The sequence below is a fragment of the Lolium rigidum genome, chromosome 6, assembly GCF_022539505.1.
Source record: "Lolium rigidum isolate FL_2022 chromosome 6, APGP_CSIRO_Lrig_0.1, whole genome shotgun sequence".
Classification (NCBI taxonomy): Eukaryota; Viridiplantae; Streptophyta; class Magnoliopsida; order Poales; family Poaceae; genus Lolium; species Lolium rigidum.
In genome coordinates, this window is record NC_061513.1 from 123,499,113 (window position 1) to 123,564,580 (window position 65,468).

General features: G+C 42.0%; 1 protein-coding gene across 1 annotated transcript; it reads right to left on the reverse strand.

Moving 5' to 3' along the window:
* Positions 1-22,942: 22,942 nt before the first annotated feature.
* LOC124663230 (subtilisin-like protease SBT5.3) lies at positions 22,943-31,125 on the reverse strand. The gene is made up of 11 exons (XM_047200955.1): positions 31,054-31,125; positions 30,884-30,951; positions 30,684-30,763; positions 30,387-30,548; positions 28,814-28,919; positions 28,201-28,726; positions 28,032-28,120; positions 27,678-27,923; positions 23,987-24,101; positions 23,664-23,877; positions 22,943-23,562 (listed from the first exon to the last, which is right to left on the reverse strand). Exons 1-11 carry the CDS (start codon positions 31,123-31,125, stop codon positions 22,943-22,945), a joined length of 2,298 nt encoding a protein of 765 aa, XP_047056911.1.
* Between the last annotated feature and the right edge of the window lie 34,343 nt (positions 31,126-65,468).

Below are 65,468 nucleotides of genomic sequence, written 5' to 3' on the forward strand. Positions count from 1 at the left end.
AAATTTCCTATACATGTTGTTTGATTCATAGGAACATAGCCTATAGGAAAAATTCCTATAGGAATCTTGTAGTGTAATTCCTATAGGAAAAAAGCATTAGCTCATACCTCATGGAAAAATTCCTTTGCTACAATCAAACAAACTTCATCTTCCTATAGGATTCAAGTAGACATGTCATTCCAATCCTATACCTTTCCTATTCCTATGTTTTTCCTATCCTTCAAATCAAAGGAGCCCTAGACTAGTCACAATGGGAAGTATCGTAGACTGATACTAGTCTATGATACAACACCTTCAATGCATAGTATCATGAATTAGTATCATGCAATGTTGCGAAAAACCAATTATTCATTTCTTTCCAAATAGACTAGCTTTGCGAGGATGACAAAACATTTCTTTATTGCCCTCTCGTATGAATCACCTCCATACATCACCTCTCATACCGATTGAAAGCCATGCCAAATCGTTGGTTCAAGACCATGAATACCAAGCCAATTTTGTTAGCTAGTTGGACCACCCTCGGATTGAGAACCAACGGTTGAAAGAAAGGTGGGCGCCAACTCATATTTTTTCTCGAGAGTCCGACACTTGATGTTGATTGCAAAGTTCACAAAGGCCAAAATTTTGACATCCTCTTTGTGCAAGTCTTGCCACCATCCAAACTCGGTTTTGAAGTACCAACCAAGAAAAAAAAGCTTGCACTTTGGAGGACCCCATGGACCATGAAAATTTTGAAAAACTTCCGAGTAAATCATGCATATTTCGATTTATATTTTGGTGAAGTTTCATTCGATTTGAATCATAGGTTTGTGAGCAAATATATATTTAGTTTAAACTAGTGCTCGAGTACGTAAGAATCTATTTAATCACAAGCTAGTCATCCGAATGGGATGAAATATTCATAGATTTTAAAACAAGGAATCTACATATTACTGGATTTTTTTTCAAAATTTTCTGAATAGTTTTTCTTTTTTAGCTTCGAAATAAGAGATAGTTTGGAACGTTGGATCTCAAATGGATGGTAGATGGTGGGACACAGTCACAATGTATCTTGGAAGCATCAAGTCACTGAAGCTCTGTCCGGTTTCCAAACCAAGCTAGGAAAGGCATTGAAAATGAAGTTCTGCTCTAAAACATTTCTCATTCCATTTTGGTGCTCGCGCGGTTGCATGCTGCCCACGTGTTAAGGTACGTGTCTCTGGCATGTAGAGAACTACGATTATTGGCGAAAAATATATCGAAATGGAAACTGTAAAAAAAAGCCCTCTCTGGTCAACCTGATGTGACGAGACATCACTGCACCAAACGTCGTCGCAAATTTATAGATGGGTGGCGTGCTAGTCTACCAACAGTCAAATCGGCGCCCAGTCGCAGCAGCAGCCTAGAGTACTACCTAGTTTTGCCCCTTGCATGTCTATCATCTTCTTCTTCACCCCGTTACAAAAAAAATAAAAAATCTTCTTCTTCACCCTCCCAGAATCACGCGCACGCGCAGGATCTCGATCCCCATCACGCCGCATCACTAGTACTACTCCGTATACCTTTCTCTCCTTACCCCGGCCGGCCGCGCGCCGCATCGTTCCTTCCATAGCGCTCGCCCTCTCCTCCGAAAACCCCAAGCGCAGTTGCATCCGCCATCCACCTAAATCCATCTTCACGTGATGGATTATTCTAGGCTTTGCCGGGGCGGCGGGGACGGCCACTTGGGGGCTCTCACCGGCGACAACATCGACCTCATCGCTGCGCATCTGGACGTTACCTACACCGTCCGACTTGCTGCATGTTCCAGGGAGCTCTACGACATGATCAGCAAGGATGAAGGTAAGATGCACCATTGGGATGAACCCTGCCTGCTGATGCCTCCGCCTGCTTATTGGTTCGGTGAACACTGGGACCTGGCGACAGCATCTCGTCTGCATGATACCGTGTACGACCTGGTGCCCCTCGACCATCCTCGCCGTTCTGTCGCCTTGCCGTTCATGCACGACAGAAAATGGCTTGGCGCGAACGGCGACTGGATCGCCGCCGCCGATCATCATGGGTACCAGTGGTGCCTCGTGAACGTCTACACCGAGCGACATATCTCCCTTCCATCCCTACCTGCTTCGAAGATTCATCATAGTATTGTTTCATATCGACCTGCATACTCTTTTAACTGGGGTCCAGCAATTTATTTGTTGAAGATTGTAATCTGCCAAGTGCCCACAAAAGGTGGGAGGTACGCAGATTACAAGCTCATCGCCTTGTTCGACAAAACGATTTTCTACCTTGAAGGGGGTGGCGGTCGGGAGAATGCTGGAGGCCCTTACACCTGCACTTGATTATCCAAATTACTGTGATGCCATTGAACTCCGTGGCCACGTTTTTGCGGTGGACGAAACTGACGGCTCCACGTACTTCTGGGACACCGCAAATGGTATTTTTTCAGTCCTTATGTTGCATTGCATGATACACTTAATGAAGTTATTCATGAACTACCTTGTTTATATTTTACCTTTCTTATATGACTTAATGATCACACCCCCTTTTGCTGAATATGAATGAACCGTTGCTTGCAATGAATTAGTAGTACTTATTAGTCACCAACAAACATAGTATGCTCAGTATGTGATTGCATTCCTGAATTAGTAACTCTACGCCACTCCAGAATATGGGTGTAATTAACCAGTATCTCAAAAGATAACGTGGCACTATGAAGGCACCCTTTTTGATAACCTTTTACACCCATTGTTTCATATATAACTAATTGATTTTGCCTCCAAAAGGAGGACGAGAGACCCCCGCCATCTGCATCAGAGAGATGCATAAGGACTTTCATAAGTATATGACTTAACGATCACATCCTTTATCTGAATATGAATGAACCGTTGCTTGCAATGAATTAGTACTAGTCAGTCATCAGCAAACATAGTATACTCCGTATGTGAATGCATTCCTGAATTAGTAACTCTATGCAACTGCGGAGAATATGGATGTAATTAACAAGTATCTCAAATGTTAACGTAGAAACAGAAAAATAGAAGAAAATCGTTTGTAATTACATGCGTAGCTTATATTTTCTAGAGATCGGGGAAAAAGCCTTGATTGGATGTACCTACATGCGAGATCAAACAGTTCTTTGTTTATATCGGTGAACAATCTGCGAGAATGGTATAATTAATTTTGTTTTTGATACATTTTTTCTCCCATTTTATTGAATAGATTTCAGTTTCCCACAATTATCTTTCATTAGTGATTGTGACGTCCCATCATTCAAAATAACTCAGGTTATCTTTTTCCTAATTCAATGATATTTAAGTTTGAGTAAGTTTACGATTAATATCTACAACCTCATATATATATATAAGATTTAGCACCTGCAGGCCTAACAAAGTTAGCTGCCTCTAGTCCCTGTATAATTCTTTCTTTTGCTTTCTCAGTTTTTCGTAGCCTTGCTACAACCCTGTATGCTCTAATATATAATGATGCACGACTAGGCATGTGTTCGAGAAAAGAAAATCTAAATATCTTTTGTAATATATGAACCTATATTGATGTTTTAGATGTTGGTAGTATAATTTTCGATAATCTTGAACAGACTTAAATCAGTTTAACTTAGCACAACCATATAGCGTACCTTTTTAGAACGCGAAAATGAGGTAAACAAATACCATGTGTACCCTTTACTATCAATAGTAGAGAAGAGATTATGAACCTTCAACTCTAAAATGCAAATTCTTCTACTGAATGGATAGCTGCATCTGATACCTATTTTGCAAATGTTACCAGACTTGGGGTTAGCTACAAAGAGCATTTCTTTCTTGTCAAGCTTCATGCACTACCAACACAACCAAAAGTCCGAACTGATCGCAAGGGCGGCAATCCACTTATACAATTCAACACCCCCCCTCACGTGTGATGGGAGACAAGTCAACATGTGGAAAGACTCAGAGGTATAGCTCAAGAGGCATATACGTGGACTCCGAGGGGGCAACAACAATTTTAGGATAAATTGCGAAAGCCAGGACTCGAACTCGAGACCATGGCTCTGACACCATGTCAAGCTTCATGGACTAGCCAACGCAACCAAAAGTCCGAACTGATGAAAGGTCTAGGCAATCCACTTATACAGTTAAACATTTCTTACCCTTCGGGTGGTCACAGGGAAGCTCTCTAATAGATCACTTAAGACAAAGGGAATTAACTACAGCACAAGACTTAAACTTAAGATGATATATATTTGTCAAAATTTGAATGTATCTATATGCTTTCACTGTCTAGATACATCTGAATTTGGACAAATCTCAGACACTTTCGGTGGGACAGAGGTAGTATATAACGTGTATACACTAACTAGTGTCTAGTTTTGGCGAAGTTTAGACTAGTTTCGTGGGATGGATGCGAGTATAACCGATATATTGGACACTCGATTTGAACACATGAATGACCAATGTCCTTAGCTTACATAGTCGTATTTATACCGTGAGCATGAACGATGAACAATGCTTGCTTGTTTGAATATGGTTGCCGGTAACACCCTATTCGTCTCCATTTCTAATATTGCGGAAAACCCGATGCTCCCGTTTGTAATCCCGCCACCGGTGGTGGATGATCAGCGATGACGCGTGGTTCCTCGCTCCATCCGCTGATGGCAAGCGATTGATGATCATCCTTACGAGTAAACAAGATTGGGATTGCCAATGCTGAAGTACCTCCCGACATTCCCTATGCCGCTAATGGGCTTCAGCCTACGGCGGTATCCTCCTCGTTGCCACCTACGTCTTTGAGCTGGATCCCTTATCTACTGCACGTGCAGGGGACTTTCTTTGGAGGCAGGTTAACAGCCTCAGCGACCACTCTCTGTTCCTCGGACTCAATTACCCAATCATTGCCAACCTGAAGAAGCGTGAATCCAAAGCTCCTGATGGCACATTGGTTCCATTCATGAGGAAAAACTGCGTCTACACAACATACCGGAATATTCGTTATAATCAATACCCTAAAATTTTGCGCTGCAACCTCCAGCCAGATGAAGGTGAGACTGTGGGAGTTATCAGCCTTCCCAAGGATGGTTGGGATAGTGTCCGACAAGCGGCTATGTGGTTTAAGCCTGCTTTAAACATTGCCCGTTCGGTGTTACCTTTAAAAAAACAGTGACACTTTTTTTATTATGATTGAAGTGTTGAGAAGTAGTACACTGTTTTTAGTATGTACTAGTTTGAATCAGTTTATTTGAACACTGCCCTGCTTTTGTATTTCGTGTTGCCTTCATATTATAACCCATGCATGGCTGTTTTAGGATTGACTTTATTTCAGCACTATAATTACAATGTGTGTACGTCCTTTATAATATAGCCACCTCTTGTTGATCATACTCATGAGAGGGAGAGGGGATATTCCGCAACTAGTTGCGCCGCACTTCATTTTTGTTGTGACACTTTCAAGTTTCCAAAAAATGCAAACTAAAATTCTAGACATACATTGTGTTGTGTCTTATGCATCTGTGAAGTTTCATCCAAAAATATGTCAAAATGTATGTCTAGAATTTTAGTTTGCATTTTTTGGAAACTTAGAAGTGTCACAACAAAAAATGGGGTGCGGGCGCAACTAGTTGCAAATGAGAGTTTCCCCATGAGAGGACCATTCCTATTTTTTTCGCCGCTAAAGGGTAAAGTACATCCACTGGCACGGGGGTGTGTTCGGTTCCACCCCATCCCCGGCGCAAGAAGCTACAAAACCCATCTAGGGTTCCGTCCTCCTCGCCGGCGATACTGCTGGTCCGCTCCACCTCCGGGGGCCTTGGGGCCTTGGAGGTGTGGTGGATCACGGTCCCTCGCCGGCGGGGAGTTTTCGTCCTCAATTTAGTTTGCTTTTCAGTCTCTTTTTTGGGATGGTGAGGTGGCGGCTACATCCTGAAGTCAGAATAAGGTCCTCCCCGCCCTATCCTCGCTCCGGTGGTGCATGTAGCGCTGACGGAGGGCGCGTGGAGTTGTGTGCCCGTCGGATCTCCTGGGATTCGGTCGGTTTTCGTGTTAGTTGGTGTGATTTCATGTCAGTCTCTTCCGATCTATGGTTGTCATCATTGGCGATGGTTACTGCTCTGGTGTGCTGGTCCTTTGGGACCTTAGCACGACGACTTCCCGTCTGTCTACTACAACAAGCTCTACTACGACAAGCTTTGCTTGACTCCGGTGATGGAGGGGCGAGGACAGCGGCGCGCCTTCGGCTCGTGCTAGTGTCTGTAGTCGTCGCTAGGTGGTCCGAGTACCAATTTGTAATTTCTTTTACTTTTTGGGCTATTTGTACTACTGTTGATGATTATTAATAGATCGGTGGATTTCTCGCAAAAAAAAAACCGAACATGCATCAACTACGAGCAAGGAAGTAGATGTGCGACCTAGGTGACTGTGCGGACCCCACATGTGAACCAAAGAAAAAAACATGTCAATACGGAACTGATGTACATACGACAACTCCTATATGATATGCGTATGTACGATTGAGCATCTGGAGGTGTGCTGCCACCTGCTTCCTCACACGAAGGGTTGGATCTTGTGTTTCGTACACGGATCGGAGTGAAATTGTCGTGTGCATAGCAAGGTTCATGTCAATAAGGCTGAGTTTGGCATCTAAGTCTAGGCAACAAATACTTTTGGGTTCCAACGGCCATCTACAAGGTATTTGCTATAGGCCTACTTGCTCCGTCTGTCGAAGCCCAATAACTACAAATGGGCCTTTCTGCTCATGCAATGTTGGCCCTTTTCTAAAGAACCACGGATCCTATGATTGGCAAAAAACAAAAACACGGAGATTCTACATAAAAGTTGTTTGTATTTATTTTGAATTATTGGGTTGCAATTTTTGAAACTGCTCATGGCCAATATGAAAATCCTTGATCGCTCCATACCCACATAGATCACGGTATTTTCAAAAATTCATAAAGTGGATTTGAAATTTAAAACATATCCTAATAATTCCATGATTTATTCTATTAACTTGCAAGATCTTGGAGCGAAAGAGCTTGTATTAGTCTGCGAAAATAATACTGATAAACCTGTCGTTAACAAGAAATGAAGGTTTATCGTTCAGAGAGGATGCCATGTGGGACCCATGAGACAGTAGCGTCCTCAACGTTTCAAAGAAAAAGGCAAGTAGCCCGAAAATAGGGGTAAAAAATAAATCCTACAAAGGAAACATTTATAGTTCATAGAGGCTGACATGTGGGACCGATCCGCGACTGCATCCTCATCATTTCGAAGTCGGCAGGGATCAGAAGAAAAAGGCAAATAGCCAGAAATTAGGGGTCAAAAATAAATCCAAAAAGGAAACTTTTATTCTTCATAGAGGATGACATGTGGGACCGACCTGCCAGCAGCGTCCTCATCGTTTCAAAGGCCGCAGGGGATCAAAAGAAAAAAAAGGCAAATAGCCAGAAATTAGGGGTAAAAAATAAATCCAACAAAGGAAAGGTTTGTTGTTCATAGAGGCTGACATGTGGGACCCATGAGCCGGCGGCGACCTCAATTTCAAAGGCGGCATATGATCGAAAAGAAAAAGGCAAGTTAGCAAAAATCAGGGGGTAAAAAAAATCTAAGAAAAGAAACTTTATTGTACATAGAGGATGACATGCGGGTCCCATGAGCCAGCACCTTACTCAACGTTTCAGAGGCGGCATGAGATCAAAAGAAAAAGGAAACTGACCAAATATCAGGAGCAAAAAATAATCCAAGAAAAGAAACTTTTATTGTACATAGAGGATGACATATGGGTCCCACTTATACAAGCTCTTTCGCTCCAAGATCTTGCAAGTTGATTGTACATAGAGGATGACATGCGGGGCCCTTGTGTCAGCAGCTTAATCAACGTTTCCAAGGCGGCAGGGGATCAAAAGAAAAAGGAAATAGCCAAAAATAAGAGGGTGAAAAAAAATCCAAGAAAAGAAACTTTTATAGTATAGAGGATGACATGTGGGTCCCATGAGCCAGCAGCTTCCTCAACGTTTCAGAGGCTGCATGAGATCGAAAGAAAAAGGCAAGTGACCAAAAATAAGAGGGTAAAAAAATCCAAGAAAAGAGACTTGATTGTACATAGAGGATGACATGCGGGTCCCATCAGTCAGCAGCTTACTCAACGTTTCCAAGGCGGCAGGGGATCAAAAGAAAATGGAAATAGCCAAAGATCAGAGGGTGAAAAAAATCCAAGAAAAGAAACTTTTGTAGTACATAGAGGATGACATGCGGGTCCCATGGGCCAGCGGGTTCCTCAACGTTTTCAAGGGCGGCATGAGATCGAAAGAAAAAGGCAAGTGACCAAAAATCGAGAGGGTGAAAAATAATCCAAGAAAAGAAACTTTTATTGTACATAGAGGATGACATGCTGTCCCAACGTTTCAAATGCGGCTTGAGATCAAAAGAAAAAGAAAGTAGCCGAGAAATTAGGGGGTAAAAAAAACTCCAAGAAAAGAAAATTGATTGTACATAGAGGATGACATGCGGGTCCCACGAGTTAGCAGCTTACTCAACGTTTCCAAGGCGGCAGGGGATCAAAAAAAAAAGGAAATAGCCAAAAATCAGAGAGTGAAAAAAAAACCCCTAGAAAATAAACTTTTGTAGTACATAGAGGATGACATGCGGGTCCCATGAGCCAGCAGGTTCCTCAACGTTTCAAACGTGGCATGAGATCGAAAGAAAAAGGCAAGTGACCAAATATCAGGAGCCAAAAATAATCCAAGAAAAGAAACTTGATTGTACATAGAGGATGACATGCGGGTCCCATTGTGCGGCAGTGGTCCCAACGTTTCAAATGCGGCTTGAGATCAAAAGAAAATGAAAGTAGCCAGAAATTAGGGGGTCAAAAAAAACTCCAAGAAAGGAAAGCTTTATCGTTCATACAGGCTGACATGTGGGACCTATGAGCCAGCGGCTTACTAAACGTTTCAAAGGCGGCGGGGGATCAAAAGAAAAAGGAAATAGCCAAAAATCGAGAGGGTGAAAAAAATCCAAGAAATCAAACTTTTATTGTACATAGAGGATGACATGCGGGTCCCATGAGTCGGCAGATTCCTCAACGTTTCAAACGTGGCATGAGATCGAAAGAAAAAGGCAAGTGACCAAATATCAGGAGCCAAAAATAATCCAAGAAAAGAAACTTTATTGTACATAGAGGATGACATGCGGGTCCCATTTTGCGGCAGCGGTCTCAACGTTTCCAATGCGGCACGGGACCAAAAGAAAAATGAAGTAGCCGGAAATCGGGGGTGAAAAAAATCCAAGAAAAGAAAGATTTCAATTGGGCTGCATACTGGACATACGGGCCTTCGAACTATCCTTCGGGCCTTTTGACTCGTACAATTTCAGCCCACTCCGAACATGAAAGTTCGGATTTTTCTCAAAAAAAAAACAGGAAAGTCCTATGCTTCGCCAAAACAAAAAACAAGGAGATTCAAGATATAAGTTGTAAAAATAAAGATTTAATTTATCCGTTTGCAATAGCTCAGAGCGAAATACACTTGTTTATTGTACGCAAAATAATCAAGATATCACATGTTTCTTGTACGGGGAGGCTGACATCAGGGACCCATGAGCCAGCGAGCGTCGTCAACGTTTCAAAGGCGGCGGGGGATCGAAAATAAAAATAAACCAAATATCGGTTGGTAAAAAAATCCAAGAAAAGAAAACATTTATCGTTACGAGAGGATGACATGCGGGACCGATGAGGCAGCAGCATCCTCAACGTTTCCAAGGCGGCAGGGGATCAAAAGAAAAAAAGGAAATATCCAGAAATTAATTAGGGGTTCAAAATAAATCCATCAAAGAAAGTTTTATTGTTCATAGAGGATGACATGTGGGACCGACCTGCATACATCGTCCTCATCGTTTCAAAGGGGGCAGGAGATCAAAAGAAAAAGGCAAATAGCCAGAAATTAGGGGTAAAAAATAACTCAAAGAAAGGAAACTTTTATTGTTCGTAGAGGATGACATGCGGGACCCATGAGCCAGCAGCTTACTTAACGTTTCAAAGGCGGCATGAGATCGAAAGAAAAAGGCAAGTGACAAAATATCGGGAGCCCAAGATAATCCAAGAAAAGAAACTTTATTTACATAGAGGATGACATGCGGGTCCCATTTTGCGGCGAGCGGTCCCAACGTTTCAAATGCGGCTTGAGATCAAAAGAAAAAGAAAGTAGCCGAGAAATTAGGGGGTCAAAAAAAATCCAAGAAAATAAAGTTGATGGACATAGAGGATGACATGCGGGTCCCATGAGCTAGCGGCTTACTCAACGGTTCCAAGGCGGCGGGGGATCAAAAGAAAAAGGAAATAGCCAAAAATCGAGAGGGTGAAAAAAAACAAAGAAAATGAACTTTTATAGTACATAGAGGATGACATGCGGGTCCCATGAGCCGGCGGGTTCCTCAACGTTTCAAACGTGGCATGAGATCGAAAGAAAAAGGCAAGTGACCAAATATCGGGAGCCAAAAATAATTCAAGAAAAGAAACTTGATTGTACATAGAGGATGACATGCGGGTCCCAATTAGCGACGGCGGTATCACCGTTTGAGAGGCTGCACGGGATCGAAAGAAAAAGGCAAGTGACCAAATATCGGGAGCCAAAAATAATCCAAGAAAAGAAATTTTATTGTACGTAGAGGATGACATGCGGGTCCCATTTTGCGGCGAGCGGTCTCAACGTTTCCAAGGCGGCACGAGAACCAAAAGAAAAATGAAGTAGCCGAGAAATCGGGGGTGAAAAAAATCCAAGAAGAAAGATTTCAATTGGGCTGCATCCGGACATACGGGCCTTCGAACTATCTCGCTTGGCCTTTTGACTCGTACAATTTCAGCCCACTCCAAAACAGGAAAGTTCGAATTTTCTAAAAAAACGAGGAAAGTCCTATGCTTCGCAAAGACAAAAAAACAAGGAGATTCAACATATAAGTTTGTTTATGTAAAAATAAAGATTTAATTATCCGTTTGAAATAGCTCAGAGCGCAATACATTGTTTATTGTATGCAAAATAATCAAGATATCATATGTTTCTTGTACGGGGAGGCTGACATCGGGGACCCATGAGCCAACAGCGTCGTCAACGTTTTAAAGGCGGCAGGGGATGGAAAGAAAAAATAAACCATAAATACGTTGGTAAAAAATCCAAGAAAAGAAACATTTTCGTTACGAGAGGATGACATGCGGGACCCATGAGGCGGCGGCATCCTCGGCGTTTATTGTTCATAGAGGTTGACATGTGGGACCCGTGAGCCGGCGGCGTCCTCAACGTTTTAAAGGCTGCACGTGATCGAAAGAAAAAATAAGCCAAAAATCGTTTGGTCAACAAAATCCAAGAAAATAAACATTTACCGTTACGAGAGGATGACATGCGGGACCCATGAGGCAGCGGCATCCTCAACGATTCCAAGGCGGCGGGGAAATATCCAGAAATTAATTAGGGGTTCAAAATAAATCCATCAAAGGAAACTTTTATTGTTCATAGAGGATGACATGTGGGACCGACACTGCCAACGACGTCCTCATCGTTTCGAGAGGGGCGAGGAGATCAAAAGAAAAAGGCAAATAGCCAGAAATTAGGGGTAAAAAATAACTCCAAGAAAGGAAACTTTTATTGTTCGTAGAGGATGACATGCGGGACCCATGAGCCGGCGGCTTACTCAACGTTTCAAAGGCGGCATGAGATCGAAAGAAAAAGGCAAGTGACAAAATATCGGGAGCCAAAGATAATCCAAGAAAAGAAACTTTATTGTACGTAGAGGATGACATGCGGGTCCCATTTAGCGACGGCGGTCTCAACGTTTCAAATGCGGCTTGAGATCAAAAGAAAAAGAAAGTTGATTGTACATAGAGGATGACATGCGGGTCCCATGAGTCGGCGGCTTACCCAACGTTTCCAAGGCGGCGGGGGATCAAAAGAAAAAGGAAATAGCCAAAAATCGGAGGGTGAAAAAAAATAAAGAAAATAAACTTTTATAGCACATAGAGGATGACATGCGGGTCCCATGAGCCGGCGGGTTCCTCAACGTTTCAAACGTGGCATGAGATCGAAAGAAAAAGGCAAGTGACCAAATATGAGGAGCCAAAAATAATTCAAGAAAAGAAAGTTTTATAGTACATAGAGGATGACATGCGGGTCCCATTTAGCGACGGCGGTATCACCGTTTGAGAGGCGGCGGGGATCAAAAGAAAAAAGAAATTGCCAAAAATCGAGAGGGTGAAAAAAAACCAAGAAAATGAACTTTTATAGTACATAGAGGATGACATGCGGGTCCCATGAGCCTACAGGTTCCTCAACGTTTCAAACGTGGCATGAGATCGAAAGAAAAAGGCAAGTGAAAAAATATCAGGAGCCAAAAATAATTCAAGAAAAGAAAGTTTTATAGTACATAGAGGATGACATGCGGGTCCCATTTAGCGGCAGCGGTATCACCGTTTGAGAGGCGGCGGGGGATCGAAAGAAAAAGGCAAGTGAAAAAATATGAGGAGCCAAAAATAATTCAAGAAAAGAAAGTTTTATAGTACATAGAGGATGACATGCGGGTCCCATTTAGCGGCAGCGGTATCACCGTTTGAGAGGCGGCGGGGGATCGAAAGAAAAAGGTAAGTGACCAAATATGAGGTGCCAAAAATAATTCAAGAAAAGAAAGTTTTATAGTACATAGAGGATGACATGCGGGTCCCGGTTAGCGACGGCGGTATCACCGTTTGAGAGGCGGCGGGGGATCGAAAGAAAAAGGCAAGTGACCAAATTTGAGGTGCCAAAAAAAACTCCAAGAAAAGAAAGTTGATTGCACATAGAGGATGACATGCGGGTCCCATTTAGCGGCAGCGGTCTCAACGTTTCCAAGGCGGCAAGGGATCAAAAGAAAAAGGAAGTAGCCAGAAATCGGGGGTCAAAAAAATCCAAGAATAGAAAGAATTTTGGTTCATAGAGGATGACATGCGGGACCCATGATCCTGCATCGTAAACGGCTCGATCGGAGAACGTTGAACGAGATGGCGCGATCTAGAAAAAAAACAATGCCAGAGAGGCTGCCATCCGGGCCCTACATCCCTCGGCGGTGCGGATTTGCGTTGACTCGGCCGGCGAACCCGAGATTTCGAGATGCACCACGTCCCGGGCCACCATACGCGACGTTTTGGCCGCTTTCGTCGGGCTAGGTGGCCTCAAAAACGAGAAAAAAAAAGTTTTGACATGCACCACGGAGGGACCAAAAATCGTCGGCCATGGTACACCAGCAACCACAGCGCGACTTCAACTTCGTCGGCCATGGCAACTTTTCTTGTAGTGTTGTTAATAGGTTAGTGCCGGAAAATGTATAAAAGTGCAACAAAGTGTAAGCAAATCATATATAAATTGGTATAAAACAAGCATGGAGCATCAAAAATTATAGATACGTTTGTAACGTATCAGTGGGGCGGGTTTGACGCCGCGTTCTGGGACGCGCGGGTAAAGCGGCGGCGGCGAAAAGGCCGGCGCGAGCTAGCCGCGACGACGGTGCCCGATTCAGAAGAGATCTTCCATCGAAACGGCCGGCAAATCGAGCGGCGCCGGAGGGGTGGGAGTGGAGGTGTGACGAGAACTAAAAGACGTGAACCAACGATTATGGAAATAGTCGCCGACAGGTGGGAGCCCGCCACGCTTTTCCTTGTGTCCGGCGTGCCCGGAGCGTCCCCTGTGTAACGGGGACGGTCTCAGAGCGCCGGACACCGTATTGGGCCGCGCCGAACAGAAGGAGGCTTTGGGGCGTGAAGCTGAGAACGAATTTTTGTCCAACACGCCCTAAATCCTTTTTGGGATGCTTTGGAGAGGCGGCTGAAGATGCTCTTGTGCTTAAAAAGTAAGTGAAAAGATAAGTCTACTATTTTTCTTCGATCCTGCCTCAGTTTGCTAAGTGTGTCTGATTCATGAAATGTATATTTGGCGCCTAGCTTAAAGGTCATGCATGCTATTGAGTTGTTGTTTGTCAAAGATCTCGAGTTGCCCGAGGAAAGAGTTGGTGCGATCCATTTTTTTTAGAGAAGATAGAAGGCAATTGTACGTCTATAAACTTCGCAAAGGTACGGACAAACTTGTGCACCTGAACTTCGTAACAACAACATAAGAGCATGTACAATGGGGTGATGTCAGCCTTCCCTTATACTTGCCACGTCAGATTTTTTTCTTAGTTGTCGGAGAGAGAATGAAGGAAGAGAAGGTTGTCTTCCCTTAGCTAAGAGATGATCTCTTATGAAATAAGAGAAGATTATTTTTCATATTGTATGACTTGTCTTCCCTTAGACACATAATTCCCTACTAAAAATAATTAATTACTCATTTATTGCAAGGGATGACAATAAAAGATAATGCATTGTACCCATTATATTTATCATTCTCTTTAGATGACATGGACTACTAAGAGAATGTGGGTCTTCCCTACCATTGTACATTTGTGTTTATAAGATTGATGTACATTTGTTTAAGATTGGGATGAATGTTTCATGCTCCTGCTTTTCCTTTTTTTGTCAATGGTGAAAATATTTCCATATCACTGTGGCTTGTAATAGTATATTATCCGGGTAAGAGAAGGTTGGAATATTCAGTACTTCAGTTCATTGATCAGGTATTAATTACTGGTTTCTTGGGAGCTCTATAATTTAATCATGTCAAAAGAGAATTTGTTGCTCTCCACTTTATCGATTCAGTTTACTTCTTTGCAGAATACTGTTGTATTAGGCTTTAGATATGTGTGCATATTCGGTGTTAGTTATATGATAAGGTTTTTTTTTTTTTATATTTTGCTTGATTGCTTCATCTTAGTTGTGCTCCTTTTTTGGTTCGCCAAGGTGCCATTTTAGTTGAGCCGTTAGCTATCCAGCTGTTGAGGTGCACAAATGATACGCTTGCTCATTTTCTGTGTTGATGTGATCTGCACGAAGCAACCAGCCATGCCAAACCCTTCCGTGCGGCAAAGTAGCAGAAATCATGCGTACACATTGTTCGACCAAATGGATAACGATTTTCCCATCACAAGTGATGATGTGAGGTCACTCTTCATTCTTCTCTTCTTCATGTTATGTACATTTCATTTGACCATTTAACTGCTCTATCGAAGTGTTGGAAAGCCCAGGATTTGATTTTTCTCACTTCATCCAGAATTATGTTGTGTCTCATTGCATATTTTTCCGTATTTTAGGACGTATCTTGCATTTCGTTGCGTGTGGTTACTTATGACTTAATGAAGCCAGTCACATGCTTTAGGTCTGAATACCTACAGGTTTACTGGACCCTGGCATTAGCTTACTTGTTCTCTTCTATCTGTATAGGTACAACAGGGTGGTATTACGGGAATGCTACATGTAGATCCTTTTTGCACCTTCAGGTATTAGGCTTTGAGTGTTGACATATATATGCTGTTTAAGGGAATGTTATACTGCAAAAAAAGTATTCATTGTTGGCATTGATAATAGTGGCACGGAACAGGTGGAATAAAGTTAATCGGGCATCAATTACAAAAACACGACTTCCAAATCGCCACGAGAGCTAATCAAGCACCAATAACAAGTTTAAAAACTTGACATCAGCGCTAATCACGCATCAATTACAATTCAGTAAAAACTTGCCTTCCAAACAAGAGAAAAATCCGGTGTGATGCTATGAACCCATCAATTCTCATAACAGCGGCAACTAATGATCTTATAGTTGTCTCTTTTGTTTGATTACTTCAAAAGAGATATAGCTTCGGTGCAAATCTTTGTATACTTTTTGTTGTCAAGAGCTCTCAAATTTTGGAGGGATATAGTCTATGCTGAACTAATGTTGCATGGAAGGAACGTTTGGGAATTAATGCAACACATTATTGAAGAAATATCAAGTATCGTTCCACAGATATTGGAGCCCTAGGATGACACGACATTAAGGACCCCTTTTTTTTTATATATAGTGGAGAGCTTCCCTGCAGCCAAGGGGGGCATTGCCCCCCACCACCGCCACCTCAAACACACTCAATAAAATTCCATAAATATATGTACAATATTTATGCTAAAAACTAAAAAATTCTCAAAGTTTTTGCACCTGAGGCCATAAACAATCTCTATCAAGCTATGGCACTTGGTCACACATAAAATACTTAAAATATATATAATTTGCATGAAAATATTACTATGATGCAATACAAAATTTAGTAATATGTACATTTGATAGACCCATGGTCTTTGAAATCTCGATGAAAATACATTTAAAACTACTTATTTTTACAGGTCGAGCAAGCTATATACCATTATACTTGTTTCTAACAATAGCTCCTTTATACATCTGTATATTTGGAGTAACTGATTCATATTTGAGTGCAAAAAGTTAGTAGAAGGGTAGACATATTTAGTGCTAAATTAATAAGAGAATGTAATATATTTGGCGTTGAACTGCAATTAGAGATTTTGGGATCAAATTTGCATTGATATGGAGTCTGTGTAATAATTTTACTGGGTATTTATTAAAACTAGGTGAATGCCTGTGCGTTGCCACGGCATCTCTAATTTATTTTCTCATCACATACATAAATATGATGCATTTGCGTTGCCACAACCAAGGGATGGGAGCATATGGGTCATGTTCTTGCTGTATAGATCCTCTGGGTAGTGTGGAATGAAATTATTGCAATGATCTTCTACGAGGTGCACACCTCAACATTCACCAAATTGCCTGGTCTATAGTCTTGCAAGTCACTATTTTCTGGCTCACTATTTCCTAACCACCGCCAACATTCCGGCATGTCAACCTTTTCTCTCTTGCTGCTTTTTAGCCACTGTCAAACATGTACCGGTCATTGCCGGAAGTTGCACATTGTCTTTGTTCATTCAAAAAATAATTATGGCATAAACATATGAGTTATTACTGGAAGATTGAACAACATATTAGCATTGGAATTATAATGCTTCTTATTGGACTCATCATTTCAAACATTGCGAAGACAAACATCAGGAGAACTCAAGATCGAGATAATAATCCACTAAAACTCAATGGTATAATTTTTTATAAGGATTCATATAGTAAAAGGTTCAGTGCCTTATAGATTTCTTACCGTGTAGGAAAATCGACCATGCATACTCGTTGCATAGATGTACAATTTTTCTGAATGATACAGAGAATAGATGTATAGACACATATTGCCATAAACACAGCAAACGTTACACCTCTGCCTTCTACTTCGTTGTCGGCTACCTCCCATGAGCACTACATCGTGTACCCTTCTATATGATACCTCTATTTCTCTAAACAACATAGCCAAAAGGAATATCCGGAGCGACTACTGGTTCTATGTGTATTTGTTTATTTTGATATAATAATAGTTATGACATAAGAAGATCGCTCGCATTTGTTTAATTTGACGGAATATATTTTTATATTCATAGATTGGTGCAGAGGCCAGTGCTACGTTCCTCTTTTCAATGAAAAATATTGTTGGAATATATAGAAGACTTATAATTTATGAGCCTACCCTTCCACACATTATGAGAAATAAAAATCCTCCAACATGTATTGAACCTTGTATGAAAATGCTTGGGGAGAAATTTATCAAGAACTCACTCGTATATCCAATTCTGGTATAGCCAGGGAAAGTGAAAGGCTCACAACCGACCTTTGCAACTGGACCACCTATTTCTTCCCTTAACTCTTTAACCGGTAACTATTGGCTCTTCTCCTCCATCTACATAACTCTTTGTTGCCAAACAAACCACATTAGACAATTTGAATTTATGTGCACACATTAAGAATGCTGCACTGATCAGTATAAGAAATAATTAGTGCAAGGCCAACCATACTCAAATGATATTCACGCCAATACAAAATCCCTACAGCAAAATTTCTACAAAATCTATGTTCTCATGACACTACAAGAACGATTTCTGCAGATTTAATCCATTTACACGAATGCAGCCGTTCTTACCTAGAAGATATTTATTTAGGTTTTTCTTTATAAGTAATGTCTCACAAAGCTTCTGGATAACCTCTAGTGATGTAGCCGAAGGAAGGAGAAACTGCAAACTTCCCAGACATTTCAAATGCCCTTCACCTGAAAAGTTAACTCAAATGATTACCACTGTAGAGAAAAACCAAATGATTTTATTAAGCTGCTATCTGTAGCTCCCAAGATGTTTTTCGAGTGGAAAAATATGAAATATCTTTTTCCAAATCAGCAAAGTGTGGTATGTGGTACCACCTCTTAGGTAAATTTTATAGGTGAAAGAGAACCTTAATGTTATCCGCAAAAAAAGAGAACCTTAATGAAATGGTTGTATAACCCTTACCAAATAATATGTGCGATGACCAAGATTAACTTGACAAAGTTGACAAGGATACAAATGGAATTACTGGTGGCTCAGTGCATCGCATCGCCACCCTTATGCACGAACCAACGGTCTCCTAGAACAGTATCATGATACACACCAAATTGAGGATCAACGTAAAATAATAAAATGTGTGATCATGGACCACTTGTAAATCAGCTATGGTAGAGGGTAAGATGTAAAGAAGACATCCCAGAAGTAAATGCATGGCCATGGACCGGATATTTATCGGATATTCAACGCCAAATAATTGCAGCCAAAACTGGCACTCTCCTCACATGAAGAATCAATATAAACTAAAAAAATTAAATTTAGTGCCAACATTGCTCCTGTAACGATGAACTAATGGAAAATGATGAAACGTATCTCTTACAGACATTTCATCAATCTGCTGGTCTGCAACTCTGCATCAACTAATAAAAGGAGCAAAAAAAAGAAACAGCTTTGCCTGCACCGAGAACGCCACCACCATCATGCCCGTTGTTCATCTCAACGCGCTGTTGCAACTGCTCTTTCTCGCCCACCAACAAAGGTGCCATAACCATCATCAGTAATCTACTCGTTGTCTTCAGCCTGTAGGATGCTGAACATGAGCGCGTGAGTGAGAATCGGAGAAATCAAACTGGTCTGAAAACAAGAAACAATAAGCGCCAAGAAAGGAACCGATAGAAAGAGACAAAATAATGAGATCGAAGACTTTAGTACTTGTCGATCGCAGTGCTCTTTGATCTGTCTGTGAACGAGGACCTAACATAGACGTCCATGGAGATCCACTCTCGACCACGCTAGCCAGCAGCAAGGACCTGCAGCGGCTACCGCTCCCGGCGGATGGCGACGTCGCTGCGTTTGAGGGCCCTACCACGTTCACCAACAGTCGCGGCAAAAGGCGCGCGCGGCAAAAAAAACCATCAGTTTGGCGCGCGCGGGCACCCGCGCGAACCTCCATCGGACGCGCGAAAAAGGAGCGCGCTCTAAATTTTTTACCGCGCCCGCGCTTTTGCGCTATCCCACGCGGGAAAACTTGCCACGTCGACTGTCGCGCGCTCTATAAACGCGACGCGCGCGCACGCCAACCGCCTGAACTTTCCGCGTGATGCTCCGCCTCTCTCTCTCTCTCTCTCCACCGCTCTGCCTCCCACGCCGCCGCTCCACCTCCGGCTCCGGCAAGATGCCTCCACGCCGCCGGTCCGCCTCCGGCAACCGCGGCGTTCGCGCGCGGCCAAGCGGCCGCTTCCACGCGGAGATCCGCTCCGGCGAGGAGCGCATCCGTCTCGGGACGTTCGACACCGCGCACGAGGCGGCGTGGGCCTACGACGCCGTCGCCTGGCGCCTCGGCCGCTCCCGCCGGCAGATGAACTTTCACGACGTCTGCACACGGGAGCAGGCGGAGCAGCTCGTGCCGCCATCGCCGGTCATTACGCGCGAGCAGCAGCGGTGCCAACGGGAGCTCGAGCAGCGCCTCCTCATCGCCGAGAGCGACGATCATCTCCGCCTCGAGTGGGTGCGCCAGTTTCCCGAAGACGTCGCCGCCACGGAGGCGTTCTATGCGCAGAAGGAGGCGGCGAAGAAAAATGGCGAGCCGCGAGAAGCGACGGGCAGAGTCCGCGGTGAGGAAGGCGGCGAGGGCCGAGAAAGCGGCGAGGAGGGAGGATGAGGAGAAAAACGGCGCAGGGCCATCCACCATCATCCTCTCCTCCTCCTTCGAGTGGACTTCGATGCTGGTGTCCGAGACTACTCCGAGCAGCCACTCGTCGGACTACGACTGGGATTCGGAGTAGGATTAGAGTAGTTTAAAATAAAATGTCGCGTCGTATCGTCGAACTTTTAATATACTTCATATTTTCAATTAAATTTTCGTATTTTGTTTGATTTTTTTGATTTACTTTGAAACGAAAACGGTCGAAGTAGCCGTTCGCGCCGCGCCGCGCGCTGCATAATGGCGCGCCCGGCGAAGGAGCACTTTTTCCGCCCGAGCACGCGTCGCAAAATGCCGCTTCTGGCGGGAGAACTTTCACCGCAGCGCGCACTATCTGTTTACAACGCGCTGCAACCTAGATATAGCGCGCCGATATATGCCGCGCCTGTTGGAGATGCTCTGAGGATCCACCCTTGGGTCGTATGATCCTGAAGATCGCCATCACGTTTGTTGGTCTATCTATTTTGTAGGGGAACAAAAACAATCAGAGCCCACCTGTCAGCGTGGAACATTGAAAGAGAATCACGAAATAATCGGTTGAAAATTCGGGTGTAGTGCGCTCTCCTACGAAATAATAGCGGAAATATTTGGCAAAGTTAATTTGCTTTGCTTATGATAGCCGGAATTTAAAAAAGAGGTTGATGCAAGGTGTGATTCCTTTCCTTAAGTGCTTCACGTGTGAAATGATTCACGGGCCTGATTCATGGGGCTGTTGCAGGAAAGATGGAAAGTTCTGATCTGTGATTGATTAATTAGCGATAACTCTACATGCGGAAGCGGAGCGTATCAATGATCCCGATCAAACTATTTAGTGGCGATTGGATGGACATGATGCTTCTAATGATGACCATCAAAGTGCGTTGAGTGTCAAACGACCAACTCACATTTAATAGTAAAGATCTGATGGTTCCTGATTTTTTTTGAAAAAACATTCATATTTTCAATTTCACCAAAAGTGTGCAAAGCATTTTCTCCAAACAAAGAATTTTGTGCGCAAATACGATTTAATGGAGAGAGAGAGAGGGACTAAAAGAAAATGAATTGTGTTCTTGAGAAAAAAACCACATTATTGGCAAAAATCCATAGTTACTGCCCCGCGTAACATTCCCTACGGCCACGAGATCCACTCGGCCGTTTTGCAGATAGCCCCTGGGGTTTTAGGGGTACGACCGTGTGGGACAACTCTTAAAATTTGTTGTGGGGCATCCCAAGTCGGAATTAGTGTCAGCCACCAAAACCAACTCGGCATCACGAGTGCATTGAGCTCAACCCAGGGGACCATTGCCCCTCCTGCACACGCAATCAATAAAACTACATAAAATATCAATAATACTTATGCTAAAATTTAAATTTACTAAAAGTTTTAGCACCTGGGCCCCTAAACAATCTGTATCAAGTTTCGTCACTTGGTCACACACAAAAGACTTAAATATATAGTACTTCGCTTGAGAAATATTACTATAATGCAATAGAAAATTTAATAATATGTACATTTGATAGACCCATGGTCTTTGAAATATCGGTGAATAAATTTAAAACCACTTATTAATTTTACTGGTCGAGCGAACTATATACCATGATACTTGTTTATAACAATAGCTCCTTTATACATGTGTGTATACATATGGGAGTAACTAATTCACATTCGAGTGCAAAAGGTGAGTAGAAGAGTAGATATATTTGGTGCTTAATTAATAAAAGAATGGAATATACGGTCTCTGAAACATACATGTATGATGGGGATAAGTATAATGGTTGCGAGTCGAAGGAGAGCTTCTTGCGCAATGATATAGTCATGTGATTGTGTCATTAATCTTGACTAATGAATACTCACAACGTCAGAAAGGCGAGGGTTGATGTTGCTCTGCATATTTGGGAAGGCTGGACATAAATTGTGGGATCGAGAAAATTTGTTCAGAAATTTTGGAGTACTTTTTTTTGTAGAGGCTGGGCCATCTCTTAACTGCTGGGCCTCAGAAGTAGGAGTTGTCCTACTACGAAAAACAAATCTTAGAGCAAGTACAATAAGTCCTAGTCAGCTGGCTATAAGGATTAAAATAGTATATTATTGCTTAGTTGGAGGAGAGAGAGGATGAGAGAGAAGGAGAGTGAGCTCTTATGCAAGAGCCAGCTCTAGCACGTGCTCCTATGCACTTTATGAGAGTGAAAGTTGGGTCATACATTGATAAAGTACTACATGTTTATAGCTCACTATTGTATATGTTGGCTCTAAATTGGCTATAGATGACATGGCACTTGGCTTATAGCCAACAGCTGACTACACTATTGGAATTGCTCTTAGCCGGACCTCTAGCTCATGGACCCTAGGGGGAGCACCTCTCTGCCCCATCCTATGGGCCAGCCGTGGAAGTATCTCTGCCATGTTATGTGGTCCTTTGACTTCGGATACAAAAATAGAGTCTATCATAGTTACTATTTAGATTGTAAATTAAGAAACATGATGAGAAAAACATGGTGAGAAAACCTGATAAAAGCTAATAAGGTCGTGGATATGAATTTCTCGGATTGAGATAGTTCACTTATAACTGAAATATAAGATGCACATTGTGTGTGCACGATTATTAGTTATATAAAATACTTCTAAATATGATAAAATACAGTAGATGATCATTTATATGTACATTTGCATATAGATAATTTTTACGGTCAATCAACATGTAAACATTGTATTGGGCCATCATGGTCATTCTGTACAATTTGTATCACGTACTCAGTGTGAGAGCTACTATAGCCAAACAAGTTGTAACTTTCTCACAACTCATACTAGGTTTCCCACAGCTCACGAAAGCTTTTCTAGAAGAGACTAGAACCCACAACAGAGCCGGACAGACTGCTCAACCTTGATTAGCATAATGCCACACACAAGTAGTCTTTATTGCTAATGATTCCATCTTGAAATCCCACCCGGTCGACCTACGCGCACTTGGTGGTGGCCACGACTGAGCTCCGGACGCGATGGTTCCCGTCCGACCACTCAATGCTGCCGAACACATAGTCGGAGGCCGCGGCGGCGTCATAGACCTCCAGCCTCACAGTGAAACTCTTCTCCTCGTAGATCTCACGAAAGCTCAGCGTGCTAGGTCGCACCGTGATCCTAACCCCCGCATTCGGCTGCACGACGCGGACGGTGTAGGTGCTGGAAGCTGGGCTCACGTTCTTCACCCGGCGCTTCACCGTGGCGGTGCCGGAGCCAGAGAGGCAAGCGGCGGAGATGGAAGGGTAGTTGAGGTTCTCGGGACGGAAGGACGGAGCCTTGCTGCACAAGAATGGGTTGCTTGCATTGGCGCCGAAGAGGATGGATAGCAAAGGAAGCAGCGGCGTTGGGACCGGGACGGAGATGGGGAGCAGGTTCTGGGGCTGGGTAGGCTTCAGGGAGCATAGGAAGTTGGTGTAGTCTTCCAGCGTAGTGTCGTACACCAGGCCAGGGTCCAAGGCTAGGGCAGGGTTTGCATGGCCCGAGCCGTAGCTGAATGGGGTGGCAGGCAAGCCACTTTGGTCCTGAATTTGGCTGTTGTCGTTTGCTCCGGTGGATGCTGCGTCGTACATAAAAAAAGCACGCTATAAATATATACAGGGCTGCAGGGCTCAATAGAGAAAATTAATGTAGTTCTGGTGGTCGTGCTCGATCTCTCACCGGTGGTCATGATCGCCGATTTGATCATCGCCGGGCTCCAGTCCGGGTATTTCGCCTTGATCAGACCGGCGGTGCCCGCCACATGCGGGCACGCCATGGAGGTGCCGGACAATATGTTGTAGGGGACACGGCGGTCGTCGAAAGGTAGGCTAGTTGCTGAAACCTCCGCGCTGTACGCGGCGATCACGTCGACGCCTGGCGCCGTGATGTCAGGCTGCCAACCGAGCAAAAAAAAAAATTCAGGATACCAAGCAGCATAAAAGTCAGAGATCGATGGGCGCAGGAATAATTCTGAGATCGTGGTGGTGGAGAAATGTGCCAACCTTGAGGATCTGAGGAGTGATGGTGTTTGGTCCACGAGAGGAGAAGTCTGCAACCACCGGCGCTGGCTTCACGCCAAGCTCCGCGTTCTCTACTGCGATGTCACCCACCGGAAATCTGAAGCAGAGAGATCATGGTTAACTAATGTCTGGATACTCCCTTCTACCTCTAATATGTTGCGTACAATTTTTGTGCAAGTCAAACTTTGCAAATATTTATCAAAAATATAGATCATAATACGAAAATCTACTACACCAAACGCATATAATATATAATATATTTTATGATAATTCTTATTAGATTGTCATTGTATACGTTATATTTTAGCTAATACACATGGTCAGACTTTGTAAAGCTTGACTATAAACTGACTTGATATGCAACATATTTTAGAAAGGAGGTAGTATAAAACTCAATTGTATAACATGTGAGTAAGGGCTCTAATACCGGCGGTAACATAGGTGGTATCATTAAGTCTCCCCTCCATCTCATTAGTTAGGGCGTAATTTTTTTTGCACAACTATTAAGGTGAGATTGACAGGAGAGAAAGTAATCTCTAGTTTCCTCCTTTGCCCCTACATGCTCACACGATTATAGCATCTTCCACACGCGCTGGACTCCTCATTTCCTCTGGACCTCCTCATTTCTCGGGCCAGACCAACAGTTTTTCAGGATCGTGGGTTTGCGACCAGCTTTTGAGGAGGGTGAACGGAAAAGCAGGGGCAAATTAGGGTGATTAGCGATCCACAACCACCCACGCCTTAAGCATTGAGGAAACATCGGATTTTTTTGCGTCGTGAGTAAGTAAGAAAGAAGATGATGTGGCAACATAACTAATGATGAAAATCACAATTATACATTATCATAGCATCCATTAGGGTTTTTAGTTCAAATATTATAAAGTGGATCCATGATTCACCCCAGTGATAACACGATTTTCAGTGCACGTCAATAGAGAATGGAAGATGGAACTTATGAGCAACACGGTAGTAAGTGAGAATCTGCAAGGCTGACCACGGAACAGTATAAGAGGAAGTACAATAAGGTGTCAGCATACTATAAGACTTAAAATTATATAGTTTTGCTGAGTTGGATGAGAGAGAAGAGGAGAGATAAGAGAAGCAGGCTACAAGATAATAGCCAACTGCAGCGCGTGCTCCTAGGCACTTTGTGAGATTGCAAGGTGGGCCATATGCATATAAAGTAGTTCATACTTGTATCTAACTATTGTATGTGTTGACTACAAGTAAGCTATAGATGACATGGCAAAAACATATAGCCAACTACTAACTCTTCTATTGTTCTTGCTCTAAGGGTGGAGCACTTCGAGAAAAGAGCGCAACGTTTGAGCAACCCAATAATACACTACGGGAACTAGTTAAGGTGCTGATGGCTGCCATGCCGTCGGCACAGCTAGAATTGTCATTGGCACATCACCGTCGGCACAATATGACCTCGGCATATACTCATTTTCTGTCAGTACAGCCTGGCCATCGATATAGCATGTTGTGCCAATGGCAAAGCTCTCGGCATAAAACTAATGGCCATTTGGCAATTCTAGCTAGATTTTTCAAAAAATATATCGATTTTTTTAATCTCTTACATGGATTATTTTAACTCTGACTACACTTAATCTTAGGTCAAATTATAGTCACGGTCAAACTTCTCAATTTGGTTACGAACCCTAGCAGGCTTAACATCTTGTCTCTTCTGGTTAATAATACTACCATATCAATTCTATTAACCCTTAGACCACGATATCACAGCTCATCCTTATTTTTAATTTTAAACAATTATTTAAATAAACATCAATGATTAAGTAATAATAATTTGTATGCATAATGCAATTATTAGTTTTATTTAAAAAAATGAATTTTTGGCAAAAACTAAAATTTTCCCGCTTTTATATTTTTATTTAGAATTTTGAGAATCTAAAAAACGGCAACCATGTAATTATACATTTTGACACGATCATTTTGATGTATTATACATTTTCCCAACGTTATGCAAAAGATAATGCAATTTTATCGAGAAATAAACTTTTTTTGCAAAAAAATCAAAATTCATATTTTATAATTTTTCTTAAAACTAGATGATATAACACATGTAAATTTTGGAGGATTTTATTTTTTTGAATTTTCTGTCATTTTATTTTATTTTTTCAAAAACTGAAAAGTCGATATCGATCCTCCGGGGGGGTGCTTGGAGGAAAAAAAATATTGTGCCGACGGCTTTGCACGGTGTTAGTGGGTAGGACCTATGTCGACAGCCTTTCAGCACATGCCCATACCGACGACTACCGTGGGCACAAGCTTTTCTGTGTCAACGACTTTCTTGTGCCGACGGCCTTCTTCGCGGCCTGAACCTGTGCCGAAGGCTCCGATTAAAAACCGATAAAAAGCCATTGGCATAACTTTTAGCTGGCGGTACCTTGACGTTTTCCTCTAGTGATAGGAGAGGAGATATTTTATACCTGCATCACTCTAGGGGCTTTCCTAGGAAGGTTCATAGATAGAGGGGCCACGGAATGGGGGACATGGAAGAGGAGAAGGTTTTTTGATTGTATGTTCAGACGACAAAAACACATATGCTTGGAACATAGTAGCAGTAACAAATGGTGTGGATGCAGCGAAAACTGTGAACGGAGACCGAGCTATATGTAGCCCTTTATTTTTAAAAATTCGAAAATTATAGTTTTAAGTTTCAAAAAATCTGACGAAAAATCCTGGATGTAGATAATGATGAAATCTACAAACATGCAAAATCTCAATGTGAATTTTTTTGTATTGTAGACTACACAAAAATGACAAAATCTGACAGGTTCTATAGTTTTGAAACGTGCACAATTGACTATTTTCAGATCACACATTTGTCATTTTTGTGTAGCCAAAAGTACTAAGAATTTCACGTTGAGATTTTGCATGTTTGTAGATTCCATCATTGGCTACATCTAGAAAAAAAATCAGAATTTTTTGAAACTTAAAAATATTTTTTTTAAAAAAATAAAATAGCTACATATAGCACGGCCTCTATTTATCCACTCTTCGTGGAGTGGTATGGTCGTAGAAGGGCTAGCCTCATTCAACATGCTTTTCACACGACGCTCTACGCCTCTACCCAAGCACGCGGGGTAGAATGCACCAAAGCCCCTACTCATTGGGCTTGCCTTTGTCAATGCAATAAGTGAGATCCAAGAAAAGCACCCCATTTGTATGTAGCGTGTTTGGTTGCCAATGATAAAAAAAATATTCTATGCATTGCATGCTTTTTAAGATCAGCACATGGTGCTTCGAATCAAGATAAACTCCCGAATCGGCTTTTTCCACGGAAAGGCCTCCACGAGAGCAAAAATTGCCTCATTGGTTCGCTAATTTACTTACTAATGGCTTCTAATCTACATAATGATGCTTGAAATTAAGATAAATTTCACATGAAAAAGATTCACGTCGATGTTGTGATTCGGTTGCCATGACCAGTTTCTAGTTCATTTATTGTTCGTATTTAGAGTTTTTTAGACTTTTTTTTTTCAAATTCGTCGCACGCAATCCCCTGTTTGAAATTTCCTTCGACGATAATTATCATCTCGCCATTTCACATAAGTTTCTTCTTGTAAGTTGTCCATTTTAACATTCGTAGACGAAATCTAAATTCTGAGGACCGGATGCATATAAAGAAAAGTAATGCGCTACTTACTCGGTAGACTGGAGGTAATCGAAGAGGTGGATGCAGCTGGAGTAGGAGCAATGAACCGCGGGAATGAGATGCGGGTCCGCGACCGTTTCGTTCCCGCTGCTGGCATCGTTGCAGAGGACCATGCCGATGCCACCGGCCTGCTTCACCACCAGCCCCTTCTCGACCCTGCCGTTCCCACCTCTGGTGCACACAACTATCTTGCCGCTCACCTTTGCAGGATCCAGTGTGCCGGCCAAGCACAGCGTCCTGCATGCAAGAGATCTCATTGCTCAGAAGTCAGAACTTGGAGACGATCGACAGTACGGGACATGGCTGCGCTTCTAGTTGGTGGACGGAACACCGGTCGGTACTTACGAGTTGTCGGCAGACTGGTTTGCCGCATTCGCCTTGTCCCCGCTAATCATCTGGCGGGCTGGCTGAGTGCCGTTCGATAGACTTCGTCCCTGCAAATCAATCGTCCAGAGCGGCATGAATGAGCTCGCTGGAGCAAGGCTGCAGCTTGTGTAAGGACGACCAAACTAACCTTTATGGTGTTGTTGCCGAAGGTGACGTAAGCTGGAAAGTCTCTGTCCATGGTGCTTGCGGCGACCGTAAGGATCCAGGGAGCCAGGTTGCTCACCGAGCCTGGCTCCGGGCCCGAGTTGCCGGCGGAGCAGACGACCGTGACCCCCTTCTGGACCGCGTAGAACGCGCCGATCGCGATGGTGTCCGCGACGTAGTCCGACGGCGGCCCGCCGAGGGAGAGCGATAGCACGTGCACGCCGTCGGCGACCGCCGCGAGCATGGCCGCCAGGACGTCCAGGCTGGAGCATCCCGACGCGGCGTAGCACGCCTTGTACGAGGCCACGCGCGCCCGCGGCGAGCCGCCCTTGGCGGTGCCAATCCCACGGCCGAAGGCGCTGGCGCCCGCGACGAAGCCGCCGCCCGCCGTGGACAGCGTGTGCGAGCCGTGCCCGACGTAGTCCCGTGGCGAGTTCAGGTCCGTCTGGTTCAGTCCCTGTACCTCCATCTGGACACCCGCGTTGAAGAACCTGGCGCCGATCAACTTCCTGCATCGATCATACGCGCGTCAGTCAAGTGTTGCCTTCAAGCCACTGCGGCTTTAGCGGTATAGCCTGTGTGGATATTGGCGTTACTTGTTGCAACTGAAGGTCGTGTCTTGGCCAGCGTCGCATTTTCCGCGCCACGCCGGCGGGACGGACAAGCCGTCGTCCCGGAAACTTTCAGATGTTGGCGACACACCTTTGTAAAACAGTGTCAGTTCAGTTTTATTCAGAAACAGATCGCAATTTTTTTTATGGATAGTTTCCTTTTACTATCAATCTATCATAGCATCGTACTAATTTAGTTCTGGTAGGTTAATTCCTGCAACAGAGCACCGCCCTGACGACCTCAGTTGTCAATAGTTCAGGATGAAGGATATTGTTTGGGGAGTCCGGGGACACTTATATAATGAAAAACTTCCTGCATGTCAAGGCCTAGTTAAGCGGAAATTCAATTCGGCTCCCGAGTGCGTATGCTCCCTCTACCAACAAAACATATTTTGAAGTGTGGAAAAATTTTGACAAAAAATTCTACATGTACATCTTCATAATATATGTGTATGCGTCAAGTTTCACGAAAAAATAATATTTTTTGTGGCCTATGTAAAAAAAGAGAAAACTTATCCTGTGAAAAACATTGTTTTCAGCACTGAATTTTGACTTTTTTACACACGTCACATGATAAGTTCATTTTTTATGAAACAACTTTGTGAGCGCGTAGCACGTGAAGATGTACGTGCGAATTTTTTGTTTCGATTTTTTTAAAATTTAAAATATGTATAAAATGCATTTCAAAATTATAGGGAGCATATTCTCCCATGTTCCAAAACACCACTCCCGTGTTATTAGGAATTTAGGATAGACGCACACTTGTAAGCATGTTATCCAAGGAAAAAAATAGCGCGCTATAACAAAATAGCGTCGGCCAAAAATATGCTATTAGCGTGCTATAGCGTGCTAATAGCGCGCTATAGCACGCTATAGCGCCGAAATGATATAGCGTGGGCTGTTTAAAAACGCTATAGCGTGCTATTAGCGCCGAAATAGCGCGCTATTTTTTTCCATGATGTTAACACAGCTTCCATCCAGGCTGCTCAGTGCCAATCCAAGGTCGTCTCCATGCCTGTTTCTTCTTCAGACTGGCGGGAGACCAAGTATGCATACTACTTCAGAGCTTTGGCCTTGCTACATCTGAGATGCTATAATTAATGTACACTTGCACAAATACTACTCCGTACGATTCGTTCCATAAATATGTGGCTTATAAATAACCTGAGTAAACAACCAATTGTTTCTTTAGCTTTACCGAATATATTGAAGGGACATCAATAACAATAGTTTCTTTAGCTTGACCGAGTATTAAATAAATACATTATCAAAGTATATCTTATGGTGAATCTGTTGATACTGATCTGGTGTTGTAGAACTTCATACTTCTGTTTATATATTTTTGTTAAACTTAGCAATTATTAATTTTTTCTCAATTTATTTATACTTACCACCTATTTGGAAATAGGGGAAATTATGTAGTAGTAGCAGTTGATTATGTGAAACGAAGGCAACGGATATACAGTGTAAGGTTCACATCAGATTTTTGCCAACATGGCATGCATGATACTACTTATGATACTCCTATTGTGGCTAGTCTTAGGACTAGGTCACGTACCCGTGTCGACAGTGCCAATGATGACCCCCTCACCGAACTTGGCTGCTTTCCACCCGTCGGTCGCATTGCCACCTGATGTCTCGAGCCCAAGGAACTCCCACGAATGCGTCGTGTGCACCTGGTAAAGCCTATCTGGGATGGCAAGCGCCACGCTGGGGTGATCTGGGTAAATTTGATCGGCACACACAATGCATATATGTGTGTCTTGTCAGTGGTACATATAAACCGTTCAAAACTCAAACTAAAAAAGAAAAATTCCGTTGTATGCGGTGCACATGTAGCCAATACGGAACTAACTTTGGAGGGCTGATATCGAACTCTCGTCCATCTCCACTCCGATCGCGTTGATTTCATCGAAGATATACAAGGGTTTGTAGCTGCATATTTTGGCATCAAGAGAAGAAAAAGGTAGTCAAGCGACGTATAAATGAGGTGTCATCGATCGTTGTGTGTCAACATGACAACATCCAAAACCAAGAGTATGTGTTTGGCCATACTTGCTTGCAAGTCCAGCCATCAGAGGAGATAGTACAGAGGGCGGATCCTTCGAGAGGACCAAATAAGACTGCAAGCAGAAAAAAGAGTGTAGTACAGTACGTTAATTAGAGAACAACAAGTAACAGAACAAGTATAATGTGTTTGAAAGGTGAGAGCTCGAGGGAGTTGCCTTCATCTCTGCCGACTGCAGCGTGAGGAAGAGCAGGAAGGCGAGCAGCAAAACGCGGGCTCCTTTCCCCATTTCGCCTCGATAGGTAATTTGCTATGCCGCTACGATTTGGCGCACGGCTGACTCTCCTCGCTTGCGATGATGCATCCAAATTTATATAGACGCTTGGAGTACTATTATTTATGTTCTCCGCGACGAGAACGCGCCCAAGTTTATTTAGTTAGCCTGGAGTGCTATCTAAACCAGTGCATAGCAAATTAATTAGTTCCACATTCTGGCGACGTGCAAGCAGGATGTTCATGATTCGTGCAAAAGCGCAAAGGCTTTTCATGGCTGAGTTCTTGCAGAAGTATTTGTCAATGAGGAAGGCTTCAATCAGAACTATTTTATGCATTATTCGTGCATCCATTCCGAAATGGCCAGGTCATTTGAATTCTTCTTTTCACTATAAGTCCTCGGTTCGCATCATTTGGTATAATTTCGTGGGAAAGAAATTATCCACTCTAGCATCACGAAATTGCTGGGAAAATCCCCAAGGTGAGATTTTGCTTACGATTTGTGCAAAAGCGCATAGGCTTTTCATGGTTGACTTCATACGAAGCATTAGTCAATCAGGAAGGGTTCAATCAAAGGTATTTTATGTGATATTCGTCCATCATTCTGATATGATTAGGTCATTGGAATACATCTTTATTTCAATAAGAAGTTGATATTCGCATCATTTGAAATTACATATAATTCCGTTGAAAAGAAATCATCCACTCTTGCGTCAACAAAATTGTTGGGAAATTTCCAGATTAAAAGCAAAAGCAACACAGACATGGCATTTTTGCATCTAGGTTCATATGCTCCTGATTTTTTAAATGCATTTTAAACCCATTAGAAAATATCAAAAAAATCCCGAAAAAAATCTCTAGAGTACATATTGATGTTCAATGTCCTCGTGAAGTCGTTTCACGAAAAACTGATAACTTTGATGTCATATGTAAAAAAGCCAACATTTGGTGCTAAGAAAAGGCTCTTAGTGAGACATTTCTTTATCTTTTTTACACAAGACACAAAATAAGTCAATTATCCACGAAATTTGGCGTGTGTACATAGAATGTTGATGTGTGCTGGCCAATTTTTTGTTCAGAATATTTTTAAAACTTTAAAATATTTTTTATGGTGGCAGGAGCATATGCACGCGGGATCAAATGTGCATTTCCGAAGCACTTGGGTTTGTTTAAGTTCGTAATTTTTTCTTCAAAGAAAGGAAAAAACCTCACCTTACTTTATTGAATATAAGAATAAATAGCATTAAAAAGTCCACCCTAGAACTTACAAGACCCAAAGCAAAATCCTATTCTCCTACCGTATGGTGACCCAAAAAATTGCTCCCGGCAAAAACTCAAGCTTCACCTCCATTTTGACACATGAGAAGACTATAGGAGGCATAGTAATCTTGTTCTTGAAGACTCTTATGTTTCGCTCATTCCAAACTTTACATGTAACTAGCATGATGAGAGAAGCCATGGCTTCTTTCTCCCAGGGTATGGGGAACCATGTGTGCACCGTGACCCAACTTTGTCGAAAACAACCCACTCCATGGGCTCAAATGATGTACCCAAGTCAAACCTGAAGTGAAAATCACAGCCCAACTAATGTTAGAATATGCCTAGTGGCAAGCATGTGATGCATCTAAAATGCATACATGAACTTTGTCAGTTATCATATTGAATTCTCACTTGCAACATATATGATGATAATAATGATAATAACATGTTTTACATTGATTTATGGAAATTTACCAATGATCCCTTTTATTTGATTTATAAATCTGCAGGTAATTATTTTATTTGTCCCTGCACCCGATATCATTTTTGCTCCGGAACCTAAAATTTGTTATTTTTGTTTCGACATGCTTTTACCATTGCTCAATGATATCCACCGACGCCCGAAAGTGGAGCAGCTCCGGAAGATGACGGCGCTTCCGAAGAAATTGAGGATGACCAGAATGTTCTTGAGGATAGCGATACTTTGGGTGATGAAGCCCCTGAAGATGACACACTTGTCAAGTCCATGTGTCGCAGGAAGATTAATGAAGACCTGATAGCGATAGCGGAGTCGAGTCCTAGCGGACGAGATGACGATGATGCTGATGCAATCCCTTCTCCTGCACCTTCCCGAGAGACTTCGGCTCCTCAGGTCACAAAAAGACCATCAAGACTCTTCGCAGAAGAGGATGACTTGGAGTCAATTTCGTAAGTTTCCTTTTATTTCTTTTTACTTCCACTTAAATTCTTTCAGCTTTACTAAAATTCATTTATGTTTTGTCCAGTTCCGAGGATGATGACGACGTTCCTCTTTCAAAGAGGGAAAAAGTAATATCTGATAAGGCAGAGTCCGCAAAGGAATCGATGCCTTCGACTGCCGGAAGTGATCATGTCACCACTTCTCCGACAAGAACAGCTGTGGCCAAGGTAAAAGTTTCGACAGTTAATCCTTCAGCAAGCGCCTTCACTCCTCCATCTTCGAGTGATCATGTAAGCATTACTTTTTTTAGTAAACAGTATACAGTGTAGTATCCATCAGCCCCCGAGCCGATGATTGGCTCTTTGAAAAAAGCCAAGTATAGATTAAGATATGTCTGTTGTATAACCTGACGTAATCCTTTGATTCCCTTACTGCAGCCAATTTATGCCGCAGTTGATGCTATGGTAGATTTTGCTAATCAATTCGTTCGACTAGAATCAGAAAACGTCCAACTTCGCAAGGTTGTTAAAACTTCGGCTGATCAAGTTCTAGAGGCTAACAGGCTAGCAGCCGAGGCACAAAGCGAAAACACATGCCTAAAGGACGAACTGAAGAAGTTGAAGAATAAGATGAAGGAGGAGAAAGAGGCAAGGCACAAGGCTTTCGTTGAAGCCGATGAGAAGGAAGGTGCCCTCCGCGAGTCCATTGAAACTTTGTTAAGTAAGATTTCTTCATGCTTGTATGTTTCTTCTTCAGAAAACTCTGCTATTGTAATGAATTGTTTCTCCATGATATTTCAGATACTGCCGACATGCCTGTTGACCGTATAAACAAACTTCGAGTGGACTCAATGTTGGATGCCCTTTCATTTGCAACTGAATCCAGCAACCAGGTCCAAGATCTCTTGAAAAAGACCAAAGGAGCTTTGTCGAGGTTATTCTCGATGATGTTCTCAAAGCTGGACCAAAACAAGACTCTTGGAGAAATGTCGGATACTTTCTTTGTCGACTCCTCTGACGCCATTGAGGTATTGAAGCGACGCTCTCGTCTTTACGGAGAAGTCCTCACTTTTCAACTTTTGATGGGGCATGGACTTGGTTCTGACCTGGAGAAACTATTCAAAGCGCTACTAGTGGATGCCAATGATTGTCTTGTCGACCTTGAGCCTTTCAAGCAACCCTCATTGTCGTGCGCCAATCGGTCCTTAAATTAGTTGGTGAAGACAAGAAGAAAGCTGCATCTGGAACTGCACCAAGTTCATCGGCACAGACTTGATTAAGCTGGGCCTACTAACTTTTTTAGTTGTATCCTGAATACATCCGACCCTTGCTTTGTAATGAATTAAGCTGACTATGTTGTCGGCACTTAACTTTCATCATAACTTTTTGAATGAAATGCTTTGCTGGCTCCTGGTGGGAGTTTTCTACATTCAATATTTTTCCCTTTGATGATTTTCCGATGATGCATATTAAATATTTTGTTGCAGACTTCTTCCCGAGTCGAGAGTTCTTTGCATTCTTCTGCTATTGATGAACCAGAACTTGTGCGTCATCTGCGCAATCAAATTTTCCGACTGAATAAAGATATAGCTGGTCTTCATACTATGGCAGCATTGGTGAAAAAGAAGAGCGAAATTGATGCTGCAGTCGAACGACATGCTTTAGATTACCTTCGTGTGGCTACCGAGAGCCTAAGCTGTAAGCAGTCAACCGCCTCTTTTTTGTTTTATTGATACTTCTGTAAATGATCTCCTGCTGACTTTCTCTTTGTCTTCAAAAGTTGTTGCTTCCGATGAATCAAAAGAAAATAAGAGGATCCATGAGAAGATTGCAGTGATGACCGACATCTCTCACCCGAGGTGTGAATTGTGGTCAAATAGATCAAAGGTTGTAATCGTGACGAAGTTCGAGTATCAAGCTGAGAAATTTCATTATTACTTTGATAAGTACCATGCTCATCTAACCATGGTATGGAAAATCATGTTTCCTTTGGATCCAGCACCCGAGACTCTGTCAGCTTTGTTCAATCGATTCAAGACTCAAGTCAGAATTCGATCTTTGGTGCGCAAAGAACTTCTTGCTGGAGCCGAGCTTGCACTTGCTTCTGTTTTAGCATGTCATCCGACCATGGATTCAGAATCCATAGCCAATGCTAATATGATACTAGATCAATACTATCCCATAGCTAGGCATCCTGCTCACATTATTATTTCTAGGATCGAGGCAGGTACCGAAAGCGATTTGAAGAATCAAGAAGATTAAGGGACCTTGTCATGATAGAAATTCTTTAATTATTCTTGCACATAGTGTGCTTTTGTAAGGAATCACCTCCTTTTTAAGATGACCTTGCGTTGCAAGGAGTAACATTGTGTGTATTTGATGTTCTTTTTTAACATCATTGTGAATCGATGGACCGTAAGTCCAGCCGAAATATTTTTCTATTTTGTCGAAGGCAACTGAGTGATCAGGTCAGTTTGCTCACTCGACGACCCTGTAGTAATCGCAATTTTTGCAGAGTCGTATGTACGTTTGTAAGAGCGACACCCTTCGAGTAAACTAGGGAATTATGCGTTTTTTATTCGGCTTCATAACACGGTGCACTGGTATGAGTCTTTTGTATGTTGTATTGTTTCCACCTACTGCAGCACTCGCATGTTTATTTGAGGCTTTGATGGAATTTATTTTTGATAAGAACTTACGGTTTCTGAGTATTTCCGGAAAAACCATGCTACATCGATAACTAGAGCTCCCGATGAAAGTAGTATTCAATGACGATATTGTAATAATTCTTGCAGTCCCCGAGTATTGTCGGGTAAGCTATGACGCGTTGTTAATCGGAGCTCCCGATCGGAGTAGTAGTCGATACATGATGACCCACAAGTATAGGGGGTGTATCGTAGTACTTTCGATAAATAAGAGTTTCGAACCCAACGAGGAGCAGAAGGTGTTGACAAGCAGTTTCGATGAAGGATTCACTGTAAATGCTCACAGACAAGTATTCAGGGGGTTTTGATATAGCAGATAAATAAAGTACGAGTAAGTAAAATGCAAGAGAAATAATTGCAGCGAGTGGCCCAATCCTTTTAAGCACAAAGGACAATCCGGTTTGTTTACTTATAATGACCAAACGTTCTTGAGGACACACGGAAATTTAGTCTAGTGCTTTCGCTTCATATAGCTGATTGCTGCTTGTGACGGTAAAGCACACATCCGTTGGGAACCCCAAGAGGAAGGTATGATGCGTACAGCGGAGAGTTTTTCCCTCAGTAAGATATCAAGGTTATCCAACCAGTAGGAGTCAAGAAGCACGTTGAAGGTTGATGGCGGCAGTGTAGTGCGGCGCAACACCAGTGATTCCGGCACCAACGTGGAACCTGCACAACACAACCAAGATACTTTGCCCCAACTTAACAGTGAGGTTTTCAATCTCACCGGCTTGCTGTAACAAAGGATTAGATGTATAGTGTGGATGATGATGTTTGCAGAGAACAGTAGAACGAGTATTGCGTAGATTGTATTCGATGTAAAAGAATGGACCGGGGTCCACAGTTCACTAGTGGTGTCTCTCCCATAAGATAAATAGCATGTTGGGTGAACAAATTACAGTTGGGCAATTGACAAATAAAGATAGCATGACAATGCACATGCATGTTATAATGAGTAGGGTGAAATTCAATTGGGCATTACGACAAAGTACATAGACTGCTATCCAGCATGCATCTATGCCTAAAAAGTCCACCTTCAGGTTATCATCCGAACCCCCTCCAGTATTAAGTTGCAAGCAACATACAATTGCATTAAGTATGGTGCGTAATGTAATCAACAAATACATCCTTAGACATAGCATTGATGTTTTATCCCTAGTGGCAACAGCACATCCACAACCAACTTTCTGTCACTGTCCCAGATTTAATGGAGGCATGAACCCACTATCGAGCATAAATACTCCCTCTTGGAGTTACAAGTAATGACTTGGCCAGAGCCTCTACTAATAACGGAGAGCATGCAAGATCATAAACAATGTCATGCTATCTTTATTTGTCAATTGCCCAACTGTAATTTGTTCACCCAACATGCTATTTCTTATCGGAGAGACACCACTAGTGAACTGTGGACCCCGGTCCATTCTTTTACATCAAATACAATCCACCGCAATACTCGTTCTCATCGTTCTCTGCAAACATCATCATCCACACTATACATCTAATCCTTTGTTACAGCAAGCCGGTGAGATTGACAACCTCACCGTTAAGTTGGGGCAAAGTATCTTGGTTGTGTTGTGCAGGTTCCACGTTGGCGCCGTAATCCTTGGTGTTGCGCCGCACTACACTCCGTCGCCATCAACCTTCAACGTGCTTCTTGACTCCTACTGGTTCGATAACCTTGGTTTCTTACTGAGGGAAAAACTTGCCGCTGTACGCATCATACCTTCCTCTTGGGGTTCCCAACGGACGTGTGCTTTACCGTCACAAGCAGCAAAGTTTTTCTGGCGCCGTTGCCAGGGAGATCAAGACACGCTGCAAGGGGAGTCTCCACTTCCAATCTCTTTACTTTGTTTTTTGTCTTGCTTTACTTTATTTACTACTTTGATTGCTGCATTATATCAAAACACAAAAAAAATTAGTTGCTAGCTTTACTTTATTTACTATCTTGTTTGCGTTCTCCATATTAAAAACACAAAAAAATTAGTTACTTGCATTTACTTTATCTAGTTTGCTTTATTTACTATTGCTAAAATGGGTACTCCTGAAAATACTAAGTTGTGTGACTTCACTAACACAAATAATAATGATTTCTTATGCACACCTATTGCTCCACCTGCCACTATAGCAGAATTCTTTGAAATTAAACCTGCTTTACAAAATCTTATTATGAGAGAGCAATTTTCCGGTGTTAGTTCTGATGTTGCTGCTGCCCATCTTAATAATTTTGTTGAACTATGTGAAATGCAAAAGTATAAGGATGTAGATGGTGACATTATAAAATTAAAATTGTTTCCTTTCTCACTAAGAGGAAGAGCTAAAAATTGGTTGCTATCTCTGCCTAAGAATAGTATTGATTCATGGACTAAATGTAAGGATGCTTTCATTGGTAGATATTATCCTCCTGCTAAAATTATATCTTTGAGAAGTAGCATAATGAATTTTAAACAATTGGATAATGAGCATGTTGCCCAAGCATGGGAAAGAATGAAATCTTTGGTTAAAAATTGCCCAACCCATGGACTGACTACTTGGATGATCATCCAAACCTTTTATGCAGGATTGAATTTTTCTTCGCGGAACCTATTGGATTCAGCTGCTGGAGGTACTTTTATGTCCATCACTCTAGGCGCCGCAACAAAGTTTCTTGATAATATGATGATTAATTACTCTGAATGGCACACGGAAAGAGCTCCACAAGGTAAGAAGGTAAATTCTGTTGAAGAAACCTCCTCCTTGAGTGATAAGATTGATGCTATTATGTCTATGCTTGTGAATGGTAGGACAAATGTTGATCCTAATAATGTTCCGTTAGCTTCATTGGTTGCCCAAGAAGAACATGTTGATGTGAACTCCATTAAAAATAATAATTTCAACAACAATGCTTATCGGAACAATTCTAGTAACAACTATAGGCCATATCCTTATAATAATGGTAACGGTTATGGTAATTCTTATGGGAATTCTTACAACAATAATAGGAATACACCCCTGGTCTTGAAGCCATGCTTAAAGAATTTATTAGTACACAAACTGCTTTTAACAAATCTGTTGAAGAAAAGCTTGGGAAAATTGATATACTTGCTTCTAAAGTCGATAGTCTTGCTGCTGATGTTGATCTTTTGAAATCGAAAGTTATGCCTAATGAAAATAAATATATTAAGTTATTTGCAACAGCAAACGCCATCCAAGTTAGAATTAATGAGAATATAAGATTGATGGCCGAATTGTGTGCTAGGTGGGAGAAAGAAGAAGATGCTAAAGATAATGTAGCTAAAGTTTGGACTATTACCACCACTAGCAATGCTAATGCTTCACATGTTGCTACACCTCCTACTATTAATGGTAAAATAATTGGTGTTGGCAATGTTTCTACTTCTAATGCAAAGCGTGAAAACTCGCTTCGAAACTCGCTGAAATTGCTTGTGATAAAACTGCTGAATTTTTTTCTAATGTTGGGGATAATGATCCCATTGCTTTAGATCATAATGGTTTAGATTTTGATGATTGTCACATCTCTGAAGTTATAAAGTTCTTACAAAAACTTGCTAAAAGTTGATACGTCTCCGACGTATCGATAATTTCTTGTGTTCCATGCCACATTATTGATGATATCTACATGTTTTATGCACACTTTATGTCATATTCGTGCATTTTCTGGAACTAACCTATTAACAAGATGCCGAAGTGCCACTTGTCGTTTTCTGCTGTTTTTGGTTTCAGAAATCCTAGTAACGAAATATTCTCGGAATTGGACGAAATCAACGCCCGTGGTCCTATTTTGCCACGAAGCTTCCGGAAGACCGAAGAGGAGACGAAGTGGGGCCACGAGGCGGCCAAACCCTAGGGCGGCGCGGCCCGGCCCTTGGCCGCACCGACCCGTGGTGTGGGCCCCTCGTGTGGCCCCCGACCTGCCCTTCCGCCTACTTAAAGCCTCCGTCGCGAAACCCCCAGCACCGAGAGCCACGATACGGAAAACCTTCCGCAGACGCCGCCGCCGCCAATCCCATCTCGGGGGATTCGTGAGATCGCCTCCGGCACCCTTCCGGAGAGGGGAATCATCTCCCGGAGGACTCTACGCCGCCATGGTCGCCTCCGGAGTGATGTGTGAGTAGTCTACCCCTGGACTATGGGTCCATAGCAGTAGCTAGATGGTTGTCTTCTCCCCATTGTGCTTAATTGTCGGGTCTTGTGAGCTGCCGAACATGATCAAGATCATCTATCTGTAATTCTATATGTTGCGTTCGTTGGGATCCGATGAATAGAGAATACTTGTTATGTTGATTATCAAAGTTATGTCTATGTGTTGTTTATGATCTTGCATGCTCTCCGTTACTAGTAGATGCTCTGGCCAAGTAGATGCTTGTAACTCCAAGAGGGAGTATTTATGCTCGATAGTGGGTTCATGTCTCCGTGAATCTGGGAAGTGACAGAAATCTCTAAGATTATGGATGTGCTGTTGCCACTAGGGATAAAACAATGGTGCTATGTTCAAGGATGTAGTCACTCGATTACATTACGCGCAATACTTAATGCAATTGTCTCGTTGTTAGCAACTTAATACTCGGAGGGGTTCGGATGATAACCTGAAGGTGGACTTTTTAGGCATAGATGCATGCTGGATAGCGGTCTATGTACTTTGTCGTAATGCCCAATTAAATCTCACTATAATCATCATAATATGTATATGCATGGTCATGCCCTCTTTATTTGTCAATTGCCCAACTGTAATTTGTTCACCCAACATGTTGTTTATCTTATGGGAGAGACACCTCTAGTGAACTGTGGACCCCGGTCCAATTCTCTATACTGAAATACAATCTAGTGCAATACTTGTTCTACCGTTTTCTCGCAAACAATCATCTTCCACACTATACATCTAATCCTTTGTTACAAGCAAGCCGGTGAGATTGACAACCTCGCTGTTTCGTTCGGGCAAAGTACTTTGGTTGTGTTGTGCAGGTTCCACGTTGGCGCCGAGATCTCGGTGTTGCGCCGCACTACATCCCGCCGCCATCAACCTTCAACGTGCTTCTTGGCTCCTACTGGTTCGATAAACCTTGGTTTCATACTGAGGGAAAACTTGCCGCTGTACGCATCACACCTTCCTCTTGGGGTTCCCAACGGACGCGTGCTGTACGCGTATCAAAAGTCCTAACGCTAGTGCTATAAATTTGGCCTTTACGAAACATATTACAAATGCTCTCATAAAAGCTAGAGAAGAGAAATTAAACTGTGAAGCTTCTATTCCTAGGAAGTTAGAGGATGGTTGGGAGCCCATCATTAAGATGAAGGTCAATGATTTCGATTGTAATGCTTTATCTGATCTTGGTGCAAGTATTTCCGTTATGCCTTAGAAAATCTATAATATGCTTGACTTGCCACCATTGAAAAATTGTTATTTGGATGTTAATCTTGCTGATAATTCTACAAAGAAACCTTTGGGGAAGATTGATAATGTTCGCATTACGGTTAACAATAACCTTGTCCCTGTTGATTTTGTTGTCTTGGATATTGAATGCAATGCATCTTGTCTCATTATATTGGGAAGACCTTTTCTTCGAACTGTTGGTGCTATTATTGATATGAAGGAAGGTAATATTAAATATCAATTTCCTCTCAAGAAAGGTATGAAACACTTACCTAGAAAGAGAATGAAGTTACCTTTTGATTCTATCATTAGAACAAATTATGATGTTGATGCTTCGTCTCTTGATATTATTTGATACACACTTTCTGCGCCTAGCTGAAAGGCGTTAAAAAAAGCGCTTATGGGAGACAACCCATGATTTTACTACAGTACTTTTGTTTTATATTTGAGTCTTGGAAGTTTTTACTACTGTAGCAACCTCTCCATATCTTAATTTTGTTGCATTGTTGTGCCAAGTAAAGTCTTTGATAGTAAGGTTCATACTAGATTTGGATTGCTGCGCAGAAACATATTTCTTGCTGTCACGAATTTGAGCAGTAGTCTCTGTAGGTAACTCAGAAAATTCTGCCAATTTACGTGAGTGATCCTCAGATATGTACTCAACTTTCATTCAATTTGAGCATTTTCATTTGAGCAAATCTGGTGCATCTAAAAAATTCATCTTTACGGACTGTTCTGTTTTGACAGATTCTGCCTTTTATTTCACATTGCCTGTTTTGCTATGTTTGATGGATTTCTTTATTCCATTAACTTTCAGTAGCTTTGTGCAATGTCCAGAAGTGTTAAGAATGATTATGTCACCTATGAACATGTGAATTTTGATTATGCACTAACCCTCTAATGAGTTGTTTTGAGTTTGGTGTGGAGGAAGTTTTCAAGGATCAAGAGAGGAGGATGATACAATATGATCAAGGAGAGTGAAAGCTCTAAGCTTGGGGATGCCCCGGTGGTTCATCCCTGCATATTTCAAGAAGACTCAAGCATCTAAGCTTGGGGATGCCCAAGGCATCCCCTTCTTCATCGACAACATTATCAGGTTCCTCTAATGAAACTATATTTTTATTCCGTCACATCTTATGTGCTTTACTTGGAGCGTCTGTTTGCTTTTGTTTTTGTTTTGTTTGAATAAAGTTGGATCCTAGCATTCATTGTGTGGAAGAGAGACACGCTCCGCTGTTGCATATGGACAAATATGACCTTAGCTTTACTCATAATGTTCATGGCGAAGGTTGAAACTGCTTCGTTAATTGTTATATGGTTGGAAACGGGAAATGCTACATGTGGTAATTGGTAGAATGTCTTGAATAATTTGATACTTGGCAATTGTTGTGCTCATAAGGATCATGTTTAAGCTCTTGCATCATATACTTTGCACCTATTAGTGAAGAAATACATAGAGCTTGCTAAAATTTGGTTTGCATGATTGGTCTCTCTAAGGTCTAGATATTTTCTAGTAAGGGTCGAACAACAAGGAAGACGGTGTAGAGTCTTATAATGCTTGCAATATGTTTTTATGTGAGTTTTGCTGTACCGGTTCATACTTGTGTTTGTTTCAAATAACCTTGCTAGCCTAAGCCTTGTATTGAGAGGGAATACTTCTCGTGCATCCAAATCCTTGAGCCAAAAACTATGCCATTTGTGTCCACCATACCTACCTACTTCATGGTATTTCTCCGCCATTCCAAAGTAAATTGCTTGAGTGCTACCTTTAAATTTCTATCCTTTGTCTTTGCAATATATAGCTCATGGGACAAATAGCCTAAAAACTATTGTGGTATTGAATATGTACTTATGTATCTTATTTCTTATTAAGTTGCTTGTTGTGCAATAACCATGTTCCTGGGGACGCCGTCAACTACCCTTTGTTGAATATCATGTGAGTTGCTATGCATGTTCGTCTTGTCTGAAGTAAGGGCAATTTATCATGAGTTGAATGGTTTGAGTATGCATATTGTTAGAGAAGAACATTGGGCCGCTAACTAAAGCCATGATCCATGGTGGAAGTTTCAGTTTTGGACAACCATCCTTAATCTCTTATGAGAATATTATTTGTTGTTGAATGCTTATGCATTAAGAGGAGTCCATTATCTGTTGTCTATGTTGTCCTGGTATGGATGTTAAGTTGAGAATAATCAAAAGCGAGAAATCCAATGCGAGCTTTCTCCTTAGACCTTTGTACAGGCGGCATAGAGGTACCCATTTGTGATACTTGGTTAAAACATATGTATTGCGATGATAATCCATGTAAATCCAAGCTAATTAGGACAAGGTGCGGGCACTATTGGTAACCTATGAATGAGACTTGCAACTTGTAGGATATAATTTACATAATGCATATGCTTTATTACTACCGTTGACAAAATTGTTTCTTGTTTTCAAAATAAAATCTCTAGGACAAATATAGCAATCGATGCTTCCCTCTGCGAAGGGCCATTCTTCTACTTTTATGTTGAGTCAGTTTACCTACTTCCTTCCATCTCAAGAAGCAAACACTTGTGTTAACTATGCATTGATTCCTACATACTTGCATATTGCACTTATTATATTACTTTATGTTGACAATATCCATGAGATATACATGTTACAAGTTGAAAGCAACCGCTGAAACTTAATCTTCCTTTGTGTTGCTTCAATGCCTTTACTTTGAATTTATTGCTTTATGAGTTAACTCTTATGCAAGACTTATTGATGCTTGTCTTGAAAGTACTATTCATGAAAAGTCTTTGCTATATGATTCAATTGTTTAACCATTGTCTTTACCATTGCTTCGAATCGCCGCATTCATTACATGTGCTTACAATAGTATTGATCATGATAGCATGTCACTTCAGAAATTATCTTTGTTATCGTTTACCTACTCGGGACGAGTAGGAACTAAGCTTGGGGATGCTTGATACGTCTCAAACGTATCTATAATTTCTTATGTTCCATGCTACTTTATTGATGATACTCACATGTTTTATACATACTTTATGTCATATTTATGCATTTTCCGGCACTAACCTATTAACAAGATGCCGAAGAGCCAGTTGTTGTTTTCTGCTGTTTTTGGTTTCAGAAATCCTAGTACGGAAATATTCTCGGAATTGGACGAAATCAACGCCCAGGATCTTATTTTTCCACGAAGCTTCCAGAAGTCCGGAGGAGATACGAAGTGGGGCGACGAGGCGCCCACACAACAGGGCGGCGTGGCCCAGGTCCTGGCCACGCGGCCCTAGCGTGTGGGGCCCTCGTGGCGCCCCCTGACCTACCCTTCCGCCTACTTAAGCCTTCGTCGATAATAGTTCCAGTACCGAGAGCCACGATACGGAAAACCTTCCGGAGACGCCGCCGCTGCCAATCCCATCTCGGGAGATTCAGGAGATCGCCTCCGGCACCCTGCCGGAGAGGGGAATCATCTCCCGGAGGACTCTTCACCGCCATGGTCGCCTCCGGAGTGATGTGTGAGTAGTTCACCCCTGGACTATGGGTCCATAGCAGTAGCTAGATGGCCGTCTTCTCCTAATTGTGCTATCATTGTTGGATCTTGTGAGCTGCCTAACATGATCAAGATCATCTATTTGTAATGCTACATGTTGCGTTTGTTGGGATCCGATGAATAATGAATGCTATGTTATGTTTATTATCAATCTATCATCTATGTGTTGTTTATGATCTTGCATGCTCTCCGTTATTAGTAGAGGCCCTGGCCAAGTCGTTACTTGTAACTCCAAGAGGGAGTATTTATGCTCGATAGTGGGTTCATGCCTCCATTAAATCTAGGACAGTGACAGAAAGTTCTAAGGTTGTGGATGTGCTGTTGCCACTAGGGATAAAACATCAATGCTATGTCTAAGGATGTATTTGTTGATTACATTACGCACCATACTTAATGCAATTGTCTGTTGTTTGCAACTTAATACCGGAGGGGTTCGGATGATAACTTCGAAGGTGGACTTTTTAGGCATAGATGCATGTCTGGATAGCGGTCTATGTACTTTGTCGTAATGCCCAATTGAATTTCACACTACTCATCATAACATGTATGTGCATTGTCATGCTATCTTTATTTGTCAATTGCCCAACTGTAATTTGTTCACCCAACATGCTATTTCTTATCGGAGAGACACCACTAGTGAACTGTGGACCCCGGTCCATTCTTTTACATCAAATACAATCTACTGCAATACTCGTTCTACTGTTCTCTGCAAACATCATCATCCACACTATACATCTAATCCTTTGTTACAGCAAGCCGGTGAGATTGACAACCTTACTGTTAAGGTTGGGAAAAGTATCTTGGTTGTGTTGTGTAGGTTCCACGTTGGCGTCGGAATCCCTGCTGGTGCACCGCACTACACTCCGCCGCCATCAACCTTCAACGTGCTTCTTGACTCCTACTGGTTCGATAACCTTGGTTTCTTACTAAGGGAAAAACTTGCCGCTGTACACATCATACCTTCCTCTTGGGGTTCCCAACGGACGTGTGCTTTACCATCACAAGCAGCAAAGCTTTTTCTAGAAAATAGTCTTGATGACCCACAAGTATAGGGGATCGCAACAGTCTTCGAGGGAAGTAAAACCCAATTTATTGATTCGACACAAGGGGAGACAAAGAATACTTGAAAGCCTTAACAGCGGAGTTGTCAATTCAGCTGCACTCGGAAACAGACTTGCTCGCAAGAGTTTATCGATAGTAACAGTTTTATAGCGATAGCAGTAGTGAAATAACGACGACGAGAGTAACAAAGACAAGCAGTAGTGATTACGATGAAACAGCAGGATTAAAATAATGTAGGCACAGGGATGGATGACGGGCGTTGCATGGATGAGAGAAACTCATGTAACAATCAAAGCAGTGGCATTTGCGGATAATAATAAAACGGTGTCCAAGTACTAAGCAATCCATAGGCATGTGTTCCGTATATAGTCGTACGTGCTCGCAATGAGAAACTTGCACAACATCTTTTGTCCTACCAGCCGGTGGCAGCCGGGCCTCTAGGGAATCTCTCGGATATTAAGGTACTCCTTTTAATAGAGTACCGGAGCAAAGCATTAACACTCCGTGAACATATGTGATCCTCACATCACTGCCTTCCCGTCCGGTTGTCCCAATTTCTGTCACTTTGGGGCCTCGGGTTCCGGACAGCGACATGTGTATACAACTTGCGGTGTAAGATCATAAAACAATGCATATCATCATGAAACAATAACATGTTCAGATCTGAGATCATGGCACTCGGGCCCTAGTGACAAGCATTAAGCATAACAAGTTGCAACAATATCATCAAAGTACCAATTACGGACACTAGGCACTATGCCCTAACAATCTTATGCTATTACATGACCAATCTCATCCAATCCCTACCATCCCCTTCAGCCTACAGCGGGGGAATTACTCACACATGGATGGGGGAAACATTGCTGGTCGATGGAGAGGCGTCGGTGGTGATGATGGCGATGATCTCCTCCAATTCCCCGTCCCGGCGGAGTGCCAGAACGGAGTTTCTGGTCCCGAGACGGAGTTTCGCGATGGTGGCGGCGTTCTGGAGGGTTTCTGGCGACTTCGACTTCGCGTCTCGCGTTTTTAGGTCGAAACCCCTTAAGTAGTCCAGAGGAGGGCGTCGGAGGCCAGCCGAGGAGGCCACACAGTAGGGCGGCGCGCCCCCCTCCTGGGCCGCGCCGGCCTAGTGTGTGGGGGCCTCGGGCCTCCACCTGGCTTGCCCTTCTGGCTACGTAATTCTTCCGGAAAAATAAGACCTTCGAAATAAATTCCGGGATTTTCCCGAAAGTTGGATTTCTGCACAAAAACGAGACACTGGAGCAATTCTCGCTGAAAACAGCGTTAGTCCGTGTTAGTTGTATCCAAAATACACAAATTAGAGGCAAAACAATAGCAAAAGTGTTCGGGAAAGTAGATACGTTTTGGACGTATCAACTCCCCCAAGCTTAGCTTATTGCTTGTCCTCAAGCAATTCAGTTAACAACTGAGTGCGATAAAAGAACTTTCACGAACACATTTATTCATATGATGTAAATATTCTCATGATATGGACAAGTACTTAGGCAATTCATAATAAGATACATGCAAATAAGATCATCTAACAGCTATGTCAATCATGGAAAGGTACCAACAAATTAATAATAAGCATCATGAATCATGTCTATCAGCAGGATTGCAATGTTCATAAAAGGATATAATAAAGTGGTATCTCGCTTGCCCGAATTTGAACAGCAAAACATAAATGCCCGAGCACCTCCGAAGTTCATAGAAAGACTAGAAATAGAGATTGTCAAAGATAAAAGCATCAAAGTTATACCACAGATCAATCATATTTTGGGACAAGCATATTATACTAAGAATGACAGTTGTGCTCTCAAGAAAGTGCTCAAAGAAAGGATGGTGACACAACATGAAAGTAAAAGATTGACCCTTCGCAGAGGGAAGCAGGGATTAACATGCGCTAGAGCTTTTCATTTTTAAAACAAGAGTAAAATTATTTTGAGAGGTGTTTGTTGTTGTCAACGAATGGTAATGGGTACACCAACTACCTCGCCAACCAGACTTTCAAGAGCGGCTCCCATGAAGGACCCTATTTCTACCAGCAAGGTAGATCATCCCTCTTCTCTTTTGTTTACACATGTACTTTAGTTTTATTATGGGTGACACTCCCCCCAACCTTTGCTTACACAAGCCATGGCTAACCGAATCCTCGGGTGCCTTCCATCAATCTCATACCATGGAGGAGTGTCTATTTGCAAAATTAAGTTGCTTACCGATGAATCGAGCAAAACATGTGAAGAGAATTATTAATGAAGTTATTAGTTGGGGCTGGGCACCCCGTTGCCAGCTCTTATTATGAGGGTCTGTCAAAAGTAAATGACAAGGTTGAAAGATAAACACCACATACTTCCTCATTAGCTATAAAACATTAACACAAATTGAGAAGCATTTTGAAGGTTTAAAGGTAGCGCATGAGAATTTACTTGGAATGGTTTGAAATGCCATGCATAGGTATTTATGGTGGACACTTTGGAATAACTTGGTTTTCAGGGGTTTGGAAGCACGAGCAGCGTTCCCGCTCAGTACAAGTGAAGACTAGCAATAGAATGGGGAGCGACAATCAAGAGAGCAGTAACTGTCATAATCATGCTTGCGGCAAAATAAATTAATGGAGGCATAAAAGTGATACAAGAACTCTGAGGCAAAGTAAATCATCGAGGCTTAATTGACTTTTGTTCAGTCATATGCATGCGTGAGCATGTGCCAAGTCAATTCAAATGAATTATTCAGAGGAGGATACCACGATGTCATACCTATTTATGAATAAAACAATGCAAGCAAACATCCATGACATGCTACTCATATTAATAAACTGGAGCTAAACATGAGAGATCATGAACTACTAGACTTTCTTAAATGACATATACCTCACATGAACCAACTAAGCATGCTCATATGGATGAGTATATGTACAAAAATGAAAACAAATAGAGTTCATACCAGCCTCTCACCACAGTCGAATTGTCGTAGATCGTCATTATTGCCTTTCACTTGTGTAGCTTGATAATATGGAATGAAAACCACGCTCCAGCCACCGAAAACCATTGAACTCAGAATGAACTTTACAAAACCAAAGAAGAACAGCAAATATTTTTGGTGTTTTCGAATTGGAAATAAGAACAAAAGGAAACAAACAAACAAAGCAAGACCTTTTTGGATTTTCTTATAGCAAACCAACGACAGCAAATAAAGCAAAATAAAAGCAAGAAACCAAAATAAACAAGTGGTGAAGAGAAACAACAGAAATATTTTTGGTCTTTTTGTGTTTTAGGAAAGAAACATAGCAAAAAAAAAGAAAATGAAAACTAGAAGAGTCACATAAACACAAAGCAGCAGGAATTCGTCAAACTTGATAGCAATACAGTAATCGATTTTTAAGAAATTCTTCCGCTGCCCAAATCGAAAAGTGTTCAACTAATGAATGTTAGATAAAAACCTGGGGAACGTGCACAAAAATTGGCTTCACAAAATAACATCTGGCTGTTTTTGAGAATTTTTTTGGTAACAGTCCAGAATCTGTTTTCAGGCAGCACTTCCCCAAATATCATCTCCCTCTTATTAGAAAACCACTTAAATAAACTAAACAAGTATATACAAGTATCCAGCAACCATAATATGCAAAGAATGAGTGATGCCGGTATACCTCCCCCCAAGTTTAGGCTTTTGGCCTAAGTGGAGTTCAATCCCATGGCGCCCATGAAGTAGCACCTCCGTAGTACGTCGAGGATGGATCATATTCCGGGTATGTGCTGGAAGAAGCACCCGGATACGTGACGGTGTAGTCGTAGGAGGGCTCGGCGTCCTCGGAGTCATGCTGCTGGTGGAAGCCTTGTATCTTCAATTTCTCATCCACCTCCTCCTTAGAGCGCGACCATGGTTTCCTGTCAATACTGAACAAATCTTGCTGCGGCAAAGGGATTTCCCTCTCATCCCCGTCAGAAAACAATATTCTATAGACCATATTATCTAAACTAGAGTCAGCTGTAACAAATTGACGACTCTTCATAGCAGCAATATCAAGCCTTATAGGAGTTAATTTCACATCAGTAGGGTCAAGAGGAAGATCTAGATATGCTAAAATGCGCGATGCAATAATTCCTCCAAAAATAGGCCCCCTGCTAGACAAGCGGCGAGCAACAAGAGCACCAAGATGATAAGGTGTATCTTCAGTGAGTGCAGCAATTAATTAAGCAAGGTAATAGCTAGAAATATTTCTAGTGTTCTCCCTACCAAGAATGCTAGTAGCAAGGTAATAAGCAAAATACTTAATGGCGGAGAGTTTGATGTTTCTTATCTTGCCACGCTGAATGGTGCGGCAATCATCATTGGTGATCTCTCGATAGAGCTCAAGCAAAGCCCTGGGATTGTCCTCGATCCTCTTCGCTGTACCTACAGGGGCAATATCCAATGCAATACAAAAATCTTCCAACTTCATAGTAACAGGATTACCATAGATCTTGAATGTAACTGTCGGGTGATAGTGCTTGTTGTTGAACTTGAAGCTTTCAACAAAGATTTTAGTGAGCATGTGGTATTGCTCCCTCTCATCTTCCATATAGGCGTTTAAGCCCATCTTACCAACGAGGGTCAAGAAATCATTCAGCAACCCTGCATTATTCAAAAAGTCATAACATGTGAAAGATGAAGCGTTAGGGACTCCATTGTCCTCTTCGGGTTCGAAGCTTGGCGCGATGACGTCCTCATTATAGGATCGCCTGAATCGAGTGGCGGCCCTAGAGGGCCTTCCCGTGCTTGTCATCTCTCTCTCAAACACTTCTCCAAAGTTATAATTATCCATCTTCCTTTTCTGAAATTTTTCAACAAACATTATAAAATTTGATTTGGTGACATATAATTGAGGGAAACTACCATAGGAACTTGCTAGAGTAATAATCATGCATCAAAACTAGTTTCTACAACTTAGAACAAGCATGCAAGCTCACTAAACATGTTACCTACAGCAGCAAAATATTCAAGATATACTCAACCAAATAAAATTCTATTTGGATAATCGGAGGAGTCACATACCGGAGAGCAAATGTGCCAAATTTCAGACAGAAATCTGGGCTGAGCAAAGAGATCGAGAAATCTTGAGCTCTTGAGCAGAAACACGAGTGAGAGAAAGCTGGTGCTGGTTTTTTCGGGAGAGAGAAGAGAGTGGGAGGAAGAGATGAATAAGTGGGGCAAGGAGGGGCCCACACAACAGGGTGGCGCGCCCCCTTGCTGGCCGCGCCGGCCTGTGGGGTGCCACCCTGGGGTGCCCCACTGGTCATCCCCAGGTGCTCCCAGGTGCATCTTCGAAAAATAGGACCAACGGTATAATTTTTGTGAATTTTTGAAAACTTTGAAAAATGCGCATTTCTGGGTATTAATTTTATTATTAATGGGCAGAAAAAGATTTTGAAATATCTAAATGACTAAAGAACTTTGCAAAACAAAAGTGCTACAGCAAGTAGAACAAGTGGAGGAAGAAAGAGATGTTGTTTACCTCTTCTATGCATATAAAAAGTATTTGTTAACAAGGTTGATCAAGTCTTGCCACCAAATAAATTTTACATAGCATAAGAAGAAATAAACCTCAAATCAATCATGTTACCTTGAATTGTATTGATATGGATCCAATCATGATATTTTGATATCCTTCTTTAGGTTCATATATAGGACAATCAATAGCTCCAACTTTGATAGTTCTCACATTAGAAATGGTATTAAATCCACATACTTTATCAATCCTCTTGGGAAAATAAACGGTATGCTCCTTGTCATCAACATTGAAAGTAACTTTTCCTTTATTGCAATCAATAACAGCCCCTGCGGTGTTAAGAAAAGGTCTCCCAAGAATAATAGACATATTATCATCTTCAGGCATTTCCAACACAAGAAAATCAGTTAATATCAAGCAGTTATTAGTAACTTGAACAGGAACATCCTCACATATACCAATAGGAATAGCAGTAGATTTATCAGCCATTTGCAAAGATATATCGGTCGGTATCAACTTATCTAAATAAAGTCTCTTGTAAAGAGAAAAAGGCATAACACTAACACCCGCTCCCAAATCAGATAGAGCAGTTCTAACATAATTATTCTTAATAGAACAAGGAATAGTAGGTATACCTGGGTCGCCCAACTTCTTTGGAACTTTGCCATTGAAAGAGTAATTTGCAAGCATAGTGGAAATCTCCTCATTAGGAATTTTCCTTTTGTTAGAGACAATATCTTTCATATACTTTGAATAAGGAGGCAATTTAATAGCATCAGTCAAAGGGATTTGCAAGAATAAAGGTTTCATCCAATCGCAAAATTTATTATAGTGTTCTTCTTCCTTTGATTTTAGTTTCTTAGCAGGAAAAGGCATTTGCTTTTGAACCCAAGGTTCCCTTTCATTACCATGTTTCTTAGCAATAAAATCTTCTTTAGTATACTTTTTATTTTTAGCATGCTTTTCAGGTTCATCTTCAACCTCTTCTTTATCAGAAGCATCATTCTTATCATTATCATTATCATGTTCATTACCACTTTTAGTTTCAGCATCAGAAATAGAAATACTATTAGGATCATTAACAGGTTCAGAGGATTCCACAACAGTTTTATGTTTCTTCTTCTTTTTCTTAGAAGGAGCACTAGGTTCAATTCGTTGAGAATCTTGTTCAACTCTTTTGGGATGCCCTTCAGGATATAGAGGATCCTGGGTAGAGACACCGCCTCTAGTTGTTACTTCATAAGCATGTTTCTCTTTAGAATTATTTTTTAACAAGTCATTTTGCACTTTAGTGAGTTGATCAATTTGATTTTGAACCATTTGAAAATGTTTAACAAGCATCTTAACATCATTGGAGGTTCTCTCCACAATATCATGCAAATTGCTAATAGGTTGAGAATTTTCCATTAGATGATTCTCTACTCTCATATTAAAATTTTCTTGCTTAACAATATAATTATCAAACTCATCTAAGCATTGAGCAGGAGGTTTTGAATACGGAATATCTTCCCTAGTAAAGCGTTGAAGAGAGTTTACCTCAATCATGGATGAAGGGGGAATTATCTTGCATAAATCTTCTATGGGAGGTAAGTTCTTCACGTCTTCAGATTTAATACCTTTCTCCTTAAGAGACTTCTTGGCTTCCCTCATATCTTCATCATTCAATTTAATCAAACCCCTCTTCTTCAATATCGGCGCCGGAGTTGGTTCAGGTGTAGTCCAATCATCATGATTCCGGCCTATTTTAGCCAATAATTCTTCAGCTTCGTCTGGAGTTCTTTTCCTGAAAACACAACCCGCACAACTATCCAGATATGCTCTAGACTCAACGGTTAGTCCACTATAGAATATATCAAGTAAATCATGCTTTTCCAAATCATGTCCAGGTTGAGCTCTGATAAGAGAGCAAAATCTTGCCCAAGCTTCAGGCAATTTCTCTCCATCTTCCTGGTCAAAGCTATAAATTTTCTGTAAAGCAGCATGTTGAGCACTAGCAGGAAAATATTTCTGAAAGAAAACATCAAGCAAATCACCTGGACTATTAATAGAACCAGGAGGCAAACTATTATACCAAGTTTTAGCATCATCCTTTAATGAAAAAGGAAAAAATTTAGCAACAAAATAAGTGCGCATCTTGACATCATCAGAAAACAAGCTACTCATAGAAGAAAGTTCATTCATGTGTTCTACATCACTTTCTTTTTCAGTACCACAAAAGGGTGTTTTCTCAACAATAGCTATATGAGATAGATCAAGAGAAAAATCATAATCTTTATCCTTAATGTTTATAGGAGATGTGGAAAATTTAGGATCAGGAGACAGCTTATATCTAATAGTATGTTGTGCGAGAAACTTTTTAATTTTTCTTGCATCAGTAATAGCATTGCATCTATTAATAAAATCATCACCAAGCTCCACATAATCCTCATCAGGATCATCACTAGAATAATCAACAGACTCAGGTGAATTAACAGGTGTACCAGCATTTTCATTAGGAGTTTCAGTATTTTCAATTTGTCTAGACCTAGCAATTGTAGCATCTCGAAAAGATCCCAATGAACCACTTTCATCAAGCACAGCAGAAACATCATCAATATTATGAGAATTTTCAGATTCAGAGGAAGTACTAGCAAGTGAAGCTTGTGGTGGTGAAACAAGTTGACTTATCACAGATGGTGAATCAAGAGTAGCAGAGGTACTCAGAGTTGTACCTTTTCTTGTAGTGGATGGTAATATGGCGACTTTAGGATCGCGAGATTTACCCATGATGGAGAATTTGCAGCGAACAATATCAATCCAAGTGAACTTCCAAATAAAGCTATGCTCCCCGGCAACGGCGCTAGAAAATAGTCTTGATGACCCACATGTATAGGGGATCGCAACAGTCTTCGAGGGAAGTAAAACCCAATTTATTGATTCGACACAAGGGGAGACAAAGAATACTTGAAAGCCTTAACAACGGAGTTGTCAATTCAGCTGCACCTGGAAACAGACTTGCTCGCAAGAGTTTATCAGTAGTAACAGTTTTATAGCAGTAGCGGTAGTGAAATAACAGCAGCAGAGTAACAAAGACAGCAGTAGTGATTACAGTAAACAACATGATTAAAATACTGTAGGCACAGGGATGGATGACGGGCATTGCATGGATGAGAGAAACTCATGTAACAATCAAAGCAGGGCATTTGCAGATAATAATAAAACGGTGTCCAAGGACTAAGCAATCCATAGGTATGTGTTCCGTATATAGTCGTACGTGCTCGCAATGAGAAACTTGCACAACATCTTTTGTCCTACCAGCCGGTGGCAGCCGGGCCTCTAGGGAATCTACTGGATATTAAGGTACTCCTTTTAATAGAGTACCGGAGCAAAGCATTAACACTCCGTGAACACATGTGATCCTCACATCACTGCCTTCCCCTCCGGTTGTCCCAATTTCTGTCACTTTGGGGCCTCGGGTTCCGGACAGCGACATGTGTATACGACTTGCAGGTAAGATCATAAAACAATGCATATCATCATGAAACAATAACATGTTCAGATCTGAGATCATGGCACTCGGGCCGTAGTGACAAGCATTAAGCATAACAAGTTGCAACAATATCATCAAAGTACCAATTACGGACACTAGGCACTATGCCCTAACAATCTTATGCTATTACATGACCAATCTCATCCAATCCCTACCATCCCCTTCAGCCTACAGCGGGGAATTACTCACACATGGATGGGGGAAACATTGCTGGTCGATGGAGAGGCGTCGGTGGTGATGATGGCGATGATCTCCTCCAATTCCCCGTCCCGGCGGAGTGCCAGAACGGAGTTTCTGGTCCCGAGATGGAGTTTCGCGATGGTGGCGGCGTTCTGGAGGGTTTCTGGCGACTTCGACTTCTCGTCTCGCGTTTTTAGGTCGAAACCCCTTAAGTAGTCCAGAGGAGGGCGTCGGAGGCCAGCCGAGGAGGCCACACAGTTGGGCGGCGCGCCCCCCTCCTGGGCCGCGCCGGCCTAGTGTGTGGGGGCCTCGGGCCTCCACCTGGCTTGCCCTTCTGGCTCCGTAATTCTTCTGGAAAAATAAGACCTTCGAAATAAATTCCGGGGATTTTCCTGAAAGTTGGATTTCTGCACAAAAACGAGACACCAGAGCAATTCTGCTGAAAACAACGTTAGTCCGTGTTAGTTGTATCCAAAATACACAAATTAGAGGTAAAACAATAGCAAAAGTGTTCGGGAAAGTAGATACGTTTTGGACGTATCCCCGGCAACGGCGCCAGAAAAAGCTTTGCTGCTTGTGACGGTAAAGCACACGTCCGTTGGGAACCCCAAGAGGAAGGTATGATGCGTACAGCAGCAAGTTTTTCCCTCAGTAAGAAACAAAGGTTATCGAACCAGTAGGAGTCAAGAAGCACGTTGAAGGTTGATGGCGGCGGAGTGTAGTGCGGCGCAACACCAGGGATTCCGGCGCCAAGCGATGACGCGTAAAGCACACGCTCGTTGGGAACCCCAAGTGGAAGGTGTGATGCGTACAGCAGCAAGTTTCCCTCGTAAGAAACCAAGGTTTATCGAACCAGTAGGAGCCAAGAAGCACGTTGAAGGTTGATGGCGGCGGGATGTAGTGCGGCGCAACACCAGGGATTCCGGCGCCAACGTGGAACCCGCACAACACAACCAAAGTACTTTGCCCCAACGAAACAGGTGAGGTTGTCAATCTCACCGGCTTGCTGTAACAAAGGATTAACCGTATTGTGTGGAAGATGATTGTTTGCGAGAAAACGAGTAGAACAAGTATTGCAGTAGATTGTATTACGAGTAAAGAGAATTGGACCGGGGTCCACGAGTTCACTAGAGGTGTCTCTCCCATAAGACGAACAGCATGTTGGGTGAACAAATTACGGCTTGGGCAATTGACAAATAAAGAGAGCATGACCATGCACATACATATCATGATGAGTATAGTGAGATTTAATTGGGCATTACGACAAAGTACATAGACCGCCATCCAACTGCATCTATGCCTAAAAGTCCACCTTCGGGTTATCATCCGAACCCCTCCAGTATTAAGTTGCTAACAACGGACAATTGCATTAAGTATTGCGCGTAATGTAACTAGTGACTACATCCTTGATAATAGCACTAATGTTTTATCCCTAGTGGCAACAAGACATCCATAACCTTAGAGGTTCTTGTCACCCCTCCAGATTCACGGAGACATGAACCCACTATCGAGCATAAATACTCCCTCTTGGAGTTACTAGCATCAACTTGGCCGGAGCATCTACTAATAACGGAGAGCATGCAAGATCATAAACAACACATAGACATAGCTTTGATAATCAACATAACAAGTATTCTCTATTCATCGGATCCCAACAAACGCAACATATAGAATTACGGATAGATGATCTTGATCATGTTAGGCAGCTCACAAGATCCGACAATGATAGCACAATGGGGAGAAGACAACCATCTAGCTACTGCTATGGACCCATAGTCCAGGGGTAGACTACTCACACATCACACCGGAGGCGACCATGGCGGCGTAGAGTCCTCCGGGAGATGATTCCCCTCTCCGGCGGGGTGCCGGAGGCGATCTCTCGGATCCCCCGAGATGGGATCGGCGTTGGCGGCGTCTCTAGAAGGTTTTCCGTATCGTGGCTCTCGGTACTGGGGGTTTCATCACGGAGGCTTTAAGTAGGTGGAAGGGCAAGTCAGGAGGGGGCACAGGGGCCCCAGATGACAGGGCGGCGCGGCCAAGGGGGGGGGGGCCGCGCCGCCCTAGGGTTTGGGCACCCTGTGGCCCCACTTCGTTTCGTCTTCGGACTTCTGGAAGCTTCGTGGAAAAATAGGCCCCTGGGCGTTGATTTCGTCCAATTCCGAGAATATTTCCTTACTAGGATTTCTGAAACCAAAAACAGCAGAAAACGAGCAATCGGCACTTCGGCATCTTGTTAATAGGTTAGTTCCAGAAAATGCACGAATATGACATAAAGTGTGCATAAAACATGTAGATAACATCAATAATGTGGCATGGAACATAAGAAATTATCGATACGTTAGAGACGTATCAGCATCCCCAAGCTTAGTTCTGCTCGTCCCGAGCAGGTAAAACGATAACACAGATAATTTCTGGAGTGACATGCCATCATAATCTTGATCATACTATTTGTAAAGCATATGTAGTGAATGCAGCGATCAGAACAATGTATATGACATGAGTAAACAAGTGAATCATAAAGCAAAGACTTTTCATGAATAGCACTTCAAGACAAGCATCAATAAGTCTTACATAAGAGTTAACTCATAAAGCAATAATTCAAAGTAAAGGCATTGAAGCAACACAAAAGAAGATTAAGTTTCAGCGGTTGCTTTCAACTTGTAACATATATATCTCATGGATATTGTCAACATAGAGTAATATAATAAGTGCAATAAGCAAGTATGTAGGAATCAATGCACAGTTCACACAAGTGTTTGCTTCTTGAGGTGGAGAGAAATAGGTGAACTGACTCAACATTGAAAGTAAAAGAATGGTCCTCCATAGAGGAAAAGCATCGATTGCTATATTTGTGCTAGAGCTTTGATTTTGAAAACATGAAACAATTTTGTCAACGGTAGTAATAAAGCATATGCATCATGTAAATTATATCTTATAAGTTGCAAGCCTCATGCATAGTGTACTAATAGTGCCCGCACCTTGTCCTAATTAGCTTGGACTACCGGATCATCACAATGCACATGTTTTTACCAAGTGTCACAAAGGGGTACCTCTATGCCGCCTGTACAAAGGTCTAAGGAGAAAGCTCGCATTGGATTTCTCGCTATTGATTATTCTTCAACTTAGACATCCATACCGGGACAACATAGACAACGAGATAATGGACTCCTCTTTTATGCATAAGCATGTAACAACAATTAATAATTTTCTCATTTGAGATTTGAGGATATATGTCCAAAACTGAAACTTCCACCATGGATCATGGCTTTAGTTAGCGGCCCAATGTTCTTCTCTAACAATATGCATGCTTAATCATAAGGTGGTAGATCTCTCTTACTTCAGACAAGACGGACATGCATAGCAACTCACATGAAATTCAACAATGAATAGTTGATGGCGTCCCCGATGAACATGGTTATCGCACAACAAGCAACTTAATAAGAGATAAAGTGCATAATTACATATTCAATACCACAATAGTTTTTAAGCTATTTGTCCCATGAGCTATATATTGCAAAGGTGAATGATGGAATTTTAAAGGTAGCACTCAAGCAATTTACTTTGGAATGGCGGAAAATACCATGTAGTAGGTAGGTATGGTGGACACAAATGGCATAGTGGTTGGCTCAAGTATTTTGGATGCATGAGAAGTATTCCCTCTCGATACAAGGTTTAGGCTAGCAAGGCTTATTTGAAACAAACACAAGGATGAACCGGTGCAGCAAAACTCACATAAAAGACATATTGAAAACATTATAAGACTCTACACCGTCTTCCTTGTTGTTCAAACTCAATACTAGAAATTATCTAGACCTTAGAGAAACCAAATATGCAAACCAAATTTTAGCATGCTCTATGTATTTCTTCATTAATGGGTGCAAAGCATATGATGCAAGAGCTTAATCATGAGCACAACAATTGCCAAGTATCACATTACCCAAGACATTAATAGCAATTACTACATGTATCATTTTCAAATTCCAACCATATAACAATTTAACGAAGGAGAAACTTCGCCATGAATACTATGAGTAGAAACCAAGGACATACTTGTCCATATGCTACAGCGGAGCGTGTCTCTCTCCCATAAAGTGAATGCTAGGATCCATTTTATTCAAACAAAACAAAAAACAAAAACAAACCGACGCTCCAAGAAAAAGCACATAAGATGTGATGGAATAAAAATATAGTTTCAGGGGAGGAACCTGATAATGTTGTCGATGAAGAAGGGGATGCCTTGGGCATCCCCAAGCTTAGACACTTGAGTCTTCTTGATATATGCAGGGGTGAACCACCGGGGCATCCCCAAGCTTAGAGCTTTCACTCTCCTTGATCATGTTGCATCATACTCCTCTCTTGATCCTTGAAAACTTCCTCCACACCAAACTTAGAACAACTCATTAGAGGGTTAGTGCATAATAAAAATTAACATATTCAGAGGTGACACAATCATTCTTAACACTTCTGGACATTGCATAATGCTACTGGACATTAGTGGATCAAAGAAATTCATCCAAATAGCAAAAGAGGCAATGCGAAATAAAAGGCAGAATCTGTCAAAACAGAACAGTTCGTATTGACGAATTTTAAAATGGCACCAGACTTGCTCAAATGAAAATGCTCAAATTGAATGAAAGTTGCGTACATATCTGAGGATCATGCACGTAAATTGGCTTAATTTTCTGAGCTACCTACAGGGAGGTGGACCCAGATTCGTGACAGTAAAGAAATCTGGAACTGTGCAGTAATCCAAATCTAGTACTTACTTTTCTATCAACGGCTTAACTTGGCGCAACAAAACACAAAACTAAGATAAGGAGAGGTTGCTACAGTAGTAAACAACTTCCAAGACACCAAATAAAAACAAAATACTGTAGGTAAAAACATGGGTTGTCTCCCATAAGCGCTTTTCTTTAACGCCTTTCAGCTAGGCGCAGAAAGTGTGTATCAAGTATTATCAAAGAGTGATGCATTCTCAGCGGGGTGCGGAGTTTTCTCAACCAGGCATAATATATTAGATACATAGGTTTTAGCATCTCCCTTTTCATTAGTCTTAGGCGTGCTACTCTCATCAAACAAATTTTCAGGAACAAGCCAGGCATAGTTATTTTCTAGTGCATCATTCATAGCTAAGAGTTTACATGGTATTGGTGCTTTGATCTCCCCACCATCATCAATATTATTAGTGTATCTTATTCTATCCATGTCCATCTTTTCAAGGAGGCTAACAAAATTAGTATGAGAACCAAGCATATTAAATTTAGCAAAGACCTTTCTAGCTTCTCTTGCTAGACCACCAAATTCTCTAAGAAGGGTTTCTAAAACAAAATCTTTCTTTTCCCCTTCTTCCATATCACCAAGTGTGAGAAACATATGTTGGATTATAGGATTAAGATTAACAAATTTAGTTTCCAACAGGCGAACTAAATGCGCAGCAGCAATTTCATAAGTAGGCGCAAGGTCCACCAAGTGTCTATCTTCAAAATTTTCGATGGTACTAACATGATTGAAAAATTCTTCTATATTATTTCTCCCAACTATAGACCCACGTCCTACCGGTATGTCTTTTGTGGTAAAATTAAAAGGAAACATGATGAATCAAGTAAGGTAAATGCAAGTAACAAATTTTTTTTGTGTTTTCGATATAGCAAACAAGATAGCAAATAAAGTAAAACTAGCAACTAATTTTTTTGTATTTTGATTTAGTGCAGCAAACAAAGTAGTAAATAAAACTAAGCAAGACAAAAACAAAGTAAAGAGATTGAGAAGTGGAGACTCCCCTTGCAGCGTGTCTTGATCTCCCCGGCAACGGCGCCGAAATTTAGCTTGATGACGCGTAAAGCACACGCTCGTTGGGAACCCCAAGTGGAAGGTGTGATGCGTACAGCAGCAAGTTTCCCTCGCAAGAAACCAAGGTTTATCGAACCAGTAGGGAGCCAAGAAGCACGTTGAAGGTTGATGGCGGCGGGATGTAGTGCGGCGCAACACCGGGGATTCCGGCGCCAACGTGGAACCCGCACAACACAACCAAAGTACTTTGCCCCAACGAAACAAGTGAGGTTGTCAATCTCACCGGCTTGTCTGTAACAAAGGATTAACCGTATTGTGTGGAAGATGATTGTTTGCAGAAAATAGTAGAACAAGTATTGCAAGTAGATTGTATTACAAGAAAGAGAATTGGACCGGGGTCCACAGCTCACTAGAGGTGTCTCTCCCATAAGACGAACAGACATGTTGGGTGAACAAATTACAGTTGGGCAATTGACAAATAAAGAGAGCATGACCATGCACATACATATCATGATGAGTATAGTGAGATTTAATTGGGCATTACGACAAAGTACATAGACAGCCATCCAACTGCATCTATGCCTAAAAAGTCCACCTTCAGGTTATCATCCGAACCCCTCCAAGTATTAAGTTGCTAACAACGGACAATTGCATTAAGTATTGCGCGTAATGTAACTAGTGACTACATCCTTGAACATAGCACTAATGTTTTATCCCTAGTGGCAACAAAGACATCCATAACCTTAGAGGTTCTTGTCACCCCTCCGCATTCACTGGAGACATGAACCCACTATCGAGCATAAATACTCCCTCTTGGAGTTACTAGCATCAACTTGGCCAGAGCATCTACTAATAACGGAGAGCATGCAAGATCATAAACAACACATAGACATAGCTTTGATAATCAACATAACAAGTATTCTCTATTCATCGGATCCCAACAAACGCAACATATAGAATTACGGATAGATGATCTTGATCATGTTAGGCAGCTCACAAGATCCGACAATGATAGCACAATGGGGAGAAGACAACCATCTAGCTACTGCTATGGACCCATAGTCCAGGGGTAGACTACTCACACATCACACCGGAGGCGACCATGGCGGCGTAGAGTCCTCCGGGAGATGATTCCCCTCTCCGGCAGGGTGCCGGAGGCGATCTCCTGGATCCCCCGAGATGGGATCGGCGTTGGCGGCGTCTCTGGAAGGTTTTCCGTATCATGGCTCTCGGTACTGGGGGTTTCGTCACGGAGGCTTTAAGTAGGTGGAAGGGCAAGTCAGGAGGGGGCACAGGGGCCCCAGATGATAGGGCGGCGCGACCAAGGGGGGGGCCGCACCGCCCTAGGGTTTGGGCACCCTGTGGCCCCACTTCGTTTCGTCTTCGGACTTCTGGAAGCTTCGTGGAAAAATAGGCCCCTGGGCGTTGATTTCGTCCAATTCCGAGAATATTTCCTTACTAGGATTTCTGAAACCAAAAACAGCAGAAACAAAGAATCGGCACTTCGGCATCTTGTTAATAGGTTAGTTCCAGAAAATGCACGAATATGACATAAAGTGTGCATAAAACATGTAGATAACATCAATAATGTGGCATGGAACATAAGAAATTATCGATACGTTGGAGACGTATCACCAACGTGGAACCTGCATAACACAACCAAGATACTTTGCCCCAACTTAACAGTGAGGTTGTCAATCTCACCGGCTTGCTGTAACAAAGGATTAGATGTATAGTGTGGATGATGATGTTTGCAGAGAACAGTAGAACGAGTATTGCAGTAGATTGTATTCGATGTAAAAGAATGGACCGGGGTCCACAGTTCAGTAGTGGTGTCTCTCCCATAAGATAAATAGCATGTTGGGTGAACAAATTACAGTTGGGCAATTGACAAATAAAGATGGCACGACAATGCACATACATGTTATGATGAGTATTGTGAGATTCAATTGGGCATTACGACAAAGTACATAGACCGCTATCCAGCATGCATCTATGCCTAAAAAGTCCACCTTCAGGTTATCATCCGAACCCCTCCAAGTATTAAGTTGCAAACAACAGACAATTGCATTAAGTATGGTGCGTAATGTAATCAACAAATACATCCTTAGACATAGCATTGATGTTTTTTCCCTAGTGGCAACAACACATCCACAACCTTAGAACTTTCTGTCACTGTCCCAGATTTAATGGAGGCATGAACCCACTATCGAGCATAAATACTCCCTCTTGGAGTTACAAGTAACGACTTGGCCAGAGCCTCTACTAATAACGGAGAGCATGCAAGATCAAAAACAACACATAGATGATAGATTGATAATCAACATAACATAGCATTCATTATTCATCGGATCCCAACAAACGCAACATGTAGCATTACAAATAGATGATCTTGATCATGTTAGGCAGCTCACAAGATCCAACAATGATAGCACAATTAGGAGAAGACGACCATCTAGCTACTGCTATGGACCCATAGTCCAGGGGTGAACTACTCACACATCACTCCGGAGGCGACCATGGCGGTGAAGAGTCCTCCGGGAGATGATTCCCCTCTCCGGCAGGGTGCCGGAGGCGATCTCCTGAATCCCCTGAGATGGGATTGGCGGCGGCGGCGTCTCTGGAAGGTTTTCCGTATCGTGGCTCTAGGTACTGGAACTATTATCGACGAAGGCTTATGTAGGCGGAAGGGTAGGTCAGGGGGCGACGCGAGGGCCCCACACGCTAGGGCCGCGCGGCCCCAGCCTTGGCCGCGCCGCCCTGTTGTGTGGGCGCCTCGTCGCCCCACTTCGTATCTCCTCCGGACTTCTGGAAGCCTCGTGGAAAAATAAGATCCTGGGCGTTGATTTCGTCCAATTCTGAGAATATTTCCTTACTAGGATTTCTGAAACCAAAAACAGCAGAAAACAGCAACTGGCTCTTCGGCATCTCGTTAATAGGTTAGTGCCGGAAAATGCATAAATATGACATAAAGTATGTATAAAACATGTGAGTATCATCAATACAGTAGCATGGAACATAAGAAATTATAGATACGTTTGAGACGTATCAAGCATCCCCAAGCTTAGTTCCTACTCGTCCCGAGTAGGTAAACGATAACAAAGATAATTTCTGAAGTGACATGCTATCATAATCTTGATCAATACTATTGTAAGCACATGTAATGAATGCAGCGATTCGAAGCAATGGTAAAGACAATGGTTAAACAATTGAATCATATAGCAAAGACTTTTCATGAATAGTACTTTCAAGACAAGCATCAATAAGTCTTGCATAAGAGTTAACTCATAAAGCAATAAATTCAAAGTAAAGGCATTGAAGCAACACAAAGGAAGATTAAGTTTCAGCGGTTGCTTTCAACTTGTAACATGTATATCTCATGGATATTGTCAACATAAAGTAATATAATAAGTGCAATATGCAAGTATGTAGGAATAAATGCACAGTTAACACAAGTGTTTGCTTCTTGAGATGGAAAGAAGTAGGTAAACTGACTCAACATAAAAGTAGAAGAAAGGCCCTTCACAGAGGGAAGCAACGATTGCTATATTTGTGCTAGAGCTTTTATTTTGAAAACAAGAAACAATTTTGTCAACGGTAGTAATAAAGCATATGCATTGTGTAAATTATATCATACAAGTTGCAAGCCTCATGCATAGATTACCAATAGTGCCCGCACCTTGTCCTAATTAGCTTGGATTTACATGGATTATCATCACAATACATAAGTTTTAACCAAGTATCACAAAGGGGTACCTCTATGCCGCCTGTACAAAGGTCTAAGGAGAAAGCTCGCATTGGATTTCTCGCTTTTGATTATTCTCAACTTAGACATCCATACCGGGGTTTTTGAGCATATTAGAAAGTTCATTCATATGTTCTACAGCACTTTCTTTTTCAGTACCACAAAAGGGTGTTTTCTCAACAATGGCATTACGACAAAGTACATTATAAAATTAAAATTGTTTCCTTTCTCATTAAGAGGAAGAGCTAAGGATTGGTTGCTATCTTTGCCTAAGAATAGTATTGATTCATGGACTAAATGTAAGGATGCTTTCATTGGTAGATATTATCCTCCTGGTAAAATTATATCTTTGAGAAGTAGCATAATGAATTTTAAACAATTGGATAATGAGCATGTTGCCCAAGCATGGGAAAGAATGAAATCTTTGGTTAAAAATTGCCCAACCCATGGACTGATGATACGTCTCCAACGTATCGATAATTTCTTATGTTCCATGCTACTTTATTGATGATACCTACATGTTTTATACATACTTTATGTCTTATTTATGCATTTTCCGGCACTAACCTATTAACAAGATGCCAAAGAGCCAGTTGCTGTTTTCTGCTGTTTTTGGTTTCAGAAATCCTAGTAAGGAAATATTCTCGGAATTGGACGAAATCAACGCCCAGGATCTTATTTTTCCATGAAGCTTCCAGAACACCGGGGGAGATACGAAGTGGGGTGACGAGGCGGCGACACGCTAGGGCGGCGCGGCCCAAGCCCTGGCCGCTCCGGCC

Coding starts and splice junctions, on each gene's coding strand:
- LOC124663230 (XM_047200955.1), bottom strand. CDS start 31,125: ATGGGGAAAGGAGCCCGCGTTTTGCTGCTCGCCTTCCTGCTCTTCCTC. Junction 30,952..31,053: donor TGCAGTCGGCAGAGATGAAG/GCAACTCCCTCG, acceptor TTCTGCTTGCAG/TCTTATTTGGTCCTCTCGAA. Junction 28,920..30,386: donor CATTGGCACTGTCGACACGG/GTACGTGACCTA, acceptor TGTTTTACAAAG/GTGTGTCGCCAACATCTGAA.